Source organism: Boleophthalmus pectinirostris, unplaced genomic scaffold (genome assembly GCF_026225935.1).
Source record: "Boleophthalmus pectinirostris isolate CB_2022bp ecotype Guang Dong unplaced genomic scaffold, ASM2622593v1 HiC_scaffold_16, whole genome shotgun sequence".
NCBI classification, from domain to species: Eukaryota; Metazoa; Chordata; class Actinopteri; order Gobiiformes; family Gobiidae; genus Boleophthalmus; species Boleophthalmus pectinirostris.
In genome coordinates, this window is record NW_026571095.1 from 31,041,765 (window position 1) to 31,113,853 (window position 72,089).

A 72,089-nucleotide genomic window follows, 5' to 3' on the forward strand; every position below is an offset into this window, starting at 1 on the left:
ATATTACTTCAAAATGAAAGGAAACTATTTCTATAAAATATGTCAGTCCTTCCAAGCAAATTTTTATCATTTTAAAAACTTTATCTTTTTTGAAAAATCATGTACCTTCATCAACAGTTCAAAGATCGAATAACACAAGATATGATGAAATACATCCATTTATTTACATGATTTTTGCAGGTCTTTGAAATTTGGGAAATAATTTTTGTTCCATGTTTCATACATGGTCTGTTTAAAACATATGTAACTTTAGAATCAAAAATGGTACAGAAAAAAGGTAAACAGTTTCATAAACTAGAGTACATATGTATCTGTTGAATACATTTTTATATCAGATGCATTAACTTCAATTTTTGGCCTTGTGGTTTACTTCTGCTTGAACGGGCCCATATGTGCTCTTATACTTGTTCTGATACTGCTCAAGATTATTCTAAACCTTTTCAGGAAAAGGTTCATCTTCTCAAATGAGGATCTAGTTTTGTCACTGTTTTTTTGTATTGAGCAGTTTGTGATTTTTTAAATACTTTTGACAACCCTAGTCCACACACTGATAACATACATGGAGCACGTCAACTTGACAGGTGCAGACTGACATGACAGGTGCAGCTTCGCCGGGGAGGTGGGCAGGCGCGTGAGGCGAGACGGGGCCTGAGATAATATTGTATTTCTCCTTTGCACGCGGCGCCGTTTTTGAAGTGCTTTACGGCCTCCATCAAAGAGAGGAAATCAATAGTCATATTTCTGGCAGCCGGGCCCCGCGTCTGCCTGATACCTGTTCACCCTTTGTACCCGCTCAGCCCGCTCGCTTTGACCGCGCTTTAAAGCCTTGAGCGCGGCTTTGTGTCTGCCGGTGAACGTGCGCGCCGCTCTAAGTGGGACGGGATTCGGATTTGAATTTCGATCTTGTACACATTCTTTTTATTAGGTCTTTTGGAGGACGGTTTCATCAGTGAGAGCAGATATAGCATCAGATACAGGAGAATATGATGTAATGTTACGGAGCGCTCATCTGTGAACAGCGCTGCGAGTCAATATAGATGAGGTAGCATAGTTAGCACCAGTCCTAGGTAAGGATCAGAAGCCGCTTTTGTCTTATTGATTAGATTGTGGACGAGGCTAGGTGGGTGGAATAGATAATATTAGAAGTAACTCGAAACTCCCTGCATTCTGGTGGAACACAGGGAGGTTCGGTCTTTGTTTAGCGCAATTAAGGCTACGTTTAGACTGCAGGGCTTAATGCTTAATTCAAATTTTTTCATAGAATCAGATTTTTTCGCGAGGTTGTTCACACATCTGACTTGTTTGTGATCTCCAGTGTGAATATTAGATGCCCCCAAAAGAGCCCCTAAACATGGATGGGAGCATTGAGCACCTAGAGATTTTAAAGTTGCTGTCGTACCGGAGCCGGGACATGAACAACTTACTTGTTTTAAAGAGGAGATTGAGAAGGAGAAGGACCAAGTTTCTGGCCATGGCGTTTTATGGGGCAGCGGCAGCAACGTTCATAGAAAGGAGCATGTGGGGATTGCGATGTGCTTCTTTGCTTCACGCTCACAGTTTTCATACGCAATTTTCGTATGACGAGAAGAAGGTTTGTGTACATTTGTGAGCGCCTCACAAATGTACACAAACATTTTCCTCCCACTCTCATGAGAGGAAACACGTCTTCGGCAGTCGGCTTTGGGCTGTATTGATTCAGAACTGGTGCTCGTTACCGTGTTGTTGTGATGTGTAGGTGGGATGAATGTGACCTGGCCGATCAGACTGAAGTCGCATGTCAGAACATCAGATATGTATTGGTTTTAGGAGCACATATCCAAGTGGTCTGGGTCACATTTGAAAAAAAAAAAAAAGATCTGATCGGTCGTTCAGACTGTCATTAAAAGCGCAGATACACGAGCATAGGGGTAAAAAAATCAGGTTTGGATCACTTCAGTCTGCAGTCTGAGCGTAGCCTAAGTCTAGTTCTGGTTGTTTAAAGGTGCACAATGTAACTGTTTTAGTTTTGGGTCAGTCATGTGCTTGTGTTTGGATGTTATATTATCTCAATAAATTAAACAGGTGATGCCACCAGGTTAATGTAGGTCAGATCTGTACAGAAGTAGCTTGATTCATCAGCCAGCTTCACTTCGTGGAAACCATATGACCTTGCAGCATTAGAATTCATTCACTTGACGTAGGCAGAAACTTTTTTTTATTTAACCAATCATTGCTAGTTGGTCGTGACGTATGTAATGCGCTGCTAACTGGGCTAACTGGTATATTAAGCTTTTCCCAAATCCTGTAGGAAGAAGGGCAATAACATCTTTCCCCTTGATAAAATTCACCAAACATTCTCTTTGTTCCAACTTTAAATCCTCGATCTCGGGAACTCTTCTCCATCACAAACTGTTTGGCTTCATCTACATCCATCTCGACCGCTTTGTTTACTGTTGTGCTGTTCCACAAAAGGGACCCAGACAGGCGCTTGAGTTTGACGTCATGGCTTCACAGCTCTTCGCTGATTGGATGGTGTGCGGTCTAAAACTTCTGGGATTCTTGCAAACCGTCTAGTGTATTCCGATTCCTGATCTAGTCGCTGGAGAAAATTAAATTGAGCGGAGGCACTAGGTGGCACCAACCTGGCTAGAACATTTCAGGTAAGGCCATGAAATGACTTTATGGTGACAATCAGGAAGTGCTCCCGGCAGATGAGTTACACTGTTCCACCTTTGGGTTTAGACATGAATGAGTCCAGTTGAGTCCAAAAACTAAAACACCTCAGTGACCATGGCTTCATAAGACAGGTCATGTGAAACAGTCAGTCTTAATTTAGGCTCCACAAACCAGAGTCACCCATGTTAGGCTCATTCATTATGGAATAATCACAGGACGACTGTATTGCACTGGAACCTTTAATGTAAAGGAAAGTTGACTTATTGATTCACATTTACCCGGCATACAGAGAAGACTGTTTAATGGTAGTACCTGTGTGAAAGACCTTCACCACTGCCCTGACCCTGTACCAAAGGAATGGTGGAAAAGCAAGAGTTTTGTGAAGAGTAATGTGAGGTCTTTGACAAACCTTGAACGATGCATTTTATGACATGCAAAGTACAGCTTCTTATTTCTATCACAAACCTTGTTGTAGTGAACCACAGGAACCAGAAAATACAGAGTATGCTGACTTCTTAGTGTCTTCAGCACCACCAGAAAAGTCACACATTGTACCTTTAATTATTCACAGTTTCCATGGAGACAGATACATGGAAGGCCATACTGTAGACAAGCAGGAGGTGGCTCCTCGAGCAGAAATGTTGCACTGTGAATCTTTCATTTAAAAGGGGTTGCAGTGGTTTGCAGTGGTCCAAAGTTATTCCTCACTTATCTTCTGCATTCCAAGCATCATAATTATTCACTGTGATGAGTTTATAAGCATGTTCCACAACTTTGAGACCAGAGAGGAGTTTTGCGATGATACAGTAAAGCTAACAGCACTTAAGTAAAGTGATGTGTACCGCCCCGTTTAGAAGTCGTAAGCAGAACGCTAAAGGTTCAAGAGGATATGGTACAGTTAGGATCTAGGACCAGCTCATGGGGCTAGACATATGTAGTCATCGGAGCACCAGCAGCACGTCAGTAGTGGCACAAGCGTGGTAAAATGTAAATAGTGCAAACCTTTTAATTGTTATTTAACAATGGCACAGGTGCTCACAAATCACAACTGAGCTCAAATGAATGTCACCAACAGCACCCACGTTTGACATAGTCCTACATGTGTCGTCACGTTCAACATAGTCCCACATGTGTCCTTACATTTAACAGAGACCTAAATGTGTCCTCATGTTTAACATAGTCCTACATGTGTCATAACGTTTTCATTGGTCTCATGGTTTGGGAGCATTTCTGCTAAAAACAAGAACTCCCTGAATCAGTTGGTTAAATGGGCGAGTGAGGTGATTGGCCATCCTCAGAGCCGCCTGAACTCTCTGTACTCGAGACAGTTACAGAGGATGTCCCAGAGTATTTTAAAAGATGTGCAACATCCACTAAACTCAGAGTTTCAGCTGCTTCCCTCTGGTCAGAGGCTTTTAGTCCCAAAATCTAGAACAAATTGTTTTACAAGGAGCTTCGTTCCGGCTGCTATCATACTTGTGAATAAATTGTAATCTACTTGTCTAAGATTGTGTGTTTTTAACATATTGAATATTTATTGTGATTTTAGCCAAGTGTGATGGATGAATTTAACTAATTGTTTATGGAACTAACTATTCTGCACTGGAGCACTGTAACACTTTATTTTGTAATTGTGTTTTTATACGTGTTTTGTGGATGAATGAAATGGGAAATGTGGGGCCTGCCTCTCAAATCTGCAAAGCAAATTTACCTACGGGTACGAATAAAGCAACCTAACCTAACCATGTGTCTTCACGTTTGACATAGTTCTACATGTGTCCTCATGTTTAACACAGTCCTACATGTGTCTTCACCTTTAACATATAGGCCTACATATATCCTCACATCCTACATGTGTCCAAACAGCACTCACCTTTAACATAGTCAGCACTGCCTTTACATATACGGAGAAAACTAAAGTGAAGAACCACCTGAAAAGTTACACAGAGTAGCTTTAAAAAACTCCCATACTTTTCTTACTTCTCACTATTGTACTAGCTCCATCTCGCTCCTTAAAACCACACATCACAACCTCTCCTCCCTGATCCCTGCTGTCGATTCCTCCTCTGCTCAAAGACGAGAAATAAAACGGAAGCTTCCCCGTGAAGAGTGCCGGGCGGAGACCAAAGTGCGGGGGAGGGGTGAAGGGGGCGAGAGGAGAGCCTGGTGATGGGGCTCCTTCATGTGGATCTGTCAGACTGTGTACGTCACTGCAGCAGGTGAGCCGAGCTGGAGATGAGAGAGATAGAGAAGAGAGGAGGACAGGAGAAGAACCAAGGCCAGAACAAGCCCTACCCACTGCAGGGAGAGACACCGATGCAACGGGTCAAATATAGATACAGACTTCTCAATAGGTGGAAAAAAGGGAGTATTATACTTTTTGGAGCTTTCTGCAATGTTGTAAAGTCGTTCCCTCATCAAAAACATGCCAGAAGAGGTTTTAGATGTTATCCAAGCATGTCTGTGTAATTTAGAGAGTATGGTATAGTTATGGTGACAATTCTCCATCAATAGACAAAAAAATATGGTAGAAAACTGTGCACAACAACTTGACAAACCTGATGTGATGTGCACTAGTTTCATAAGAAGAATGCACGCTGATTGTGTTGCGACAACGCTCTGAAGGGGGAGTGACTCAATGGAATTTAAGTCACTTTAAGAAAGGAACTTAGAGCATTAAAAACTAAAGTGAAACATGTTAATGCCTTGTTTTGATGAATATAGCATTTTCAAAACATTAAAATCTAACATGGTGAGTTAAGCATGTTATGACAAATCTGATGCGATGTGACAGCGTTCAGAAGGGGGAGTGACTTAGGCCCCGTTCACACTAGTACGTATTTGAGTCGTTTTTGTTGTGGATGTAGTGTTCGTCCACACTAATCCGATGGAAAACGGCTCCAGAGACGGAACGATCTGGTGCTGCCAGATCCAACGAATTCATCTGAGTATGGATCTGATCCGGCACTGTGTGGACGCCTGAAAACACTGATATGCTGATGTTGGTCTATGCACCGCGAAGTAATTCGCCGCCAAAACGCTAAGAGTCTAGAATATATGTCCATTTATATATACGGTCTATGTGTATGATCTGCAGATGTATAATCTCTGAAAAGTTTAATATGAACCATCTTCAACACGATAGAAGCACAGAACAGACTCACCATCAGCAGAACACCCCTCTGTCACAGAAAGAACACTCATATTCCACTGAGTCGTGTCCTTTAGTCTGACAGAAGCAGAACCGCATCAGTGAACAATAGCGAGCTGTTTTTGTGAGCACATAGTTTATGCAAATTAACCATGCGGTTTTCATTTCTGTAAAATGTAAACAAATATGCTCAAAGCTGAGTGGATAGGGAAGAATTGCGGACACAGAAACAATGTGTCTGGATGCAGATCGTTTCCGAAACGGTGATTTGTTTCAGTGTAACCATAACCTTAGACTGCATTCAGACTGCAGGGCTTAATGCTCAGTTCATATTTTTTGGGGAAACAGGAATTTTTGCGAGGTTGTTCACATTCCAATTAAATGTGACTTGTATGTGATCTCCAGTGTGAACTTTAAACACCCTAAAAGTGCCCCGCATGCACATTGGGGGGCATGATGACATCACTCGCAGCGAGCGTGCTCAGTGTTTACGGAAGTTGCCTAAACGCTGGCCTTGTCTCCCAAAATACGGTGCAGTTCTTCGTAGAATGTACAGGTTACACATCCAGGGCCGCTTTGTTTGTTTGAGTCTTTAGCCTCCTTGTGTTTGGCTCGCAGGCTCTTTATTTTTTGTTGACATTGGAGCTAGGACTGTCTGTAGCCGCGCTCGACCATTTCTTTCTCAATCGTTTCAAAAACAGCCTGGTTCCGATAAGACCCCTCCAATTTGTCCTGAATACAGCGATCCACCCAAATATTAATGAACTCATTAACCTCACTTTCCCTCCATTGAATAGACTCCGAGCCTGACATGTAGGTGGGATGAATCCGACCTGGCCATTCAGACTGAAGTCGCAGGTCAAATGATAGGATATTGTATCGGTTTTAGGAGCACATATTCAAGTGGCCTGGGTCACATCTGAAAAAAATAAAAAATTAAAAGATCAGAGACAGGTCGCATAGAGGTGAAAAAAAACAGATTTGGATCACTTCAGGCTGCAGTCTAAATGTAGCCTGTGCAGAGAGAAAAGGGAGTTAGCACTTAGTACCCCATAGAGGCAAAAATACCCCGTCTTTAATCGCAGCATAAAACAACCAGAACAGAAATAACAGTAGACGAGATGGTGCAATTGGCTGTACAAATGTTCACACTGCGAGATACACCATTTTGCATCATCCATTGGCTCTCTCTTTTCACACACACAAAGAAATATTTGGCTTTCCAAATATCACCCTGATCTAAACCAGGTTTATAACAGGACTATTCTAGATTTATCCTAGGGTTACATCAGGTCTAAACGTAGACTACCTTATTTTTCGGATTATAAGTCTCTCTTTTTTCATAGTTTAGGTGTTTCCTGTGATTTATACTCCGGTGTGACTTGTATATTAAAATGTTCACACTGAAGCGTCGTGAGGTTCTAGTCTCGTGTGCCAGTATCTCATGCAGAAAGAGCCTCTGTCCTGTCTGTATCATGTCAGTCGATCGCACCATTACTTCTGAACCACTGACAAGTTTAAATTTAAACAAACTTATAAAGACAACAGAGAAGACTGAATACAAATGCCCCCAAAAAGAAAATCAAATTTGCAGATTACAAGATGCAAGTAATGAAATATGCAGCTGAAAACGGTAATAAAGCAGCAGAAAGAAAGTCTGGAGTGAGTGAGAAACATGTGAAACCGGTAGGGTGCACCATGCAGCTTTCCTGGAAGTCACTGGATGGATCGACAAAGCCTGGACTTCAGTGACAACAGAAACCATCCTGTTGGGATTCAGAAAGGATGGAATAATTCTAACTGGAACTGATGCTGAGTCTGATGACAGCTACACAGAAGAGGAAGCGGCGCTCTGTTTACCTCCCAAGGTCGCGGAGTTGCTCAGAAGTGACAACGAGGATAAAGAATTGAATGGATTTAGTGATTTGGAGTGAGATGGAGAGTTTGGTAAATTTGTTCGATACTGTTGTGTATGTTATAGTTATCTGAAGAACTGTTCATATGTGACATTAACAGTCTGCTGTTCTCTGTTCTATTGTTAATACTATAACTTGTCTTTCAAGATGAAATATCGGTTCGTGGTCTCAGATTTCTATAAAATAAATTTCCCCTAAAAAGTCTGTCTTATATATGTTCCTTTCTTCTTCATTACGCATTTTTTTGACTGGTGTGACTTATACTCCAAAGAGCAACTTACAGTCTGAAAAATATAGTACATCATTTCACTGTAGTTCTAGACAAGAAATTAACAAGATGACAAAAAGGTGGATAACATGAACTCTGAATTTGGCAACCCCCCACACGCAAGAGCTCATAGTCTTACTTGAAGGAACTTGTTAGACACCAAGAATTTCACCATAGTCACAGTTCTGCCCATTGTTTACATGTTATCCCCAGTCCAGATCCAGTTCCGAGCTTTTTCCGGTCCTTCTTTTGCTACCTCCCCAGGGTAGTCTATTTATGCTATCTGAAATCTGTTGTTTACAATTTGTGCAATTCTGCAATATTCCCTGTTTGAAGAGCCTGTTCATGAGTTTATTTCCTGCTTGTTTTCTATTGGAGATTTTCCCAGTTTTGGATAATACTTTGAGTTCATACAATAAGTACAAATATTTCTTAGTTGTTTATCAGCCTAATTTGCCATATTAAACATTACCAGCTCAGGACTTTTTTTTTCTGTTTAGCTGAACTAAGACTTCATTTGCCTTTTTTCTTTGTGTTGCAGTTGAGTCCAGTTTACCTGCATGACACCTATTGCCGATAATTTAGCAATGATTTGGACACATGCAGTGTTTTTGGTTCTTTCTGACTACAGTAATCGTGACCTATTCACATTCAGTGACTTTCCCAGGAGTAAAAGTAACAGGAGCTGAGAATCCCCACACAGACAGACTATATAAACTACAAACTGTTCCTTATCTTTATTCAGAATCAAACAGAACAAATAGTAGGTGGGATGATGCAATTTGCTTCTACAAAAGTTCACCATGTAAGATACAATATTTTTTGCATCAGCTACTTGATACTCAAAGCGCGTATTCTTTTGACTCTTTGCAGCGTTTTTGTTTTGTTTTTTTTCCCCCTGATTTGATCTTTGCCAGTACCTTAAAGGTGCAATGTGTAACTTTTCGGTTGGGGGTCCAACAACTGTATACAACAAATTAAACAGAAACATAAAACATAAACATAAAGCTCCTAAAGGTTAGAGTAAGAATAAAAATGGAGAGCTAAGATCAGATGGAGACTAAGTAAAATAGTAACGATAATTTAATTTAAAACAAATACAATAATAACAACAATAAAAATAAGTTAAAACAAGTAAAAGTTTCAATTAAAAGTTAAATTAAAAAGATATGTTTTCCAATCCAATCCAATCCACTTTATTTCTATAGCACATTTCACAAACAAACTGTTTCCAAAGTGCTGCACAAATACATAAAAAATAACAACAATAAGATGATAAAGTAAATTACTAAAATAATACTAGTCTTAAAGTAATAAAACTAGTAAAATAATATAAAACCAGTAAAATAAAAAATAAAACTATATCATAGAATAGAAATAAATAAACCAATAAATAAATTAAATCAGTAAAACCAATAAAAACACATAAAAATAAATAAAAGACACAGAGGACCACACAACTCACGCGGTGTTAAAAGCCAGAGAATAAAAGTGGGTCTTCAGACGAGATTTAAAACTCTCCACTGTGGAGCTGCTCGAACGTGAAGCGGCAGATCGTTCCAGAGTTTAGGGTCGACCACAGAGAAGCTCCTGTCCTCCTGGTTTTAAGTCTCGTCTTAGGCCCTGAGCTGGAGCTGGACCTCGGACCTCAGAGCGCGAGCAGGGGTATAAATTTGGATGAGGTCCGAGACGTACTGTGGAGCCAGTCCATTCAAAGCTTTAAAAACAAACAATAAAATCTTAAAATCAATTCTTTTTTGAGTTTACTTTTTAAAATATGAACACTCGCAGCGGACCTCAGATCCTCAGGTCGACTGTTCCAGAAACAGGGGCCGTAAAAGCTAAAAGAAGCCTCACCGTGAGTTTTAGTTTGGACCCTTGGGACAGTTAAAAGATGACACCTGTTTGTTTCTGCTTATATTTGTCATTGCTTGGCCCGGAATGTTCCACGGTGTGACATTAAACAGCTCTACTTTACATTTCTTTAATTACAGGTTTTTTTTAGAGCTCAAACACACCTCACTTATAACAGGGATTTTGACTGTGAGCGGGGTTGCCTCTCCACAGATCTAACCTCTGACTTGGGCTGGTTTGGTCTCCGTGAAGACAGAAAGGTTTAATGCCATACTGTGAAACATTCCAGACAAAGCAACAACATGTCCATGGAGAAAAGCATGTGACGGGCCCTTCGCCAGAAAAGCTACACAGTGCGCCTTTTCAGATATGATGAACCCTTATGGGGAAATTACAGTGTTGCAAAGTAAAGTAAAGTTCAAGAACAGCGTAAGAACATAACTGTAAAGACATAACCAATGCCATAAAATCAAGCTGTGTGCCAGCAGAGTAAAGCTATGAGGCTACAAATTGAAGTGGTTATGACTATGGTTATGCAGCAGTGAAATAACACTGATAATTGCTGTTTAATTGTCCAGTCATTATGAATCAGCCCATGTAACTGCACTGTAACTGATTGTAATTGCAGTCATGCTGTGTGCTAGCTTATTGTTCCTATTGTACAGATTGTCTCTTTTATTTCTTAAAATTTAAACGTGCATTGTGTAACTTTTCTGGTGGAGAGTCCGTCAAAGTTTTTTCTCTTTGTCTGGAGTGTTTCACAGTATGATATTAAGTCTGCCTCTGCCTCGATTCACAGCAAGTCTGTGAAGGCACCTTCACCGCCTTGGTCGGGTTCGCGGGGGGAATCACAGCTGCTCTTTCTCGAGCCAGATGCGCTCTGAGGTCTCATGCTCCTTTTCTAACGGCTGCCAACTGTCCAGTATATTCCGCATTTGGATATTGCACATTTCCATGCTGTTGTTCATTAGCCAGGTTGGAGCCACCTAGTGCCTCCGCTCAATTTCATTTCTCTCCAGCGACTAGTTGAGGAATCGGAATACACTAAACGGTAGTGCAAGTTCGGGCACCAGCCAATCAGCGAAGAGTGAAGAGGCGAGATCGAGGATTTAAAGCCAGAACAAAGAGAATGTTTGATGAATTTTATCAAGGGGAAAGACGTTATTTCTATGGGATTTGGGAAAAGCTTAATATACGAGTTAGCCCCATTAGTAGCACATTACATACGTCACGCCAAATAGTAAATTAAAAAAGTACCCGCCTACCGTCAAACGGATTCTACTGTTGCGAGGTCAGACGGTTTCCACGAAGTAAAAAACGGCTGATGAATCAGGCTAGTTGTCCATGTTGCTGTCCATGGATTATTCAGGGTGAATGACAGGCAGGTGTTAGTCAGGGGATAGATTAAGTGTCTGACCGCTGTGCCAATGATGTCAAGCAGGATTTGCTACCAACCTTCAGATCGGAGGAAGAGCATTTTACTCAACTCTACTGTCACCCAAGACATATCCTGAATTTTGGACTTCTGGTCATCGCGCAATGCATACTGGGAAGGATCCTCTGAAAAAGTGATTGGGAATCAGATCTGTGTGTGACGGCAAACCTCTGTTCAAACTGTTTCCCTTCCCAATGGAATTGAAAAATAATGAAAGGTAAAGGCGATGGGCAGGTTTGATACACAGGAAGGACGAAAAAGGAAACCTTTGGCTGCCTAAAAAATCATCTCGAGTTTGTGGCGAACATTTTGTATGTGGAGTGCCATCAAAGCAAAATCCCGTTTGTTAAGTGAGAGGTACAGAGACAAACAGACTGAGCTGCACTTTCTTGTTTTTGTGGCTTTACAGCAACATCACGTCTTGGTCACTTTGCAGTGGAAGGTGTTTCTTGGTGAACAGCTGGTGCCTTTCGCTTTGGCGTTGACTTTTTAAATTCATAACCAAGGTTGAGTGAAGGATCGGGATTTTGCTTTGTTGGCACTCCACATACAAAATGCTTGCTGCAAACTCGGGTAGCCAAAGGTTACCCTTTTCGTCCATACTTTGTATCGATACTGCCCATCGCCTTCGCCTTTCACTATTTTTCAATTCCTTTGGGAAGGGAAACAGTTTGAACGAAGGTTTGCAGTCACACAGATCTGATTCCCTTTTGCAGCTATGGAGTTTGCAAACTTCCAAAGCCCGTTTCTCAAGCCGTTTTCCACTGTTAGGATCCAACAACCACACAATTACGATGTCCGAATCCCATAACTAAAATATGACAATATCAGAACCAGAAACAAAAGCGATATGGTTCAAAAGACTTGAAAAGATCGACTTTGACAACAGACGCATCCAACTGGGAAATCAAACATGGCAGTTTGATGCTCACTCTTTCGGAGGATCGTTCCCAGTATGTATTGCACGATGACTGGAAGTCCAAAATTCATGATGCATGTATTCTAATGTAACTCTGTCCTACTTATTGGCAAGTGATAATCTTCAGACACAATGTAAACTTTCTGTTGATGGGTTTGCCACCTGCATGGTTCCATAGAGATGTTATTGCTTTGCCCTGAATGTTCTCCAACAAAAAACTTAATAAATGCTCTATGAGTTTAATGCTTTAATGGGGAACATTGCACACAAAGCGGTAACATCTGTGGAGAGAAGCAGAAAAGTTGCATAATTTGTGCACATAAATTGTCCAATCAGTTACAATTGGTGGTTCTCAACTGCACGGTAACTGATTGTAATTGCAATCATGATGTACTACTAACTCCAAAATATCTCGTACAGACAAGGTCCAAATTATAATTACCGGTTTGAATGTTGTGTATCTCCATGGTGACAAAATGAGTAGCACGACCAGGCCGAGTTACAGGTCAGATCTGTGTTCATAAATGTCTGTTATTTAGGGTATAAATAAAGCCAACACCACTTATGTAATAACTGCTAGATTGAGCTCTAATGTAATACTAATGCATTTCCATGGCAACAATCATATTTTATATTATCTAATTGTTACTGAGGGTGTATTATGCTAAAACCTGTTTTGTTTTGTTTGTTTTTTTAGCTTTCTAGCCTGAAGAGGTTTTAGATTTCATCCATGCATGTTTGGGTAAGCATTTAGCATTTCTCTATTCAAACCCTCCTTACCGTTAGCTGTGAGATTACGTCACTGTTAGGCGTGTTCTATCAAAAATTGCTAGACTCAGTCAATTTAAATCACAAAAAATGTATTCCCCTGACAATACCATTCTAATACAGAGCTCTGGGTCAAATCACTGTCCCTGATGGCCTACAACTACTCTGACTGCCTGCCTGTCCCTCAGCCCAGTTTATAAAACACAACAGTATGAATATGCATATAATATGTTGAGCAGGTTTACGCCTTGAATCGTCCTTGAAGCGTCAGCATTTCTTCTTTGGGGGAAGTGACAACCCCCTCCAAACCATAGTAAATCACACCAAGTCTGTTTAGATAAGCCAGCCTGGGTTATCTCCACAGTCCCAGTTCTGCAAAGGAATTTGTTTAGAAGCACATAGGCCACCCATTATGTAGGACACACAGTAGTACTTTTCAACAGATAAGATTTCAGTGTTTAAGCTTCAACTCAATGTGTAACTTCATTAACCAATATTCAAACAACTATAAATTCACTGTTTAATATATACATGTGATGCACTCAAGAAACTTTATTATGTGATATAGTCTTCAGTCACCCATGCCCCCACACAACAATTCTCCATAAATATACAAAAACAAGAAACAAAAGTGTACACTACAACTTCACAAACCTGATGTGATGTGCAGTAGTTTCATTAGTGGATGCACACTTATTGTGTTGTGGCAGCGCTCTGAAGGGGGAGTGATTTAGTGCAGACGACAAAAAGAGTCAAGGTTCAATACATCAAAAACAAAAGTAAAACTTAGAAAAACTTAGAAAAACATGTTAATATGTTGTTTTCAGTGAATATAGCATTTTGAAAACAATAAAAAGTAACTTAGTTCCCCTTAGAATCAGGAGGTTCTATAAGACATTTTTGTCAACACTGAGTTATATTCTTGTTCCTGGGTGCCTGCTATACCCACATTTTATAAAGTTTGGTGCTTTTTTGAGGATTTTATGAGCAAAAACAGATGCAGTTTTGATTTGAAGATTCACTTGGTAATACGAGGTTCTATCTGCCTGAACCAATCAGAACACAGAATAAATTTAAACTGACCAATCACAATCAACTGCTTTGGAAGGTCATTGTTCCATCCTTGTTCTGTTACAGGAGACAGCATTTTCACTCTAAAAGGACATTTAAACCCAAATGTCATTACAAATGACTTATATAAAATGAAAGGGAAGCTGAATCTTATTTTTTCTTACTAATTTCAAGTCTAAGGAGCCCAGAAAACAAAAAAGAAATAAATGAATATCCAAGAGTCTTTATCTATGACTGAATAGCAAATGTCTATTTTCTCAAGTATTATTTGACAAATATTTGTCTATTTATAAACTTATGTTTATGATCATGTAATGTTCAAGTTAGATGTTGTCAAAATGTTTCACATTTGACTTTATGTGTGTAAGGTATTCTCTAAAACAGTTTTTGATTAAAAGTTGACCACTGGAACATAAGTCTGTGTTTTTGGCATGTTTTTTAAATAGAACCTTTATAATTTCAAGTGAATGATGCTTTTTCAGAATTAGCAGGTTCTGTCTGAGAAAAAAAACATTCCCAGAGCACCCACTTTTGCAAATGCCAAATCACAAATTTGATTTTCTCAGCTTAGACTCTCCTGAGGGTGACTTTTATTTCCATGTATTAAATAAATTTATCCCCTCTTTTATTTCTACTGCACAAGAGGTCAAAACTTTAAACCTAAATATGTCAGAAGTACACAGAACGCAGACTGAACCTTCTCATTCTAAAGAGACAACCTGGTGATCTAAATATATTATGTGTGAAGAGTTAATATCCTAAGTAAGAAGTAACATAATGTAACTGGACAGTCACTGAATTAATTACAAACATGATGTGCTGCTTGTGTACGCTTCGTAACAGTCTAGTACAGACACATCTGTATCATTCTATCATTCTATCGATATTGTCATTGTATCGTTGATTTGTTTTTCTAGATAAAACCAAAAATAAGAAAACAAAAAAACAACTATTTCCTTCATTATTTGTCTCCAAAACCAAAATGAAAAAAACGGATAATGATTTATTTTTTTCAGTTTTTGATTTTGTGTTTAAATGAATAATGGAAAAAATGGAGAATAGCCATTTTCCATTTTAGTGACTTAAACTGCGATGCCAGGACTGAACCAGGACTAAACCAGGACTAAACCAGGACTAAACCAGGACTGAACCAGGACTAAACCAGGACTGAACCAGGACTAAACCAGGACTAAACCAGGACTAAACCAGGACTGAACCAGGACTAAGTCAAGTCTAAATCATGTTGAGACGGGTCCAGAGTTGCACCCGCATAAACTGTCAGGTGATCAGGACTGAGACCGGGACCAGACCAGGACTGAGACATGGACTAAGACTAGGACTTAGACCGGGATCAGATCGAGACTGAGACTAGGACCAGACCAGGACGAGATCAGGACTGAGACTATAGGACTAATACCGGGACTGAGACCGGGGACTGAGACCGGGACTGAGATTGATTTAGTCCTGGTTTAGACCTGGTTTAATCCTGGTTCAGTTCTAGTTTAGTCCTGGTTAAACCTGGACCAGACTGAGACTGAGACTGGAACCAGACTGGGACAAGATCAGGACTGAGACTAGGACTAATACCTGTTTAGTTCTGGTTTAGACCTGGTTTAGTCCTGGTTTAGTCCTGGTTCAGTCCATATGCAGCGCAAAAGTCCGGCATCACAATTTAAGTCACGGAAACAGTTGTTATCCTTTTTTTAATTTTTTTTTTATTGTTATTATTCATTTAAACACAAAATCAAAAACTGAAAAAAAAAAAAAATAATATTTAAGTCATTATCTGTTCTTTTTTTTTTTTTCATTTTGGTTTTGGAGACAGATAATGAAGAAAATAGCTGTTTTTTTTCATTTTCTTATTTTTGATTTTATTTAGAAAAATGAATGACACACAGATTCCACTATACTTCCACGTCTCCTCGTTTAACGCACGCTGTACTTTTCCACCTGCACCATGAGACGTCCTTTCCACATCTCGCTTTTAATTTACCGACCCGAAACATGTCCGCGAAAAGGTAAAACCAGGATAACACCGCCGATTCATTCGCTATTATCGAGCGCTCTTGTTTCTCATATAACTCTGTAGCACTGTTTGGCAACACGTGTTTTATTGCATCTTCCAGAACACTCCGTAGTGATATAGATAATCGATATACGCGCAGCCTTCTCCATAACAGCGTTCCCCGGGCAGATCCATCAGCGCGCGGCCGACTGTGCGTGCCGCCGTCCTATCACTCCGGCAATGAATGGCTCTTCGTGGCTTCTTTAGTGGAGATTTATAATGCGTTTCCGGGCAGGCAATCTTTCAGGGAGCTCTGTTTTGACGATCACACGGCGGCGCGCTATAATCTGCGAAAGAAACGTCGGTAAATTGAACTGTCAAAAGCCTGAATATGGAGAGCAACTTATCAGCGAGACGGAGCGCTTGTCGTGTCTGAGAGAATTTGGCGACGAAAGTGTATTTTATTTCGAGATTTATAACAAGTACAGGTGCGGGAGTGGATCATAATATCATCAGCGTTGTTATGATGTCAAATATAGACACAAATTGTATGCACACTGCCCGGAGCGGCGCTGGCTGCATGCTAATAGAGTTTAGGAGTACAACATAGATTTATGAAAATGACTTTGCAAACACGAGTCGAATGTCAAGTTTCAAACATGCTTTAACCTTACAGTAGTCATCTCCAACTGGCTGTGGCTCCAGAGTGAGTTGCCAAGTGTCTGCGTTGCCAAATAAAATCGTAAAGTTCAGGAATCAGGGATGTGTCAGTCAATAAAATGTGGGTGTATTATGCAAAAAAAAAAAAAAGATTCTTGCGAGATTTTAGCCATGTCATAATGTGTTTTCGTCTTCAAAAAAACAGAACTGGAGTTGTGTTTTGTTTCATTCACGCGTGAGTTTGAGTAAAGCTTCATTATCAGGGTGAGTACATCTCCAAAGCTCAAAATACTTCTAAACTATCATCAAGTTATTTTTAGCCTCAACCGAACTGATTTACTATACAATACTCCGTCAAATGTTATTGCTTTGTCCGTAAATTTCCACGGTATGATATTAAACGCTTCTATCATCAAGGAGACCAAATCAGACCAAGTTAAAGGTCAGAGCTGTGGAGAGGCGACCCCGCTCACAGTCAGAATGTCTGTTTTTATAGGTATTTTTGAGATATAAATCCACCTCTGAGTGAATTCATGTAAGGTAGAGCTGTTTGTCATACTGTGGAACATTCCAGGCAGAGCAATGACATCTCCATAGAAATATCCATAGCAGGGGTCTCCAACTGTTTTCCTCCAGTGAGCTACTCTTACAAAATGAAAATGCCTGAGAGCTACTAGTTTTAGCGGTCACAAGAAATTGAGTATATATAAGAGCCACAGATGAGGTACTAATGAGGTACTAAATGACAGTTAGAAGCCGATAAAACATAAACCATTATCCATTTATGAGTGCACAAAGTTAGGCATCAAAATGATACATGTACAATGGTAATAGGCATTTAATTCATCGAATTTTACTTATTCAGCACAATACGTGTAATTCAGAAATCTCTAGGTGAACTACTTTCAAGTGGGTGGAGAGCTACCGGTAGCTCCAGAGCTGCAGGTTGGAGACCCCTGATCCAATGAATAGAAGCAGGTGACAGACCCCCAACCAAAAAGTTACACAGTGCACCTTTAAGTTGTTGCTTGCATTTAATTTATTTTAGTTTTTTTTTATTTTATTTATATATATTTTATGCTTTATCTTTTATTCTAAAACAGGGGTTTTCAAATTGGGTGAATGTGAGCCTAGGTAAGTAGATAAAGACAGTGTTCCTGGCAATGATGAGTTTCAATAACAACTGATAATATATTTTTTTTATATTGTATTTTCTTTTTTTTTTTAAAGTGCATTCATATATTTTTTTGCAACTGAAAATAATTTCCAACTTCATGCAGGCCAAATTGAGGCGACTTTTAACATCCCTGAACATCAGTAGGTCTCTCCACATCAACAGAACATGCTTAACATTTGTAATCGGTGCCAAAACTCCCGCTGACGACACCTGATGGCTGAAATCCACACGTGTCTGGGCATTATATTAAGCACATGGTCTCAAACAAAGTAGCAGGGAGTATCAGTGAGTGCGTATACATGCACATCAATAACCCGGTTATGATCGGGTTTTTTGAGTATCCCGGTTTCTTGATGGTGCATGTATACGCAGTAACCCGGTTTCAGTAACCCGGTTATGGCAGTATCCCGGTTATTAGAAACCGGGTTACTGTAGCTGGTTTATTCCGATAGTAACCGGGTTACTTGTGGCATGTATACGCAGTATCCCGGTTACTGCAACATAAAGTTGAGTGCGCATGTGTCCAAAAGACACTTTCCAGCCTTTCACCACAACAGTAGTGACATAAATAAATTGACCAACATAAATAAAGTGACCAAACGAGTGAAATGACTGTAAAATAAAGAGCTGCGCTAAACCTGCACACGTACGACCTGCACACGTACGACCTGCACACGTACGACCTGCACACGTACGACCTGCACACGTACGACCTGCACACGTACGACCTGCACACGTACGACCTGCACTCGTGTGATCGCTGAAAAGCTAAAACATGAACTATCTCCTATACTCTATATGCACGGAACACACTTACCATCATTAGCACCTCTTCTGTCACAGAAATAACACACATAATCCACAGAGTCGTGTCATTTACTCCAAAAGAAACTGATCACATCAGCGGCGCAAGGAGCGAGTTGTTTTTATCGCCGCTAACAGTTTATGCTAATTAGCCAAACGGTCTTAAGTTTCGTTTCTGTAAAACATAAACAAATGTGATCACAGCTGAATTATCTGATCAAACGGGCTGATGTGTCTATAGTGTTTATGGTTTATATGTTGTAAAGTTGAGTTTATTTATGCAGAAGATTTTAATGAAGAATCTGCACAGTGGATTGTGGGAGATCTCGTAGCTCCTTAGCTTCTTATGCTAAAGGAGCTCACGGTTTGTATTTTTCCTGGTTTATGAAATTGATTTAAGTTAATTTTTGCGCCTGCGCATTTGTAAGATTATGTCAAGAAACCGGGATACTCCATTTGATCATGTATACGCGGATATGAGTATCCCGGTTTCTCAGTGCGCATGTAAACGCAGTAACCCGAATACTGACATAACCGGGATATGGCTAATAACCGGGTTATTGATGTGCATGTATACGCACTCATTGTTTCTCCAGTGTTGTGGTGGGTTACATGCTGCAATTCTGACATATGGCATTTTTATTTTTTATCAAACATCTAAGCACTCCAATTTTTTTTTTTTTTATTTCCCTTGGTTGGAGTTGCAGCACATTAACTTTTTTTCAACATTCTGCCATTCCGACACACAAAGTAATTATTACTTGTGTTACAGGTGTCTGATTAATAAATAACACCACTTAACAACATACGACAACACAGGTGAAACCAAACTTTAAATAATCAAGATCCTATTTATTTTATTTTTTTTTTTACTCGGTCCTGTCTCCTCACTTGCTGCTGATTTCTGTTGAGATAGAGTCAGAAAACGATGCATTTTACAGCTAATACACGTACACATTTGGTGTGGACCATTATTTTTTCTTCGCACGTCTGTCGAGCCTCCTCAGTGGCTCTTTAGCGCCGCCCAATTCAATTCAATATTCAATTCAATTTTATTTTTTTCCACAATTTTAAATTATAATCCCACAAGGCACACAAAGACATACATGTAAATATGTACATGCATTTGACAAATATATTACATATGCCCATATGTGTTAAGTGTGAAAAAAACAAAACAAAACATGGACATCCAAAGAAACTGGGAAGCTTGTGTATATCGGGTCTATCACCACAGCATGATTAATTTAGTGGCTTGACAGGTTCAGTTTTTGGTAAAATTACAACCACAGACAAGACAGTAAATTAATAATAATAATGATAATAATAGAAGTAAAAGGGGGAAAAAATACACAACAAATTAAAATAAAAGAAAGAGAAGAAAAAATAAATAATAAAACAAAAATGAAATAAGAAAAAAAAATAATAAATGAAATTAAGTAAGGGGTCCTGTATATTTCCCTTTTTCTTTAGATTTAACTAATTAATTCATTTGTTTCTATTTATTTCTATATGGGTTTGAAACCATAATGATCCAAATGATTCTAGTGAAGGTATATGCAGTTTAAAAACACAGTGGAGCACTTTCTGCACTACCACATGACATCACAAGTTGGATTAGAGTGTTATCAGTTTGAGAGGAGAGCTCAGTCTAAACATGCGGAGTTAAACATGTGCAAATGAAACAAAACACAACTCCAAGTGTGTTTGCGATGAGGAGACAACACTCTAACACGGATCAACAATAGTGCAGTATAGGCTCTTTAACCCTACAGCGGTGCTTTCAGAATTGGCCCCGACTCAGAAATGAGGTGCCAAGTTTTTGCGTTGCCAAATAAAATTGCAAAGTTCATAGGAATCAGGGATATGTCAATCAATAAAGTGTGGGTGTTAAATGGATGTTGGTGGTGGTTAAAGGTGCTACATTCTGCAAAATGACTTTTACAAACTTTTATTCAACTTTTGCATGCGAGAATCATCATGTGTGCCTCATTCTTGGGATACAATTATGATGTAATTTAGTGCTGATACCAAAGAGCTCCTCCGTGTTTTTAAAGAGGGGGTATATTACACTTCTATGGGGAATTAACAGCGAACACATAACGCATTTAGATCAGCCTGTTGTCTTTTATTGATTTGAAAATGCTGATGTTTTATATATTTCACTTTTGTTGAGTCTGAGCCCTGAGCCCCAAAGAAACTACTTCACATCATATCAGATTTGTCAAATTATTGTGTACAGTGGTCCCTCGTTTATTGCGGGGGTCACGTTCTAAAAATAACCCACGATAGGTGAAATCCGCAAAGTAATCAGCTTTATATGTTACAATTATTATATCTGTTTTAAGGCTGTAAAACCCCTCACCGCACACTTTATACACTTTTCTCAGACAGGACAGTTACAACCCTTTTTGCATCCTTCTTAAAACTTATTGCTGCTGTCGTCCTTTTGTTATTTTCCTCCGAAGATGAATTTATTCCGTAATGGAGCCCAACAGCACAGAGTCCTGCACGGGTCCATTTTTGGAGACCCACACAGTACAGCACCTCACCTGACCGTTAACCCGAGATTATATCAAACTTTTGCACTGCATATGCCACGGACTGAACCAAGACTAAAGCAAGACTAACCCAGGACTAACCTAGGACTGTTTCCAGGACTGAAACAGGAGGACTAAAATGGGACTGAAACAGGACTAAACCAGGACTAAACCAGAACTGAAACAGGATTCACTGTTGGGATGGGCTCAGAGGTGACCGGAGGAGAAAGGACCGGCTCAGTTCCGCACCTCACGGAGGAAAGCGTGACTGTCACTCGATCAAACTTTGCGGACACCCTGCTTCAGTGTTCTCTCTCTTAAGTCCAAGATTAGTCCTGGTTTAGTCCTGGTTTAGTCCTGACCCACCCGCATACCTGCCCGTAAAATTCCACAATAGTAAAACCCACCCATTTCAGCAACTATTTACCCATTCTCAACCCGGTGAAGGACTCTGCTACAGTCGCATAACTTCTACGTTCTTTCAGCGTGTCCAGAAGTCCAACTTTTTGTGCGATGGTTTGCATCTTCCTCTGCCTTTTGGGTGCAACCGCAAGAGCCTTTGTCGGTGCAGAACGATTCGTCGACATTGTGGGTTTTGTCGGGGAGAAAACTTCTTCAGAATCACACTGCTAGCGACTGAACATTTATGTAAATTTGGCAAACTGAACACATTCTGTACTGTACCGGAGACATGACACAGAGAAGATTGATTGACAACGGTTTACAGTCTCTTAGCCAATCAGGACGCAGGGGGAGGAACACAATGCAAGTTCACAATCGAAAAAAAAAAGGCATGCAAAATTGCACAAAAAAAAAAAAATTTAAATCCACGAAACAGCGAGATCGCAAAAGGTGAACCGTGATATAGCGAGGGACATCTGTATATACGGAGAATTGTCCAATGGGAGATGTAGGCTTGTGGGCGGAGCCTTTTACAGAATCTTACAGCTAACCACAAGGAGGGTTTGAATAGGGCCCAGTAGATATCGCTAAATTAGTCAAACACGCATGGATGACGTCTAAAACCTCTTCAGGTATATTTCTGATGAGGGACGTTATAACATGGTCAAAAGCTCCAAAAAAAAAAAACCCTCCATTCACCTTTAGCAAACTCATTCTGATTATATTTTGTTCTCGCTCGTACCGTTTGTTTTTGCTTTATGCAGCCTACAACACTTCACTCCTCGGTGCACCAGTAGCTCCAGTCTTTGTACTTTTTATTTCCTTTGTCATTTGTAACTGACAAAACATGCAAACTGAACTGTCTCTAGTCTCAAAGTAGTTTCAAATGCTGGAATATTTTAAGACCTTGAATCACGTTACAACTCACCAATACATCCGACTCAAAAGGGATCATATTACACCATTTTTGGATGCATTATAATGTTATTTCCTCATCACAAACAGACCTGGAGTTGTGTTTTGTTTCACCTTATGATGTCACTCAGGAACACAAGAAGGGCTCCACTGTGTTTTTAACTCAGTACACCTTCACTTTCTTGATTTGGATGATTTCAGTCGTGCAATTGCCAATCTCTCGGCAACAAAACGTAAAAGAAAACTACCACTTCATGACCTCACAAGGTAGAACAGAGCATTTTGAGCTTTATCGACAGACTCAAAAAACAGAGCTACTCAAACGTGTGAAGGAAACAAAACAGTCCAGACTACAGGTATGTTTTTGATGTTTGCTTTTGATGTCATAAAGTTCACAAGAGTCAGTTTTGCGTCATATAGGATCTCGAAGAAAAAATAGCAATTGGACCATTAGTGTGTGTGTTCTGTTGTTTTGCAGTGGTGTGATCCTGTCCTGGGTCCAGTCTACAGGATTTCCAAAGAATGTGATTGCCAAGCGGATTAAGGTGGAAGAAATTATAGATACAAATAGGGATAAGGATTGTACCTTGGATGGCGAGATTTTATCGTCATGTTGCGGTCAGATCTTACATTCGAACAGAACGTGGATGCACTGACTCACCAGGCTATGGAAAAACAAAACACAGAGGGGCCAAACTCTGTTAAAGGGCCCATCTTACGCTATTTTCTGATCTATGTTATGCAGTTTCCTCATCACAAACACACCTTCGAGTTGTGTTTTGTTTCAGTCACACGTTTAACAAACAAACCCTGTAAATTTTGCCAAAAACAGTTGTAACCCAGACCTTTTTTTCCTTGTAAAGCTGACCGTTGCAGCTTTCTGAGTGTATTTCCGGCATTATCCTATGTCACACACACGCTGCGTGATGCTGTAGGGGAAACGAATATTCAATAGGAACTTTATTTTCCACCAAACTCCTGCGCTCCATTATTTTGACTGGCCAAAACTTTGCCCAAGAGTGCAGTGAGTCAAAACGGTCGACTGGTCTGAGCATCTGTGTTCGTAACAATTGAAAAAGCCACTCTAAGTGCAGTTATTTCTCAAATAAATGTCAAATTACACCTAGCGCCAGCTAGTGCCTCCGCTCAATTTCATTTCTCTCCAGCAACTAGGTCAGGAATCGGCACCAGCCAATCAGCAAAGAGCCATACATTCGAGATCGAGGATTTAAAGCTGGAACAAAGAGAATGTTTGGTAAATTTTATCAAGAGGAAAGACGTTATTCCCCTTCTTCCTACAGGATATGGAAAAAGCGTAATATGCCAGTTACATTGCATTACAAACGTCATGACCAAATAGCAGCGACTGGTTAAATTAAAAAAAAAAGTTCTCGCCTACTTCCGAGCGAATGAATCCTAACGCTGTGAATCTGAATCAGGCTAAAATGACACATCTTCATCTGCGTAATTTGCACATTCCTTGCTATTTTTATTTGAAAGGTTTAGTTCACTCAAAATGTACAAATGTAAATGTAATAAACACCATGGAAATGCAGGAAGTGATGTGGCTCTGTGCCCTGGACCTGACACGAGCTGTTTCCAAGACTGACACCAGGAAAGTAAAGAGACGATAAGGATAAGGATATTTTTAGTTCACTTACAGACTGGATATTTTGTACTTTTGTAGCTACGGCCCTAAATTAAACTTTTTTTTTTCCATCCTAAAAGTTGTTGATACATGTTTGCTGTGTGTATATTTGTATTTCTGGCCCTATAGCTTTTATTACAGCCAGATGACCCAACTACAGTGTGAAATAACAGGTTGTACTGAAAAAAAGGATGTATAACACTTCATTCGGGGGTAAAAGGTGGAGTTTTAAAAGCAAAATTAAGAAAAAATAATCCAGGCGAGGAAAAATGTACTAAAATAGCCCTTCAAATAGTCTAGAAGGGTTAATATCAAAGCAATTCTCTTCTGTGATTGGCTCAAACTCCGCTGAGAGTTCGCCCCCTTTTCATGAACACAGTCAATACCCCAAAGAAGTAAAACACTCCCTTATAAAACTTTTTGTCACGTACGATCCAACATCCAACAGTCCCTTGAATACTTTTTTACATTTACGCGATGGGGGGATAGTTTTGCTCAAGGGTACGATCACATTTGGGTTGATGGGTGAACTCTCGGTGATCCTCGACCACCCGACCCATCGCGGCTCGACTCCATTAACACCAACACGAGCCATTCGCATGCATCACACGGCGAAACTCCCCGGCTCCATTCTAATTTCCAAATGACAAAAATAACCGTAGGCTCTCTCTCCCGCAGGTGGACAGGCCATCACATCATCGGGGCCCGGCTCTCGTCCCTCCCAGGGCCGGAACACACTCGGACACATGGAAATTAGCATGTCAATTAGCTCCGAGCGCGTTTTGGCCGAGCGCTCACGTCGGCGGAGAACAATCAAAGCTGGCTGTGACCCGTCTGCTTCTCTGCCAAAAGCTGTCGGCACGTCAACAGCAAATAATCGCTCAAATAGTTAAAGGTGGACGATGTAATTGAAATGCTCCAGGTGTTTTTACGGCGATACGTTAAAGGTGCAGTGTGTAACTTTTCTGATGGGTGAATGTTCTTCTCCATGCTTTGTCTGGAATGTTTCACAGTATGGTATTAACCTTTTTTTTTTTATCTTCATGGAGATCAAACCAGACCAAGATACAGGTCAGATCTGTGGAGAGGCGACCCAGCTCACAGTCAGAGTGCCTGTTTTTCTAGGTATTTTTGAGGAATAAAACTAAATATAATGTAAAAAATTTAATATCCTTCTGGAATCTGAAGAATAAAGTGTATTGCAATATATTTTTTGCATGATTTTCTGTCTATTTGGAGGTAAATGAAAACCTTAGCATTTAGATTTTGTTCATTTTATTTTTATTTACAATTTTATAACATGTCGTCTTTAATTGACGCCGGGGACGTTTTGGTGTTAAATCCAATCAAGTTAACTTAAAGTGTTGAGAGTAACACGTTATACAAGTAATGAATTACTGTAATGCATTGCTTTTTGCTGTAATGCCGTAATGTTACGGCATTACAGGGGGAAAAAAATATTATACTCGGTTCAAATGTCAGTAACGTGCGTCACAATGCATTTTTAACCTGGATAGAAGTGGTGGGTTTTTTGTTTTTCTTCATACAAATTCGCTAAAACACAGCGATATCAGTAGTGGTGAAACGCCATCGTTACGGTTCCGAATGTCGAGACGGGCCCAGAGGTGCACCCGCACAGACCGGTAATTGCGGACGAAAGGACTGTCACAGAGCTCCGCGCTCCACAGGGCTAATTGCAGCTGACGTTTGATCGCGCTTTGCGGACACCTTCCTCCACTGGGTTCGGGGTTCTCTCAGGGATGGTCCTAGTCCAAGATTAGTCCTAGTTTAGACCTGGTTTAGTCCTGGTTCAGTTCTGGTTTAGACGACAAACAATATTTATAGTTATATTTTATTTTGTTTATATATGATGATGGTGTTTTTGGGGCTTAAAAAGTGCAAAAATCTGAAACCACTCTCCAGAGTGGAAAAGTTAAATATGCTCCACCATAGCGTTTCCGTCTACACTGCCCAAGACGCAAAACTCTGGTCAAATCTGCTCACGTCACGTACACGTTTACGTCACATATATCACCACCTAGCATCACCACCTGGCCGCCTGGCATGCATACGCAAGCTAATTCCACACACTTTTGTGCCACCGTATGCATGCAGATTTCCTCTCGAAATCGTATGGATGCAGATTTCCTCTTGCTATAGGAATAAAAAGTAGAATAAAAAGTGAAAATGCGATGCCACTTTTGCTTCTTCTGTTCAGACCGTCATCATATAAACTGAGCCTAATAAAGGATCTTTAAATACCCTACTGTGGAACATTTTAGGCAAAGCAATAGCATCTCTATGGAGACAAGGAGGTGACAGACTCTCCACTTGAAAAGCTCCATCGTGCCCAAGAAAAAGATCGTGTTTTGCTCAAGGGCACAATCACATTTGGGTTGATGGATGATCTCTGAAACCACCCCAGCTCCACTCCTTTAACACTGGACATTTGGCAGTCAGCGGAGAACAATCGAAGCTGGCTGCACCTGTCTATTTTTTGGCCAAAAGCGGCAGAGTTGTTAGCGGTTGGCACGTGCACTGTCCTAATCAATACAAAAACCAGTAACGAAACCAGATACTCATTTGAGCAGGTATCGATACTAAAAAGTCACATTCACATCTTCAACAGAATGAGCTGAGCTATATCAGAACAAGTATAAGAGTACATAGACTAGTATACAGTGGTCCCTCGTTTATTGCAGGGGTACATTCTATTTCTTTCCAGCGACTAGGTCAGGAATTGGAATACACTACACCAGACATGTCAAACTCAAGGCCCATGGCTCAATGTTTAAGCAAAACTATTATGAAACATTTATTTTAATAAGAAAAGGTTTAACATTACATATCTCAAAACAAGAGAAAACATGCAGATATTGTTGACATTTTTCAATAAATATTTTGTTGGCCCGAGACTTAATTTTGGCCCTCTGTAAATTTTAGTTTGTCACCCCTGCACTGGACGGTTCGCAAAAACCCCAGAAGTACGAGTTCAGGCACCAGCCAGTCAGCGAAGAGACATATATTCAGTGTTGGCGATGATTCCCGAGATCAAGGTTTTACAGCCAGAACAAAGAGAATGTTCGGTGAATTTTATGAAGGGGAAAGACGTTATTGCCCTTCTTCCTATGGGATTTGGCACATTACATACGTCACGACCAAATAGCAGTGATTGGTTAAGTACTCGCTATCGTCAAGCGAACGAATCCTAATGCTGCGATGTTAGACAGTTTCTACGAAGTGAAACCGGCTGATGAATCAGGTTACTTCAGAATCACACTGCTAGCGATCAAACATTTATATAAACTTGGCAAGCTGAACGCATTCTATACTGTACAGAGGGAATTGATTGACATTGGTCTACAATCCCTTTCCAATCAGGACGCAGGGGGAGGAACACAATGTGCATTCGTATGCTGAAAAACATGCAAAATTGCACACACGAAAAATCTGCAAAACGCCAAGGCAGTGAAAGGTGAACTGTGTTATAGTGAGGGACGACTGTACACCCATGGACCACTATGGAACTACCTGGATCACTGAGTTATTACACAGATATAAGACCACATGGGACTAGAAAAGAAAGTACTTTGATTTATGTTTCCACATTGTAGCTTTAAACTGATCTATTTCACATCTATTCAATTGCAGGTGTTTCTATTGCTCCGAAAAAAACAGCATTTTAACCTGCAACGATACTCAACGATACTGATTCCAATAAAGGACATTTGGCAGTCAGCGGAGAACAATCGAAGCTGGCCGTGAACTGTCTGTTTCTCGGCCAAAAGCGGCAGAGTGGTTAGCGGTGGGCGCGTCAACAGCTGCCCTGACAGTGTCCAGAAGGCCGGGAGAGAGAGAGGGAGCCTTTATGAGCTAATGAAAGGCAGCCAGTGTGACGTGTCTGAAATGGGCTTGGAAGATGTCCGACTGGCCGGGGCGGAGAGGAGGGCCAGAGGAGGGCCAGGCCAGCACTACATTAGATGATTGGTTTGTGCTCTTTTACGAGTTTGATTAAAAGCGGTGCCAAGGGAAAGGACGAGAGGTCAGCTGGAACCATTTGCATTTGGAGGCTGTGGGTTTATAGACTGTGTTTACATTGGAGAGTGCCGAAAAGGTCAATGGATCAAATAAGCAATGTAATCAGAGGTGGGTAGAGGAGCCAAAATGGTCTAGAGATTGTGCTAATTCAAAATATGAGCAAAACGTGATGGATGTTACAGGAACGTGGTCACGCTTTTCTAATCCAGTGTATTTCTAAAGCACATTTTACAAACAAAGGCTGTTTCCAAAGTGCTGGAACTATTTAATCTACTATTTAACAGAATGAAAACATTAAAAAACTATTCCATCTACAAATAGGCAAACATGAATAAAATTAGTTGGTTTCCCTAAAGAATATATAGCGAAAGCAACACTTTGTGACACAGTGAGACTGATGTACATTGTCTGATAATTAAGTATTTTAGTAAAAAGTAAAGGCAGCTCTTCAACTGGTGACATGAGGGAGCTCCAGCCCAGTTTAATTTTCGCTGTAAAAAGTTGTTCTAAAGCCAGACTACAGAAATGCGGCCATGGGACTATAAACTGGGACGTGGGGGCTTTTTTATTCTCACACACCTGGGATACTGTCCTGAGGAAGTCAGACTGCAGATGGCGCTGTCGTCCTGCCTCCACCGGTAAGAAGACACCGCCAAAACCTGTTTAAATCAGCTGACCAGACACGTCACAGCAATGCCACGTTACCACTCTGAGGAAGACCGCAGGGAGCAGTTGAAACTGTCAGGTATGAAAACAAACTCTTAGTCTGAAAATAGAACCTAATAACATAAATTATCAGAAGACCGAATGAACCTCATTGGACTTTTCTAAAGACATTCACTTGGCTGCAAATTATTGTATGCACAATATTAATAATGAGCCAAAGGGTTTGTGAGGACAAGGGATGAGTTTCACAGATTTAAACACAGATTTCCCCCTTCCACTGTGTGAAAATTAGGAACTTCAGCTTTAACACTAAGACTTAGGGTCTGGGGTCATGTTACATGTTATTAAAAGTGGGTGAAAGTTTAGTTTTAAACAAGTAAAGCTGAACATATACTGTATCATTTTAATATCGTCCTCTGTACCTCTGTACCTGTTCACGATGAGTGCACGACTGCCGATCGTACGACTGCAGGAATATCAGACAAGTTTGATGTTACTTGTACGGTCCAAGCTACGGCTGAGTAGCCTGATTCATCAGCTGGTTTCACTTTGTGGAAACCGTCTGACCTCGCAACATTAGTTAGTTAGATTTGTTCGCTCGATGGTAGGCGGGTACTTTTTTAATTTAATCAGTGGCTTCTGTTTGGTCAAGACGTATGTAATGCACCAAATCCTGTAGGAAGAAGGGCAATAACGTCTTTCCCCTTGATAAAATTAACCAAACATTCTCTTTGTTCCTGATTTAAATCCTCGATCTCGGGAATCGTTGACAACACAGAATGTATGGTGTCATCTACATCCATCTCGACAGCTTTGTTTACCTTTGTGCTGTACCACAAAAGGGATCCAGACACTCGCTTGAGTTTGATGTCATGGTTTCACAGCTCTTCACTGATTGGTTGGTGCGTGGTTTACAACTTCCAAGATTCTTGCAAACCGTCTAGTGTATTCCAATCCCTGACCTAGTCGCTGCAGAGGCTTACGAGCTGTGATTACCTGCTCACGATGAGTGCACGCCTGCCAATCGTACGACTGCAGGGATATCAGACATGTTTGAAATTATTTGTAGGGTCCGAGTTCAGGCTGAGCGCTGTAATGATCAAAATGTAAAATTGTGATTTGACCCTTGACATGAACTATTTTAGTGAAAGTGTCACTTTTAACCACCACTAGTGTCTTCCTCCTATACCTCTGAACAAATCTCCACAGACAAAAAAGCCAGAAAGGTTTCTGACAAAGCCCCTGATGTTAAAGCTCATTTTCATGCAAGTTAGCATCTTGTGTGTTTATTAAGTAAATGCACATTAGCACTGTGTTACACAATTAACCAAATGTAAAATGATTGTCTAGATAGGTTCTTATTTGTCACTTATAAAAGAGAAAATAGCACTATGTCTTTATTAAACAAATCCAATGAAAGTCTCTTGGCTAAATGAAAATATATTTGCCATCCTTCTCTTCATTAAAGCTTTGGACAACAGCCAGAGCCCATTATCACTGCGGAAATCGACCTAAAGTTAGCCAGAGCCAGTCACTTACTTTAAATGCATCTATTTTGGAGACTCGAAATTGCCTGGGACTGGATCATAGTGTTTGGATCAGATGATGTACACTGCGCTGGAAACAAGGCCAGGGTCACGGTGGAAATAGAAGTCATACAGGGAGAAGCGCAACTGACGTGTTACTCAACTAAACATAGGACTTCTGCCAGGCAAATGAGGCCCAATCCACCTCTGCTCTATTCAGGTATCTCCCATCGCACCAATTATCCAGGCACTGCGAGGCACGGCTGGGGCACTGCGGGGCACGGCTGGGGCATGGACGGGGCGGGTTGTGTGCCCAGGAAAGAGACGTCGAGATACTGAGGGCAAGGCAGGTTAAAGGTCCTATATTACGCAAAACTGACTCCTGTGAGCTTTAAGCCATGTTGTTATGTTGTTACCTCATCAAAAACAGACCTGGAGTTGTGTTTTGTTTCAGTTACCTTCATTAGAAAAGGGCCTATTAGTATCGCAAAGATAGATAGACCTAGAGTTAGGGCTATGAATAGGGCTACGAGCACGGCTAGGGTTTGGGTTACGCAAGGGTTAGGGCTACTGTTAGGGTTAGAGTTAAGGCTAGGGTTAGGCCTAATCATAATTAGGGCTAGGGTTTAGGCTACCTTTAGGGCTAGGCCAAAGGCTGGGGTCTCCAACCTGTCCACCCCCTTCCACATAGCTTGCCAAGCATTTTCAGAATTACACGTTTTTTTCCTGAATAAGCAAAATTTGATGAATTAAATGCATTCCCATTGTACATGTATCATTTTGATGCATAAATCTGTACACTAATAAATTAATAACGGTTTAAGTTTTATAGGCATCTAACTGTACGTCAATTAAGACTCGCTGTGGCTCTTAAATATACACCATTTCTTGTGACCGCTAAAAACAGTAACTCTCATTTTTTTGTTTTGTAAAGGTAGCTTACCAAAGGAATACAGTTGGAGATACCTGGCCTAGGGTTAGGGCTGGGGATAGAGTTAAGATTAGATTAAGAGCCACAGTTAAGGTGGAGAGTCAGGACTACGGCTAGGGTTAGTTTTAGGGCTAAGGCTACAGTTAGAGTTAGGGTTAGGAGAAGGGGTAGGGTAAGAGTGAGGGTTAGGGCTACGGTAATGTACCAGGCGCAGAGGGCCGATCGTTGCCGCTTGCTGCTATAACTACTAGTCTTTCTACATGTCAAAAACTCAAAACGATCTGTTCCACCTTGTAATGTCATGAAGTGGTAGTTTTCAAGTTAACAGCTCCTTTTACCTTGTGTTCAGTAGAGATCTACGGCTGAAATTGTCCAAATGATTCTAGTGAAGGTGTTTCAAGTTTAAAAACAGTGGAACACTTCCTGTATTACCACATGACATCACAAGGTGGAGTATTTTCTGTTTGAGAGAAGAAGTCAGTCTAAATATGCAGCCTTTGTGTGTTAAACATGTGTGGATGAAACAAAACAGAACTCCAGATCTGTTTGTGATGAGTAAACAACATTATAACAGATTTGAAAAAAAAAAAAAAAAGTAATTTGTTCCCTTTTAAAGGAACTGTAGGCAACCTGCGTCCTACTGTTTTGAAAAAAAGTACTACAATCACAACTGACCCTGGGACATCTGAAAATCACATGGTCCACGTAAATGAGACAATATATATATGTATTTTAATTTGCAGTAGTTCAACGAGTAGTATTTGAAGACAAAGTTGTAATGCATGAAGTAGAGATAATAGTATTTGAAGGAGCAGTAGTGGTAGTATTTGAAGTAGAGATGGTAGTATTTGAAGGAGCAGTAGCAGTATTTGAAGGAGTAGAACTACAATTATGAATAGTAATAGTTGTAACTGAAGTAGCAGTAGTAGTGCAGCTGCATTCAAATGACAAAGAAAAGTGCACAAGAATAAAAGTCAAAATAAAAATAAATGTATAATTAAATGTATAATTAAATATTTAGTAAAATGTAAATAATAATAATAATAATAAATGTGTAAATAACAATATAAAAAGGAATACATTATTAAAAATATCACTGTCAAAAAATAATAAATAAAAAATAAAAATATGTATAAATAAAATGTTCATGGAGATAGGTAGATTGCTTTCACTGGAATGTACCACAGTATAGCATTAGCACTCTAAATGGGCACACATCTCCACAGATCAGACCTGTAAAATGGCATAGCGCTTATCTCCATGGAAATCGATGCGTTTAATAACATTGTGTACATAATATATTTTAATTCACTCTTTAATTGAACACATTTTAACATCTAGTCTTCCAAGGATGTCATTTTTGCTTCTCGGCGCTTGTGTAACTGTACGTGTCACACTCCGTTCTGCAGCTCGACCTCCCAGTGTGAAGTTTAAACTGGACTGCCCCAGGCTCCTATTAACCATCTACAACACTCTGGAGCCTGACGGGCCCCCGCTGCACCGGTCACCATGGCGACACCACTGTATTTCTACTTGGTGAATACAAATGTGTCCGGGACTCCGCGGGTATGTGTCAGCAGAGATGGTGGAGGAGAAACCTGGTCAAGTATAGAGTAAGAAAGCTTTCAGAAATATTCGTGTGCACAGGGTAGAAAACCGTGCATATTTGGCTGTAGATGAGCATGAAATAAATATTTGTAAACTCTAAAATGAGTCCAGTCGTACATAAAGTGTATTGTGTGTGTTTTATCCATCAGAATATGAATTGAAAGGTTACGACATCAAGAATTGCAATCACGATATGAAAATTTACGATTACGCTTTCTCAGTGTTGGGGAGTAACAGATTACATATACCGCCGTTACGTAATCAGAGTACAAATTATGAGTAACTGTATTCCGTTACAGTTACTGTTTCAATGAGTGGTAATTGGATTACAGTTACTTTGCTGAAATAAGTGGATTACAAGGCGGTATTTTCCTGTTTTCAGATTTTGTGCTACATCCCATTCATTTATTTTTTTATTTCGGTAATTTCCACTCATTGCCGGAAACCCAAACAAAACGTGGCAATAAGAGCGATGTAAACGTCATGTTAAAGTTGGCGGTGTCAGTCACACAGTGGAAGCAGCAGTGCATTGGTAAAAATGCATTTGTGTCTTGGAAATTCTTCTCCCGATGTGAGATATATATAAAAAAATATATATATAAAATCGCCTACAACTTAAATGTGAAACAGGAGCTACTGGCACTGGTGAAAACAACCTGCATAGACTCATAATATCTGCACTACTGTCCTATAATGACCTGCCACATGAGGGGACACGCACACACACAACACAAACACAAACACACACAAACACACACCTTCATCATCGTCATCAACCTGAGAACCCGCGGACCACGTCTCCTTCCGTAGTTACAGCGCGGACACCGACGTCTCGTGCGCCGCGTGTGGAACGTGTTTTCTCGCGTAAACCGCACTTCCTCCTGTGCGCCTCTAAACCAGAACTAACACCAGGACTAAACCAGGACTAAAGCAGGACTGAACCAGGTTTAAACTAGGACTAAACCACGACTAAACCAGAACTAAAGACCTGGTCTAGACCTGGTCTAAACCAGGTCTAGACCAGGTCTAAAATCAGGAGTAAACCAGGTCTAAAAATCAGGACTAAACCAGGACTAAACAACATGACATCTAACAGTAGGTTGACATCATTTAAGGTGATACATATAAAAAATAATTTCTCTATCAATAATATTTTTTAATCTGGTGAAGGAAAGGCTGATCTTGTTTCTGTCTTTTAACAGACAAAACCTCTTATATTAAGATGTCGTGGTCTTTGTTTCTACAGCAAACAGTTGCTTATTCATGGAGACTTGGGCTCAGACAATTGAAGACAACAAACAAGAATTTTCAGGATGTGGTTACTACATTCATGTCGTTTAAAAAACATGACAATATCAAGTAATCCAAAGTAATCAGATTACGTTACTCACTTTAAGTAATTTAATGGATTACATTACAAACTACATTTTGGGGTGTGTAATCTGTAGGGGATTACATTTTAAAAGTAACCTTCCCAACACTGCGCTTTCTTCAGTACAAATACGAATTCACAGACGCGACTCGATTGTCAAAAATACGTCATCGCTTCACAGACTTTATTTATTGAGCAGAAAAAAAACATCAATCCAGATGCCGGACTTTTGCACCACATATGGATTGAACCAGGACTGAACCAGAACTGATCCCAGAACTGAACCAGGACTAAACCAGGACTGAACCAGGACTAAAACATGACTAAACCAGAAATGAACCAGGACTCAGTCTTGGGAAGGGCCCGGAGGTGCGCCCGTGAAGATTGTTGGGTGATTACAGGAGAAAGGACCGGTGCAGAGCTCCACGCCCCACTGGGCTAAACACAGCCATGGGCTCAGGGTTCTCCCTCTTTCTCTTTCAAATCCAAGATTAATCCCGGTTTAGTCCTGGTTCAGTCCATATGTGGCACAAAAATCTGACACCTCGACCAGTGTTTCTTCAGCTCAATAATAATGCCTGTGAAGTGTTGACAAGGGGAACCGAGTGTTGAGTGTGTTTTAATTTTGTCAATCATTTCCTGCCATAAAAGACCTGTTGAGCTTCTCTCCAGTGCCAGATCGTTCCGTCATTTAAGTGGTGAACTTAACTCAGGCTTATCTATGTTTTTTTTTTGTAAATATTGAGGATTTTTTGACTTACCAGTTTCTTTTTGTCCGTTCCCCGGTACTTTTCGTTTGGAGCCAGCCTCATCTTGTTTGCCTCCAGTTCCGCAAGCCTCTGTAGCTGACCTGGACCTGTCCTGCCACCCCTAGAACCTACCCCCCTTGCGAAACAATTTTTCTTAACAAAAAAACTTTTTTGGGGGGGTCCAACCATAGTCATTCCTAATAGGCAGAGCTTGGACTTGTGTTTTGTTATATTTTATCTTTTTTTTAACCTCTGGATGTTCAGTTCTTACCTTTGTACCATTTCAAGCTCTTCTGCACGACTTGAACTGCAATAAAATTAGGGCTTTCGAAAACTTTTGACCCGTAGTGTAGTTTGCGGGACTGCTGTTTTATCATCCCAATCACTTCCGTCCACAATGAGCTTTCGAAATGTGTCCCGCGCCGCTTTGTTTTGCTTTGGGTCCAGTGCGGGGCTCTAACTTAAACATCACCCAGCGTCCTGATAATACGAACGTCTGAAAAGAAAATATGACATCCTCGGAAAATCTGGTTTGAAAAAAGTCAACAAGCATTACCGTTACATCAGCGCTCGTACACGACAAGCACACTGGAGCAGACTGACGGATAATGACACCGCCATTGAAGTCCAACTTATTCCACGGGCTCATTTGTACAGCGGCGGTTTGAATAGGCTCACATTATATTAGCATACATGTAGTGAAAAGGCTCTCCACTCAGATGCCCCTGTCCACCACAGACTGTTTGTGACAAGCCTTTGTTTAGCGGCACCGAGCGTAGAATTGCCCTGATTGTAATAGGCCTCCTCCTCCTGTGTGATTGTATGAATGTTTATGACGTCCAGCCGGGACATTGCCACATTTGACTGTATTTTTATATATATACTCATTTCCAGGGATCCTTTGTTATGTCTTTTCCGCCACGTTAAAGTCTTTTCATGCTGCGATATTAACTTTTTCTTTTTCTCTCTCAAGAGTTTTGTATGAAAGTTCAAAAGTAAAGAAATACAAGTTATAAAATGAGCTGTCGGTTTGGAGAGCAGATGAGGACGTGTTTACATTAGCTTCAAATGAACTGCAAATCCAACTTCTCGACACTGACTTTGGTCGTCCACGTTCACGTTATTAAGCAAAATCTGCTTTCTGGGCATTGTTCCGGTTACAGGTTGTCATTCCGATATACATACAAGGAAAAAAAAAATGTTGGAGTGCAGGATCATCTGATAAAAAATCGAAATGCCGCCACTCCGATGATTAGATGTCAATGTCGGAGTGGCTGAATTTGGATTTTTTTATCAAACGTCCCTGCATTCTAACATTTTTTATTTATTTATTTTTCCCTGGGTCAGAGTGACGGCACTTTAGCTTTTTTTTTTCAACATTCTATCAGTTATGCACTATTTTACAATATTTTCATGGAATGATGGGGTAGGAGGCACGGTGCGTACGTATGGGAGGAGACGCAGTCCCCGTGGCATGGTTTAGTCCTGGTTTAGACCTGGTTTAGACCTGGTTTAGACCTGGCTTTAGTCCAGGTTTAGTCCTCGTTTAGAGCTGGTTTAGACCGAGTTTTAGTCCTGATTTTAGTCCTGGTTTATTCCTGTATTTATTCCTGGTTTAGACCTAGACCTTGAACTGGTTTTAATCCTGGTTTTAATCCTGATTTTAGTCCTGGTTTAGACCTGATTTTAGTCCTGGTTTAGTCCTGGTTTTAGTCCTGGTTTAGAGGCGTGGTCCACGTGGCATAGTCCGCACGGCATGGTTGGAGTCCTGGTTAAATCCTGGTTTAGAGTTGGTTTTAGTCCTGGTTTAGACTTGGTTCAGGCCTGGTTTTAGTCCTGATTTTAGTCCTGGTTTAGTCCCGATTTAGTCCTGGTTTAGAACTGGTTTTATTCCGGATTTTAGTCCTGATTTTTGTCCTGCTTTAGACTTTGTTTATTCCTGGTCTTAGTTATGGTTTAGCCCTCATTTAGGCCTGTTTTTAGATCCTGGTTTAGATCTGGTTTAGTCCTGGTTTTAGTTCTGGTTTAGCGGCGTATACAAGGCAAAAAAGGTGACGCTCCGAACTATGAGTAGGTTGTCAGAACGGCGACATAAAAGGTGTCGGACAGGAGAGTTGTCGGAATGACGAACTGTCAGAGTGTTGGAATAAGGGTTGTGCGCCATTGTTCCCTCATTAATATGCCTGAAGAGGTTTGAGAAATGTTTGAGTCATTTTTCCATCTTTCCCGGGGCCTATTCGAACCCTCCCTACAGTTAGTCGTATCACATCACACGTTTTGCCTGAAGCTCCGCCCACATGCCTACATAACCAGGAAGCTCTCTGCAGCGCTCCCCACGCTCCCATCACACAACCCCCCCCTTCAGAACAGCATGTGGCAGAGACAGTATCAAAAACGAAACTGAAACTAATTAAACTCTGCACTAGGGCTGACAGAGAGAGCACATCACACCAGCGCCGATGTCTGTGCTCTGGCTTCAGGATAGAATTTGAAGTACTTTTATTGCTTTATAAAGCTCTGACGGTCTTAGTCCTATTTCTGGTCTGCTTTTATCATATGATCCTCTCAGACAGCCAAGAGTCCAGAATAACACTCACAGTGAGGCGGAGTTCAGTTTGTACAGTCGACCTGAAGACCTGAGCCCGAGGTCTGCTGCAAGTGTTCATATTTTTAAAAGTAAACTCAAAACTTATCTTTTCAGTTTAGCTTTTAATTAAAACTTGACACTTTTTATGACTTTTTTTTTTTCATCGTATTTGTTACCATATTAATATGTATGTCTAACTTTAACACTCCATTTTTATTGTTACGTGAAAAGCCTTTAGGAGCTTTGTGTTTTGTTTCTTTCTGTCTAATTACTGTATGTATGGAGGGAACAGCAGGAGGCAGCCGTCGTTATAGCCGCTGTAATTGTTTTGTTGCATGTAAAGCACTTTATATTACAGTTCAAATGTATGAAATATTCTTTACAAATGAAGTTTGACTGACTGATTAAACTTTTAACAGTTGTTTTTGAGTGATGACCAGACTGAATAAAAGCACAGGGAGAGCGTTCTGGACTTGCGAGGCGACTCAGTTGTAAGATTATAGACGTGATTTGAGAAGATATTCAACTTGAACCCAATTTTAAAAACTACAAAACAAAACGACAATACCAATAAAAAAAAAAAAAAAAAGAAAATCTATGTAATATTAGCCAAAATGAATAATATCTTCTGGGTCCACTCGGCCTCTTAAGTTCCATCCTAACAGTGTCCATAAGGCTCTGGTAGGAAAATCTGTTTTTCTCAAATAACTTTATTCTCAAATAAAGGCCTATCCTATAAATGTTGCTATTGCTCATTTTTTGGTACCAATTTTATATCTCTATCTTGATAACTTTCTAAGATATGACAATTTTGTCAAGATTTTGAGTGTTGTTTCATAATTATCCAAAATCCACAAAGGCCAAAGATAAAATGAGAGATTTAAAGTTTGTTCTTTCTGTACTGATCATAGACTGTATAAAAAAAGAAAAAGTCTGAGTCTGAGCTGCGTCAGCTCAGATTTAAGGTTTCTGCAGGCACTAAACTTCAGAGGCTTGGTGGACCAAATAGACATCAATACAATTTCATGAACTTTCTCATGCATCTTTACTTTGGCAGGTTTAAAATATTGATACTGGGTACAGATTGATTTTCAAAACATTTTCAAAAAGTTGGGCAAATGATCCACCCTAATGAGCATGATTACTCGACTAATTGATAAATGATCATTAATAATTTCGTCGATCACATTCATTCTTAATTGACAAACTGAAAGTAGATTGCTGTGCACAGTGTAAGGAGACGAGGCTGCGTCTGACACAAACACGAGTCTCACAGTGCCATGTTTGGGCTCTGGCTCGTCCTTGGAGATGACTGAACCACTCAGAGAGTGTGTTTACAGCACATCAGTGTCCTGGGTATGATCGAGTTTTTTGAGTCTCCCGGTTTCGTCATGGTGCATGTATACACAGTATCTTGGTTAATGCAACATAAAGAACTGCGTGAAACTTGCACATGTATGAAAACATGAACCATCTCCAATGCGATATACAGAACAGACTCATCACCAGCACCATCAACAGCCTTGTCCTTTAGACCAACACTGACAAAGACCGCATCAGGGCACAAGAAAAAAGCTGTTTTTTTTCAGCGTTTATAGTTTATGAAAATTGAGCCATGCAGTTTTAAGTTTTGTTACTGTAATAATGTCAAACGGGCTCTATAGTGGTTATGGTTTATATGTTGTAATGTTGGAATTTATTTATGCAGATTAGTAATAGTTAGGGGATACTGTCACGGTATGAACCTCACGGTACGATATTTATTGCGATATATTGGGAAAGTTCACAATATGGTGGCGAGGCTCAAGATTAGATATGTAACAATGGCCATACCATCCTATCTCTCTGTACGATATTTTCATGATATACATCTCACGGTATGATATTTATTGCGATATTTTGTGGAGGTTAACAAAACTTTTTCCTCTTAAAATGCCTTGACAAGACTTAATCCAAAGAACTAAGATTTAAAAGTGCTTAGAACTGTTATGCTGTTATAACTGTCTGCACTGAAATGCAGCAAAGGATCATGGTCTATGTAGTCTTTTTTTTTTTAGCTATTGCTGCACCATAACTGTTAGAGATTTGTAATTCGATATATTGTGATGGTCCATGATATTATTGTGAGAACTTTGACGATACGATATTTCAGTTATTGTTACGTCCCTAGTAATAGTAATAATAATGATGATGATTTTAATATAAAAACGTTAATGAATAATCGAAAATCAATCGTTAATTCGATCAATTAAGGAAATTTAATCGAATGCCCATCCCTGGTAGAAAACTCAAGAGTCAAGACACAAAAACATGCAGAGTCCACACAGAAAAGATCCACCCAAGAATCAAAACTGAACTCTTTTGTTGTGACAGAGGTGGCTCCCACACACCCGCTGTGCCTGTAATTATAAGGTAGCATCACATTTTAATTGCAATAATACCAACCCGACCTTTCTCTTTTGTTTGAGGAAATGCTTTCTTTTGTCTGCACAACCAGCTTTAGTCACGTTGAACTTTGAACAAGAATTATTCCATTTACCGTCGTGCTGATTACAGAGAATTTAGCACAAAAGCTCTGCCCTGAACTCTTGATCCGACGTCTTTACCTTCACCTCAGCTCCCTCTTCCCTTCTCCCGCTCTCTTTTGTCGTTCCAACACTCTCTCCAGGGTCACTTGGGCATGTTTCTAATCTCAAAAGAATGCCTTCATCAGTCTAATCATTTCAGTAGTTGCTGTTTTACAAGTTCCATTAATCAAAACGAGTCATTTTAGATGTGTTCAACTGAAATGTCAAATTTGCATAAAAATTTCACTTCTCGAACTATTAATTTTACAAAGCTCGGTTTAAAAGCGCATAACCATTTGTTTAAAAAATTCATATCTGTGAGGATTAACGAAAAAGAGAAAGTGCATCACAGAGCGGCTAATTTACTTCAGTGTGGTATTAACCGCTCACGCCTAACATATTTAGATAGTGTTACCTTTTATTGTTTTGGAAATGCAATATTCACCAAAAACAACGAATTAACATGTCCTACAAGTTTCAATTTATTTTGGATGCTGTGAGTCTGCCCTCCCTTTGCTCCCCGCATCCAGTCACTCCCCCTTCAGAGCGCGATCACAACATAATCGACGTGCATCCCAATAATGAAACTGCTGCACATCGCCTCAGGTTTGTTAAGTTGTTGTGTACAGTTTTACATCGCGCTTTTGTGGATTTATAGAGAGCTGTCGTGTGGAAGCGTGGGTGACGTAGGCTCGTGGACGGAGAATCGCACAGAATCTTACAGCTAACGGTAAGGAGGGTTTGATTAAGGCCCAGGTGGATGCAAGGGCTCAGTTTTGGTGGGGACATTATCAGCTAACCCTGCCCAATATGTTTTATGAATTCTTTCCAAAAACACGAAGAGTCTGGGCATGTTCAAAATAAGTGAGAGGTGGTTTCATTTTTTAATTTGCAAAATGTACAGTTTGTGTCCATTGTCCTTCTAAGATGATTCTTGAGCAGATGTAGAAGTTTGTAGCAGATTTCCCTTTGCTTGTTGGTGATGAGATATTTGTGAGGTCATGTCCGTACATTTTTCCATGGAATATTGTCAGTAGAGTCCGGCACGAGTAGGGCTCCGTTTGGGACGTGCACTTATAGTCGATAGTCGCTTTTTTTCTGCGGCGACTCATTATAAGACAAGTTTAACTGAAGATGAAGCCAAGTAAGTTCCTTTTGAAAAGTTTTTCAAAGTTTGGAGCGCAGAGTCTTCACTCACGCCTGCTCAAGCCGACATCTTCGGATGCTGGCCCTGTCCTGCCGCTTCCCCGGTTTATGCTCCTGGCTCCACTAATGACATCACTCTGTTGCAGCCAATGAAACAGCGGCAGGTGTAACCCTGTCGTCATATCACTGAATACATCTCACGACGTCTAATAAACAAAATGTGAACTATCCATCCAGTCCATCCATCCGTTAATTTTCTTTCACTTATCCGGGGCCAGGGCGGGGGCAGCAGTCTGAGCAGGGACTCCCAGACTTCCTTCACCCCAGACATGTCCTACAGCTCCTCCTGAACTAAAACGTGTTAAATTAATACAATTGAGTTTGGAAAAATATCGGAATAAATTTATACTTCAGTTTATTAAAATAAAATGGCAAATATTGGTAGGGACTATTTCGTCTTCCAAAAGATTAGTTGTGACACGTCCCCATTGTCCCTATTCAAACCTATGCCCTTGCATGGATGACATCTAAAACCTCTTCAGGCATGTTATGATGGGGGAAAATGATATAACATGGTAGAAAGCTCAAAAACTGTTATAATGACTGGCAGATCAAATGAGGCAGACAATAAAAGTCCAAAAATTAACAGGATTTATTGACAACAAAAGATGTGCAGGAGGCTGGGGTGAGAAAAACTGGGTCTGAGGAAGAACAAGGAAAAAGGCAAACTGAGTTCTAGGAAAACAAGAAAAACGCGAGAAAAAGAACTGGAGCCAATAGTTTGTACCACGGAGGATAAACTGCAGCTGAGGAGTGGGTGGAACCAAGACCAGGGTGATGCCAGATTCTCCACCCAGCTCCAGACACACAAGACACAGAGGGGAGGGGAAGACAGCACAAGGTGAAAAAAACAGGAATCCTGACAAAAACGTTGATTTTGCACAATACCCCCTCTTTAAAGTACTGTATTGTACTATACGTCACACTTTTTTCATGTTTTGTTTGTTTCCTGCAACTTATACTCTGGTGCGACTATATGAACATTTTCACACTGAAGCCACGAGAGGATCTAGTCTTGTGTGTCAGTATCTGCTGCTCCTGTTGCTCCTGTTACTCCTGTACCACTGTCACTGCACTCTACTATGCAGCTGAAAATGGTAATCGAGCAGCAGAAAGAAAGTTTGGAGTGAGCAAGAAACTTGTGAGGGTGCAACTTTCGTGGAAGTCACTGGATGGATCGACAAAACCTGGACTTCAGTGACAACCAAAACCATCCTGTCGAGATTCAGAAAGGCCGGAATAATTCTAACTGGAACTGATGCTTAGTCTGACAACAGCTACACAGAAGAGGAAGTGGTGCTCTGTTTACCTCCGGAGGTCACGGAGTTTCTCAGAAGTGACACTGAGGATGAAGAATTTAATGGATTTAGTGATTTGCAGTGAGATAGAGAGTCTGGTAAACTCGTTCTGTTCCATTGTTATTACTAGAACTTGACTTTCAAGATGAAATATTGGTAACTGGTCTCTGATTTTATAAAATAAATTTCCCCCAAAAAGTGTGACTTATAATCCGGTGTGACTTATATATGTTTTTTTCTTCTTCATTACTCTTTTTTTTGGCTGGTGTGACTTATACTCCGGAGTGACTTATAGCCCGAAAAATACGGTCCACTTTATTGATTCATTCTCAGCATTTGACCCATCCTTTGACCTGAAACCTTCTTGTTGTGAAGCACGGCTGCTCGTCACTCAGCCACTGTGCCACTTATAGTGTTTGAACATACTGTACCGCCCACAAGCTTTTTCTCTGTACTCATGTATTGACAGAGCTGTGTAAATCTCAGCGCGTTTTCCTCATAATCATGTTGTGAGTCAGACGCAGGCAGCAGGAGGTGTACACAGCTGGAAATCTCAGGAGGTCAGAACCACCCCCCCCCCAAACACTGCAACAGACCGTCCACGCTGCTTTCTGCTGACGACGGGCTGCAGGATTTGTTCATTTATCCACAATCAAGTCCACAATCATTGCTTTGGTCTTTTTTGTGTTTTTTTGCACCATTCCACAGGGGTCCAGCCTCCCACCGCCCTATGACCCTCCCTCCGCCTTTGTGTAATGACTATAGATTGTGTATAGAAGTGGACTGAGGGAGTGTGACATTACCCACAGCGTTCAGCTCCAGCCAAATGAAACCAACTCCACGGGGCGACTGGCTGCTCCCTTAGGCTCCGTACAGACTGCAGCCTGAAGTGACTCAAATCCGATTTTTTCGCTCCTATATGAACTGTATCTGATCTTTTAATGACAGTCTGAATGACAGATCCATTTTTTGTCAAATGTGACCCAGGCCACTTGGATATGTGCTCCTAAAACTGATACATATCCGATCTTTTGACATGCGACTTCAGTCTGAACGGCCAGGTCGCATTCATCCCACCTACATGTCAGGCTCAGAGTCTCATCAGTGTAGGGAAAGCGAGGTTAAAGAGTTTATTAATATTTGGGGGGATCGCTGTATTCAGTCCAAATTGGAGGGGTCTTATCGGAACATGGGCGGTTTCTGAAGTGACTGACAAAGAAATGTCCGAGCATGTCAACGGGCCGAGCTCAATGGCGCATGATTCCAGTTTCGCCTTTAGCCCGGTTAGGAACTTCTGGTGGCTGTGGGCTGATTGAGCATGTGCGGTAATGCTCTTTTCTCCCGCGGGCACACGCAAATGCACACGAGCGCTATGCCCAATCAGAGCGAGAGGAGCTAGAGCAGAGCCGGAGCTAACAATTATAAAGCTTTTTTTAAGACAACTGAAGGGTTTTGAGTTGAGAAAAAGTTTATGATCTACAATTAGGCAAAAATCGCCAATAAATCTGACATTTTTGAAAGTCGTAGGTGTCCTGTCAGCCAAACACGAGCAGTTTGTGTTTACATTGCGCTCTATGAGAAAAATCTTGTCTCGGCCCATGGGACTTTTTCTGCTGTAGTACCAGTGAGTGGCTACTACGTCAACTTGAGTCAACTACAAGCTACTAATACCCTATCCAGTTATTTTAATAGATCCATGGTGGCTACAGGCGGTCCTGGCTTTAATGTCAACCAAAAAATAAAGACCCTGCATGAGCCAAAGTCTCAAACAAACAAAACAGCTGTGGACGTGTAACCTGTCCATTTTATGAAGAACTGGACCATATTTTGGGAGACAAGTCCTTAGGCGACTTCCGTAAACACTGAGCATGCTCGCTGTGTATGACGTCGTTGTGTCCTCCAGTGCACATGCAGGACACTTTTGGGGAGTTTAAAATTCACACTGTAGCTCACATACAAGTTGCATTTAATTGGAAATGTGAACAACCTCACAAAAAGTCTGAATTAAGTATTAAGCCCTACAATCTGATCGTACTCTTAAAGATAGGAGCTGAGATGAGGAGCTTGGAGTAGAGCCGCCGCTTCTTCTCATTTTTACGGAAACAAGGTGAGTGATGTGTCTTGCCAAAGCGTACAACAATAGCACACACACTTCTCCCCGACTGTGGCACCTGGCATTCCCAGACCCAAGACGAGAGACGATCAGACGAGATCGAACTTTAACAAGGAGCCACGGCCAACCAAAAACGCTTCAACGTGTGACTCCTTTCACTTCGCTCTGCGCGTAAACCCCGTCTCCGGTTGCCATGGCGACGCGCATTTACTCTAGTTTACCTTGTGTTGAGTGCTCCTGTCTCGGTGTGGGCGCATGTGTGTATGTATGTCAGTGCGTGCATGTGTGTGTGCATGTGTGCAGATTGGATTATTGACGACAGTGACGCGTGGAGCCGTGGTGGTTGGACGGCGGGCGCAGGTGAAGACTCCACGCCGTAATGACCGCCATGTGAGGAGAGGAGGGAAAAACAGATGAGACCTGAGAGCGAGGGAGAGAGAGAAAGAGCCAGAGGAAGGTGTGTGTGTGTGTGAGAGAGAAAGAGATAGAAAAGGGATAGAGTTAACCAGAAAAAGAGGGAGCAGAGAGATGGAGAGAATAGATTCGAACGAGGTGAGAGAGGGAGAGATACGAAGGTGTGGGGTGGGAGTAGAGAGGCTGAGAAAGATATGGAGAGTTTGAGAGGAGAAAAAAGAGAGAGAGAGAATTAGGTGAGGGAGGGGAAAGAAAATACAATTCAGTTTTCATGGAGTCCAAAATCACAAAAGCAGTCACCTTGCAGGATTTAACAAAATTGTTGATTTAACCCCAAACTATTCTGCCTTATTTTTCCTAAAACGACTGAAATGATTCACAATTCTAACTGATTCTCTTTCTGACTGTACTCTTTGTAAAGCTGAGACTCTGTAGTTTTGGCTTCTCATTACAAACGTCAGATCTACTCTCATTTTAAGTGGCTGATCTACTGTCATTATAAGGTCTGCCACACACACTACAGGAGAATTTGCCTGATTTTGGCTGCGATTTGCCTCTCTCTGAGTTCGGGGAGGCGTGACTCGACGTTGTGTCTTTGTGCGCGATTGTGAAGCCGCTGCGCTCTTTGTGTGTGATGTCAATGTGACTCTGAGGCTACGTTTATATGATGATGGTCTGAACAGATGCAAAAGTGGCGTCGTCTTCACTTTTTATTCCACGTTTAGCCAAAGCGTTTTCGGGAGGAAATCTGCGTGCATACGGTGATGCAAAAGTGTGTGGAATTCAGTTGGGTATGCATGCCAGGCGGCTCGGTGGTGACACTAGTTGGTGATGTATGTGACGTAATGTACATGACGTGAGCAGATCTGACCAGAGTTTTGCGTCTTAGGCAGTGTAGACGGAAATGCGTAATCAACTTTTCCACTCTGGAGGGTGGTTTCAGTTTTTTGCGTTTTAAGCCCCAAAAACGCCTTTACCGTCTAAACAAAAGGCACTTCTGATAAAATATTTTGTCGTTTTTTACAGTGTAAACAGGCCCTAAGCTGCTCTGTCAGATCATAACCACCAAACATCAGCAACGCTACAGTAACAGCTGATAAAACAGAGTTTCAGAGGCAGAGGAGTGACAGACACAGAGGTGCAACATACAAACTCAGGAAACAGCAAAAATAATGAGAAGTAGTTGTATAGTCCCACTCCCGCCCGCAATGAGCTTTCAAAATGTCTCCCGCGCCACACTGTTTTGCATTGGGTCCCACAGGTCTATTTTACTTAGTCCAATGAGTCCAGTGGTTAATTTGGTCTTCCGATATTTGATGTTATTAGGTTCTTTTTTTCAGACCAAGTGTTTGTTTTCATATCTGAGAGTTTCGACTACGATGTAGCTGTGACGTGGTTTTACTGTAGACAGGAAACAACTGAGGCAAGGTGCGTTCACAAGTGTAGTCTGTGGCCATATTCTGCTGCAGTCTTTGCGATCTGAGATTTAAAATCTCATACGATTCTCCTCATGTCTGTGGTGAGCGCTTTTTGTCACTTGTTAAAAAAGACCAAAAAACTCTGCAGTGTGTGGTCTTAAGAGTTTGATCTACTCCCATTACACAAGTCTGATCCACTCTCAAACTCTCCTTCATCCTGTCTCCCCAAATTCAGAGGGTGTGATTGACAGGTAGATTAACCTATCAGAGAGATGCATGTTCTGTCCACGTCAAAAACAAACTGGTTATATGTAAAAAAGTGGAAAAAATTACTTATCCCAGGTAAAATAAGTTATTTGCTTTGTTCTGAACATTATGAGAATTTTAGAGCGGGGGTTCCTTAACCCCTGGGCCGCGGATGGTTTGGTTCCCGGGCCGCGAAAGTGCGAACCCCCCTCCCATACGCCGTGTGGACCATGCAACCGTCCATCCATTATTGTAGGTCACGCGGACCATCCCCCCTCCCGTACGTCACTGCGCCAGTAAACCACTAAACCAGGACTAAACCAGGTCTAAACTAGGACTAAACCAAGTCTAAACCAGGTGTAAAAGGTCAAAAAACAGGTCTAAAACAGGATTTAGCCAGGACTTAACCATGCCGCCCATACACATCCCCTACACACCCCCCTACCCCCATTCCCTCTAGTCCGCGACATATTGTCTGATATAAACCGGTCCGTGGTGCAAAAAATCTGGGGACCATTGTTTTAGAGGAAATGTTCGGATTATCTCAAGTTTGGACGGCGGATTTTCACCCTCTATCGTCCAGTTCCACACACTTCTGGATTCAAACAGAATGTAGAAGAGAGACCGGCAGCTCAGGCAAGAAAATAAGTCTATTACAGATTTTCATTAATGTTTTACACGTCCAAGAGATTGATAGTTCCCTTTTATCAGAAGGTGGACAAACAGAAATTAATTAAGGAATTAAGGAAAGGTACAAAGACCCACGCATGGTCCGTCAGAATAATTGTCAAAGTTTCAGAAAAGAGAGTAGAGAGAATAGAGAGAGAATTATGAGAAAAAGAAAAGAGGAGAGTAGAGAGAGAAAAGAGGCGGATAGACGAGAGAAGAACATCTAGAGGGAAAAGAGATGGACTAATGTTAGGCAGCGAGGGCTAGAGAATGTGAGGGAGGGCGAGAGGCAGGAGCGGCAGGTGCGGGGCTGTCACTAACACAACAGAGTGAAAGATGAGAAGTGTCCATCACCCTTTCACCTGTCACTCTGATACGAGCTCACGCAGCTCAGTTTAATAAAGGACTGGAGACGGCACGGAGCTGCTAACTTCAACCTTCAACCTTCAACCTGCGCCTGATCATTCACCACAGTGACTTTAAAAGCACTTTTCATGACTCTCACACACACCGGAGTGGAGATTATCTGTCACGGCATGCTAATACACATTTCCTAATAATTGATCAGTGAAATGCTTTTTAATTAGATGCAGTTTTAAATTGGATTCTGGGTGCTGATGACGTAAACAGACACACAGATATAGTCAATTTACTCTACTCTGGTTATACTTCGGTTTGTAAGGAGTATTATACCTCTGACAGCGTAGGCCAAGATAACAAACTGCAACGGCTCTACTCCGAGCACCTCCTGTATGTCCTTTTTGTCTTCACCCAAAGCTCATGACGATAGGTGAGAGCAGAAACGTTGATTGAGCTTTCCATTCAACTCAGCGTCTTTTTCACCACAACACTCTCAACAGTGCCTCAAGTGGAGGTGGTCAACTATTTTGGATTCTTATGTGAACTAAATTGTTCTAATAAATAAATAAATACTTATAGGTACGGGTGTAATGGTACACAAAAATCACAGTTTTGCGGTCACAATTTGGTTCATTTTCAGTACAGTGTGGGAACAAAATGCAAAACTATTTGAGTTTTATTAAACCTACAATTTGTTTTAACATTATACAAATAAAATAAATGCAAAGTGCTGCTTGGTAATACTAATAAGATAAATAAAATATTCTCAAATAAGCAACGAATGTATAGCCTGATTCATCAGCTGGTTTTACTTCGTTTCACTTCCTTCAAACCATCTGACCTCGCAGCCTTAGAATTCATTTGCTTTTTATCATTTAACCAATCGCTGCTATTTGGTCGTGACATATGTAATACACTGCTAACGGGGCTAACTGGTACATTAAACTTTTCCCAAATCCCGCAGGAAGAAGGGCAATAACGTCTTTCCCCTTGATGAAATTCACCAAACATTCACTTTGTTCCAGCTTTAAATCCTCGATCTCGGGAATCGTTGACAACACTGAATATATGGCTCTTCGCTGATTGGCTAATGCCCGAATTTGCATTTCCGTGTTTTTTGCGAACCATCTATTGTATTTTGATTCCTGACCTAGTTGCTGGAGAGAAATGAAATTGAGCAGAGACACTAGGTGGCGCCAGCCTGGCTAACAAATGTATGAAATATTATATTAAATAAATTCCTTATAAAGAGCAAAAAAAAACTTTTCGAAAAGTAAAGCATAGTACTAACAGTTTGACTCAATCTTCATATTTTTGGCCAGAAAAAACAACTTGTCCACATTATCTGCGGACAAGGACCAGGGTGCGATGACCATAGTTTTGTGAGGATTCATGTGGTTTGAAGGGATGTAGTTAAGGTGGCGAGCAATTGTTGTTAAGGCAGCTGCTCTAACTATAAAGCGCTGCGGGAAACACTGCCACCCCAATCACGGACGAGTTCCCTTGTGAATATTAAAGAGCCGAGTCTTCTTTGTAGCTGCACAGTTCAGCGCAAACAAATGCACCGTTACACGTCTACATACAGGATTATGTAAAAAAATAACTACACATAAATAAATAAATATATATATATATATATATATATATTATATATATATAATATATATATATTATATATATAATATATATTATATATGAAACACATTATTATTATTTCACATACAAATTTCTTTCACGAGATGCTACACCTCTGCACCTTATCTCCTGCTTTTCCGTTACTGCACACATCTCTCATGACTTACGCCCCATATACTGTAGAATGCATAGGCCGCGGTACGTCCTGTGTCCTGATATGGAGTATGATTTGTGGACAGCCTCCTGCCTCAGAATAACAATGAGGCTCATGTCAGAGTGTGTGTGCGTGTGCGTATGTGTGTATGTGTCTGAAAATGTAGGAGGAGTTGTGTGCAGAGGGCTAAGATGTAAATATCTGAGCAGAATAAATCTAGTGCTGCTACAACTTGCAGCACACACCACTGATGGAAGTTAAACGTGAAAAAGACATTTACAAGTTACTTTCGGTGTCAATTGGTAAAATGACCTCGCTTTTACCACTTTTACCTCATTTTGGGCCAAGATTCAACTTGTACACCCAAAGTAAAAGCATGAATGTGCAAAAATATGAACATTATGGGCTGCTGTGTCAGTGTATTGCCATGAGGCGTTTTGGGGCATTGATGGCCTCTTTATTGGACATTGGAAACTGAAGTGTTGGTCTTATATTATGCAAAATTGACTCTTGTGAGCTGTCTGAGTTGTGTTTGTTTTACTCAAACAAACACATCCTGGTTTATTAGTCTGTTTACATCTCCAATGCTCAAAATGCTCTGTTCCACCTTGTGATGTCATGAAGAAATATATTTTTTGAGTAAACAGGTCCCATGTATCTTTTTTTTTTGTGGAGATTGGCAATTTTAAGGATGAAGTTATGATTCTAGTGAAGATGTATGGAGCACAATCCGTGTATCATTTATTCATTCATTTTTCAAAATAAAACCAAAAATAAGAAAACAAACAAAAACAAAAAATCAATTTTCTTCAATATTTGTCTCCAAAATGAATTTTATTTTATTTTTTCAGTGTTCGATTTTGTATTTAAATGAATATTGGAAAAAATGGATAACAGCCGTTTCTGTGACTTAAACTGCGTTGCCGAACTTTTGCACTGCATACAGACTGAACCAGGACTAAAACAGGACTAAAACAGGACTAAACCGAACAGTCCCGTTCTGGTCCTGGTCTCAGTCCCGGTCTCGGTCCTGGTCTCAGTCCTAAACCAAGACTGAACCAGGAGTGTCGGGACGGGCCCGGAGGTGCGCCCACGTAGACTGTCTGGTGATTAAGACTGAGACTGGGACCAGAACGGGACTGAGACCGGAACTGAGACTAGGACTGAGACCGGTTTAGTCCTGGTTCAGTCCATATGTGGCGCAAAACTCATTGCAGTTTAAGTCATGGAAACGGGAAACCATGGAGATAGATAAGTAGTATCTGTCCATGTAAACCACGGAGCTGACGTGTGAGGCAGCTGCGATGAACCAACAAAGACATGTACGTATTATAAACACAACCATCAATGAAATGAAACAACACTGTGTCATAATCAGAGAAAATGAGACTGTGTGGCTGTTTCTTCTAAATAGCTCATATTACTCTACTGCTGATCTTGCTATGATGTTTCTTCATCAAAATACATACTTGGAGTTGTGTTTTGTTTCTTCCCTTCTCTCAAAAACTCAGTTCCACCATGTCATGTCATGTGTTAATACAGGAAGTGCCCCACTCCACACACCTTCACTAGAATCATTTGGATAATTTCAACCCTGGAATTGCCAAACTTTACTAAACTTAAGGTAAAAGGAGCTGTTGACTTGAAAACATTTTTGAGTTTTAGACAGACTCATTATAAAGCCTTAATCGAGCGTGTGAATGAAACAAAACAGGACTTTTTTCCCCCAGGGATTTCATATTACACTACATACATACATCATTATTTTACATCCTGTTCCTTGTAAACAACAATACTAAAATAATTATTAAGCTAAAATGATAATAATTAATAATAGAAACAGTTCCTCTGGCTTCCTGTTAAAAAAGTAGTCGAGTCCACCTCTTCATAGTGGCCTTTTTGTGTCAGTTTTATTGTTGAAAATGGCTGTGATATTTTGTCAAATTAAATTTTTTGAAATAAATTCACTGTATTACTAAGTAAGTACAAAGTAAAAGTGGGTGGGGATGAAACAGACATTTTCTGAGCACTCAAACCTTGGATACAGGATTATACGGGATTACCGTAGCAATCAAAATCCAGAGGAAATAACTTTATAAAATTGTAAAAAATATATTTAAAGTGCACCTATTATGCAAAATCTACTTTTCAAAGCTTTTAACCACGTTATACTTGTTTTCTTTCACCATTTACTCACCTGAAGTTGTATTTGGAGGGATTTGTGCTGTGAGTGTTGTTTTTAAGATGCCATTTTGCTGATCAATTTCCGTTTTCACCAGCACCAGTACAAGCCCACTTACTTTGTTCTCCAATTTCCTGCGCACCAGTGTGATGTGCAGCTATCCACGGGAGATGGGACATCAGCGCCACTGGGAACCACAGATTTCTAACACAGAAGTCAGTCGCTTTAAATTGAAAATGTCCAAATCACAAGATAATGATCCACATGTCTCATAGAAACAGACTGTATGTATAAATGGACACAGTTGACGCATTCCAAATACAAAGTTCACATGTGGGCTTTTCTGGCTCAATCCGTGTATCATTCATTCATTTATTTTTCAAAATAAAACCAAAATTAAGAAAATGAAAAAAACAACTCTTTTCTTTATTATTTGTCTCCAAAACCAAAATGAAAAAAACGGATAAAGATTTTATTTTATTTTATTCAGTTTTTGATTTTGTGTTTAAATGGAAAAAACAAAAAAAAAGGATGACGTCTGTTTCCTGTTTATGTGACTTAAACTGCAAGCACCACATACAGACTGAACCAGGACTGAACCAGGACCGAGTGTCAGGACGGGTCCAGCGGTGCACTCGGGTAGACTGTCGGGTGATCTGGACTTAGACCGGGACCAGACTGGGACTGAGACTAGGACCAGACCAGGACTGAGACTGGGTTCAACCTGTGAAGTTGGACTTTTGCGCCACTGACGGACTGCACCAGGACCAAGTGTCGGGACGGGTCCAGAGGTGCACCCACAAAGACTGTCGGGTGATCAGGAGTTAGACCGGGACCGGACCAGGACTGAGACAGTGACCAGGATCAAGACTGAGACCAGGACTCAAACCGGGACTGAGACCAGGACCGAAATCGGTTTAGTTCTGCTTCAGTCCATGTGCAGCGCAAAAGTTTGGCATCGCAGTTTACGTCATCTAAACGGGAAACATTATCCATTTTAATTTTTTTTTTACATTATTCATTTAAACCCAAAATCGAAAACTGAAAAAAACAAATCATTAACCATTTTTTTTCATTTTGGTTTTGGAGACAAATAATGAAGAAAATTGTTGGGTTTTTTTTTTTTCGTTTTCTTATGTTTTAATTTTATTCTGAGGAACTACTGAACTAATGATACAAGGATTTGGCTCCTTTTGACCCTGGCTCCCATTAACTTTTTATTATATGTTCGTCATTTTGGTCTTAAAATTTTCATATTAACTCACACTACAAGATCCTGGGGTTTTTAATTTACAAAAATCCAATTCATAATGTAGCGCCTGGCACCAAATTCCTCCCTGTAACCGCGATCATGAGCTTCATTTGAGCGAAACTGAACGCTGAGGGTGATGTCACACTCGCTTAGTCCACTTCACACAAGCATAATATGTATTTTTGAAGTTTATTTTAATTAACTTCGTAGCTTTTCTGGTGTTCCTGCTTGTTACCTTTTGTTTTAGCCTCATTCATACTGCATGAGCGTGTTTTTATCTCTTCTCAGATCATTCTTGTTAATGATTAGGATTATTCAAACACGTGTGAATAAAACAACACAAACTCCGAGTATGTTTTGGAGGAGAACGTGGCCAAAATCAAATCAACCGTGCCCAACAAAAGCCAATTAAAACCACCGCTCATTGTGCAATCGTGATGAAATGTTGACCCTCTTAAAGCAGCTGTTTATTTTCCATCTGAAACACATCATTTCCAACTAATTACCCCCAGACCACCACGGCTGCCCCAGACTGGTCTTAAGTCCTTATTTAGCGCTCTCAGCCACACTCTGGAGCTGGCACCACTCCACATGGATTTTCAGTAATAACCCACATCATTAGTGGTAATAGAGGTGGGAGGATGAGTCATGTTTGACAGCACGTTTGGGAACAGAGCTTCAGGAAATCACTGCATGTCAGATCTGAACCAGGTCTGACACGGGAACGGTCATTTGGATAAAGCGCGCGGGTTTGTTCCGATAAACTTGGACTGATCATTTTCTAGTCACTGGTCTACACCCTTTTTATTCTTCTATTCAGCTGAAAGAGCCAGTTGTCGCAGTGTGTCCAGGTGTATGATTTACCTGACAAGCCAAAACTAGCTGCGTCCTGTCACTTTGTGTGACTGACAGGCAGATTAACCAATCAGAGAGATGGTGATTTACTTGCAGAAAAAGGGAAAAACAACATAAAGGGCCAAGAAACAGCATCGAATCAGCAATTGAAGCTCCAAACTATTATTTCTCGCAGGTAAAAGAAGAAGAAAGTATAAATATTTAGTTCTGAATGTTACGAGAATTTTTGCACTTTTGCACTATTAACATTTATTATTTATTTACACGCATGGGAGTGAGAAACACGATTTAGATTTTTCTTCTTTATATGTTTTTCGTGTGAAGAAATGACAGTAAACAAACGTTCTGCATTTGAGAGACGTGACACAGATACAGCTGTGGTTGGACCATCTCAAGTCTGGAAAGAGAATTTTCACGCTCCAATGTCCGGTTCCAGTGCCTTCTGGATTTGAACAGAATGTAGCTCATCATGCAAGTGTCTTACATAAAATTTTAAGTTTTTCTCATTCTCAGTATATGGACTGGCTGCACTAGCACTGATTCCTGACTGTCTGCAGGAGCTGGGGTTTAGGTAGACACAATTCAGATCAGAGTGAGGCATTTTAGGTCTAGGTAACTCAAATGAGAGATTAATTCATTCATTTTTTATTTTTTTTCCCCAAATTAGGCTCTATGTTCCCATATTTCATTTATCATCAATTTGCATCAGAATTTATCCCCAGTTTCTCCCAATTTGGTCGTCAATTAGACCCAACCTATTAAGTTTCTGCAATTGACAACAGATGTAATGTAGACGTCATGGTGCTAAGGATCCTAGGTTGAAATGACTTGGAATCATCCCTTTAAATGCGGTATAAAAATAAAAACAATTTGAATTAGAGTTTAATGTTGAGAAAAACTGAAAAATCTTAGAAATGAGGGAGCGAACATAAAGCTGTGGGAACTAGGGATGGGCATGATTAATCGATTAATCGATAATTGATCATTAAGAATTTCATCGATTACGTTAATTTTAATCGACAAACCGAATGTAGGTTGCTGTGCGTAGCGTGACCAAACAGGGGTCCGTACATGTGTCTCTCTGCATCAGAAGGAGCGAGCAAACACAAACAGTCGGTCAGTCTGCAACGTACTGAAGCACAAATGCACATTTAATGACGACTTGTACAAGAAATTCCACGCTTTCCGTTGCGTTCGGGACAAGTGTGAGTCCATGTGCACAGTGTACAAAGCAGCACATATGTTTCGGTGTCCAGTGGGAAAAAGTTTTGCCAGGTGAGAGTCGCGCAATGTCGATGACGAGTCCCCACCTCCCACCCCCCGTACGGTGTCCTGGTTTTGACACACGCAAATATGATCACACTAACCTGTATTCCACTGAATCATGTCTTTTAATCCGACAGAAGTTGAACCGCATTAGCGCACAAGAGCTGTAGTTTTATCTTCGCTGAGTTTATGCAAATTAGCGATGTGGTTTTAAGTTTCGTTTCTGTGAGAGTTGTGCAAAACTGAATTAAACACGTTATAATGTCAAACAGATTGATGTGGCTCTCGAGTCGTTACGGTTTATATGTCGTAAAGTTGAATTTATTTATGCAGATTAGTAGTGCAGATAGTAATGATGATAATTTTAATATAAAACGTTAATGATTAATCGATAATCGATTAATTTTTCTGACGATCGATTAAGAAAATTTCATCGAATGCCCATCTCTAGTGGGAACATAGAGCTGACCCCTGTTAAATAAACTAACAATGTACTGTAGAAATATATGGTTCGGACATTTAATTTGGTCAGGCCAATCAGTGGCACTAGAACACACACTATATGAGCATGTGAGCTTCTCTTCCTTGACCTAGAATACATATACACTTCCAGGATCGCTGCATTACGCTCCTCACATTAGTGCCGCTGTTTTGGGATCTTCCAGGATGTTGTCCATCTTACTGATGCCTCCATGATTGTGTCTGCTCTGTTGCCAGGTACTGTTAGTGTGTTCAAATTAATATGTGGCGCTGATGTAGAATCTTGTTTGTAGAAACATCATTGTGTAGTTATGTACTTCAGTGAGAGCTGTGATGGGCCTGCCTGCTCCTTGCTGTGCGGTCGTGCACCTATGGTATATGTTCAGCGCCCAATGGACTCATCATTCATCCACGCTCCCAGAAGCTAAATGCAGGTTCATATTTTCACCAGGACTGTGGAACTGCTGTGTAGTGTACAGTTTTGTATCATGTTTTTGTATATTTATGGGTGAAAATACTCAAAAATGCATGGACGACATCTAAAACCTCTTCAGGCATGTTTTTGATCAGTCCAATGTTATAACACGGTAGAAAGCTCAAAAAATGGGATAATACTCTCAAATAAATTAAAACACAATCCCAGTTTAGAATTCAGAACTGATTGAGACAAAGATAAACCTGTTACAAAAGGTTGGTTTTCACTCTAGAGCCATTCCGTAATTCCCTGTTCTTTTACCTGGCGTGAACCTGTCCAGTGTTTGGGGAGTTTGTCCTCTGCATACTTCCATTCTCTACCCCAGGAGGGAGGCATCAAACGGCAGGCTGCTGGGCTGAGCTCCGGAGGGGGAATCACAAATGCACCTCTTCTCTGGCTCATTCTCATACAGACCACAGCAAACGGAACACACAGGCCTGCACCGCGAGCGAGCGAGGAAGAGGAGAGGAGAGCACGCCGGGGCAGCAGCTCTGTGAACGCCTGCCACTCTCCAGATATGTACAGAGACGGAGGTGGAGATGGAGAGAAATTCTAAATAAGATGTGAAGAAATCCAGCGAGCGCTATGGACTGTTCTGTTAGCTTTTAACTTTCAGTACCTTGACTTTTATGGAGCTCTTAGTATGAATTTAAAACACACACACACACTCACTCATTATAATGTTCCTTCATCAAAAACATGCCTGAAGACGTTTTAGCTGTCATCGAGTATTTTCGTGACTTGTGACGGGACTTTTGGCTCTTTTATGGATTCAAATCTTTCAAATCTGTTCACTTCAAAGAGCCTTTCAAAAAAAAAACAGTCTCTTTTTGCGTTTATTTATATGACAGAAGCCAATGTGAGAACTTATTTAACTTCACGCCAACCAGAGAGAGAAATGACCAAGGCTCAGATCTGTTTAAAATGGTTCTACGTGAGACTTCAGAGTGTGTTTACTATAATAATTTCACTACAATAATGAGAATTTCAAATGCCAAACATGTTTTTTTGTGCACAAACCTGTCACTCGCGCTGTCTGTTCTGCTTCTGTGTTGATTCTTGCGTTAGTTCAGCATTAATTAACGGTAAAAAAAAAAGCCTACAAATCTGAAAGAACATTGAGATCCGGTTCTCGCAGTTCACGTTAAAGAATATTTCAAAAGAGCTGGATGCACAGGTCTGTTAGCTTCTCATTCAGGAACTCGAATTATGTGTAGCTCTTAGTAAGAATTAAAAACACACACACAAACATATTATAATGTTGAACTCTACACTCTCCCCTTTAGTCACCCAGACCCCGCCCCTCCTCCCCCTGTGCTTTCAGTCCTGCTCGATTATGGAAAAAATTGTTATCAGGATTATTTTGTTTTAGTTACATGATGCATTTATTCAGCAATTCTCTCTAAAAACAAAATTTAGCAAAACTTGGAAATTAATATAGGTTATGTTTACACTGAAAGAAATCACTGTATCGTATCGGAAACAATTTGCACGTCATTTCTGTGTCCGCAAGCCTTCCCTATCCACACAGCTTTGCTCATATTTGTTTATGTTTTACAGAAAGGAAACTTAAATCCACATGGCTAATTTGCATAAAGTAAACGCAAAAAAAAAAAAAAAGCTTGCTCCTGCGCTGATGCGGTTCAGCTTCTGTCGGACTAAAGGACACAACTCAGTGGAATATGAGTGTTCTTTCTGTGACAGAGGGATGTTCTGCAGAGTCTGTTCTGTGCAAGTAGTTCTGGCTGCGTTGTTTCTCGTTGGTCTCTGGTTTGTTTAAACTGTTTTGCACAATGTCGTCACATGACTGATGTCACGAACCCAGGGAATCAGGAAGGCGCAAATCACAGGGACATGGTCCAACAAGGATGACAACTAGAGCTCCTACGTCAGCATATCAACGTTTTCAGGCATCCACACGGTGCCGGATCAGATCTGTACTCAGATGAAGTTGTGGGAGCTGGCGGCACCAGATCCTTCTGTCTCTGGAGCTGTTTTCCGTCGGATTAGTGTGGACGAACACTGCATCCGCAACGAAAATGCTCAAATACGTACTAGTGTTGAAGGAGCCATAGGCTACAAATATGTATCTTAGAGGAGTTTTGCAATGTATAAAACATAAAATGAATAAAAAATACTTTGAACATGAAATAAGGCATTGAAAAACAAAAATGTATCCAAAATGAACTATATATCCAGCTGTTCTACAATCTCTACATTAAAAAAATAAAAAAATATATAAAAATATCACAAAACAAACTTTGTTAAAGTTTAGGTTGCACTCACTCGTGGTGTTAATATGATTAGCTGCGATTCAGGAGCAGGACCACGCCTCAACCACGCTCTCCTCCTCACCAGCGAACCACAGCTCATTTAGACCCCACCTCTGATTTCCCAGAAGCCTATTTGGAGCAGCCATTCCGATCATCCCAGTTTGTCTCGGCTAATTCAACCCCACTATCCTCCCCCTATCTTGTTCATCTTTCAGCCATAAGGCGTCTACGAGTGTAAAGAGAACTTAAGTAATTTATCTTCCAAGTACATCTCAGTTTAACATTGACTCACAAAAGCTTTTTTGACACCATGATCTTCTCCTTGGTGTACCATTGGCACACCACTATCTAAATTGTGACATGTTGCTGTTTAACTGGTGTCTACTGGCCTTCATAGTCTCAGCACACTTGCTTTATAAATCTCCTCCTTTGGAAGCAGAGTCAAAAGGGCTTGAACACTCAAAGATCATATAACTATGTTCACTTTTGAAATCATACAATGTTCACTTTTCACGTTCCCCCACGCCCGTATTATTGATGGTAAATAAACTTGCTTAAGACGTCCAGTTGGTCTCCAGACTTTTACTTCCACCATTTCTTGGACGAAGCTGAAAACTTCGACAATACGAGGGGGGATCCTGTTCCGGCTGGGCCAATTGAAGATTGAGAAGGAGCCCCCGCCCAGAGTCTCAACCCTGTCATCTCAGCCCCGCCTTGTACATTAATCAATAAACTTCTTCGCACAGGGTTGTTTTCGGCCTGGTCCTTGCTAGTGAGGACTTGAGAACCGCGCCACGCTCAAGCACAATTGCGTACAGTTCTATGTTCCCCTGCACAACCGAATCACACGGCGCTGTTTGTTTAGATCAGGGGTGTCAAACTCATTTTGGTCCGGGGGCCGTATCCAACCTACTTTGATCCCAAAGGGGCCAGATCAGAAAACTCATGTCATATATACCCCAAAAATAACAATAACTTCAAAAATTTGTGCAGAGAAACACAAATCTATTACAGAAATCTTTTTTAATTGATTAACTCTTTCTTATAATATAATGAACAACCTGAAACTTGAAGAAAAATTCAATTTCAACACAATGTTTTAACAATAACTTGTATGTAAACAGGAATAAGTCAATTTTTCTTGGAAAATCCTGCACTCGACATCCACTTTTTTTTATTTTGACATTTTGTTGATGAAGGAGTCACGGTCAACAGTCAAAACGATCATCCTTTAAGAGCGTTTGGAAAGAGACAAGTCTTCATTTGTGCTGCTCTGGTGGGAGGGGCCACGTACAGAGACGCTGGAGACGCTGCTGTGATAAACACCACAGAAAATTACCAATATTTTAATAGAAAATATAATTAAAATATTTTAGTAGAAAATCACCCAAGGGCCACATTAAAGGCCTTATGTTTGACACCTGTGGTTTAGATGTTGCACAGCAGAGCGAACGCTTTGGCAGGGAAATAAGTCCAGCAGCAGAAATATCTACTAAATAGTGAGGCAGATATGAGTCCTGCTGCTCTACACTCTCTTCTGTGAGTTTATGGAGATAATCAGTACCCTGTAGTTGCAATCCTCGCAAAACTCACTTTCCAGTCCTCACTTTCGCCGGCACGTAAATCGCTTCAACTCGATTATATGAGTTTGGAGATCGTTTGACACCCAAATCGAAATCAAGATCAAAATTCAGTTTAATTGCGCAGAGTTATATGCTCTTCCCTTGAGACTTCCAAACCCCTCCTTTCCTCCACCTCTCCTCTCTCCTCCAAATTCTGCCCAGTTCAGCAGCTCTATTTGAAATGTGGTTATGTGCAGAGTTGAGGTGTTTAGTCTCACTTTAAAATACCAGGAGAATTCATTATTGCCAGGTGATGTAAATATTTTTTCTTGCATAGTCGGTTTTACATCGTCTCCCTGTGGACGGTTGGCTCTTGGATTTGAAAGTGTGATTTGAGAGTGTGGAGAAGAGCTCTGCTGTGTGTGCTCCAGGCCATGTCCGTCTCACACTGAGGCAATACGTGCACTGTCCCAATCCTCCTGCAACAATACACAGCACTGCTCTTGTACATGTGTTTATGAACAGGTGATTCAAGAAGCTCTTAGGCTGTGAAACGACACAGCCAATGGAGCCTGAGTCGTTTTTAGAACATTTAAAGCTCCAGTATTACGCAAAACTGACTCTTGTGAGCTTTAAGTCATGTTAGAATGCTGTTACCTCCTAGGAAATGTACCCGGAGTTGTGTTTTTGTTTCATTCATACATGTTTAACTACTGTATGTTTCGGACTATAAGTTGCATTTTTTTTCATGGTTTGGGTGTTTCCTGCGACTTATACTCTGGTGCGACTTATATAATAAAATTTTCACACTGACAGTCCAGGGAGGCTCTAAACTTGTGTGTCAGTATCTGCTCCTGTTCCTCCTGTACCACTGTCACTTGGCTCTACTGCGCATGTCTCCTGCAGAAAGAGCCTCTGTCCTGTCTGTATCATGTCAGTCGATCGCATCATTACTTCTGCACCACTGAAAATTTTAAATATAAACAAATTTATAAAGATGACTGAGAAAAGTGAACACAAATGCTCCCAAAAAAGAAAATCATAGTTTGTAGATTACAAGATGCAAGTAGTAAAATATGCAGCTGAAAATGGTAATTGAGCAGAAGAAAGAAAGTTTGGAGTGAGTGAGAAACTTGTGACACTGGGAGGGTGCACCTTGAAACTTTCCTGGAAGTCACTGGATGGATGGACAAAGCCTGGACTTCGGCGACAACCGAAATCATCCTGTCCAACCATCGGGTCGAGATTCAGAAAGGCCGGAATAATTCTAACTGGAACTGATGCTGAGTCTGATGACAGCTATGCAGATTGGGAAGCGGCGCTCTGGAGTTCACGGAGTTGCTCAGAATGACACTGAGGATGAAGAATTCAATGGATTTAGTGACTTGGAGTGAGATGGAGAGTTTGGTAAACTTGTTCTGTTGTTTATGTTATAGTTTATCTGAAGAACTGTTCATATGTGACGTTAACAGTCTGTTGTTCTCTGTTCTATTGGTATTACTGTAACTTGACTTTCAAGATGAAAAAGTGTGACTTATGGTCTGGTGCGACATATATGTGTTTTTCTTTTTCATTACTCATTTTTTGACTGGCGCGATTTACACTCCGGAGTGAATTATAGTCCAAAAAAATACAGTAATCCTTTATAATCCTGGTCTGAAAAGTGTATGGAGTTTCAAAAAAACAGTGGAGCACTTCCTGTATTACCACATCACAAAGTGGAACAGTGTTTTTGATTGAGAGAAGTACTCTGTCTAAATATGTAGGATCTGTGTGCAGGATTTGTGTGCTGAACATGTGTGAATGAAACAAAACACAACTCCAGGTCTGTTTGTGATGAGGAAATTACATTATAACATTGATTTGCATAATACAGACCTTGTAAAATATGTGAGAATTGTAAAGCACACAGGTCTGCAGCACTGGACTAGAGTCTGCCTGGTTTCAAGCTGATAGTTGATATATAATGTACAGCTAGAGCTCCTATAGGGCTGTGTGGTATGTGACAATATGATATTCTTCCATATGAGAATAAAAAAAGATCCATTCTCAGCCAAGATATTGATTCTGACCCCTACCTGCTCCTCACAACTCTCAGATCAGAGCAGAGTTTTGGCGTCATGGTAAAACTAACAACAATTAGCATGCTTAAAGCACACTTCCTGATTGCCTAATAATAAAACACTTTCTAATTTGTCCCCGACAGTGCACAGCGGCCTCACCTGACCCTAAGCGATAGCAGTATGTGGTTGTGGGTGATTTGCGGCGGTCTCCAGATGGTGCAGGTCGTTTCTGTAAGGTAACTGCAGTCCGGGTAAGTGTGTCTATTTTCAACTTCAACACTCACTGTTAAATTGCTCTGGACCACAGTGCAGTTAACTCTGAGAGGCTGTTTTAAAGTATATACAATATCATATAAAACATGTATTAGAGCAAAGTGGAGGTAGAAGCAGTAGATCAATATGTGTGTACAGCAGCGAGACAAATGCTCAAAAGGACGAAAAACATCTGATATAAGGCCGTTATTAAGACATAAATAGATTAAAAAAATTAACTCTCTTTACATTTAGTTAACTGATGCAAATTTTGAGTCATCCAAGGGTAGGAATAACTGGACTTAATTGGCTTTTGAAGCAGACATTTCACTACCAAGCCAGGCAGCTTCATCAGCTTCATTGGTGACGTGGAATTGACACCAGGAGCATCAGTGACACATAACGTAGGCAGAGCTGCATACGTCCGTACTTTTAATAGCTTCAATTTACGCCAGAGGCAGCAGAGCGGCTCCTGTGATGCCAGCCTCTGTGTATTCTCATGTTTAAACACTAAACTTTTTGCATTGCTTATGATTGCCTTGATTGGATGAATTATGTTTTAAATCACAACACAAACGTTGACAACATGAGAGACGATGCTTTGCAGATGACGGTTCTGTCTCAGGTGAGAGAAAGCTGGAAGTGCAGTTTTACGTGACTGTTTAGTGCGGTGGACACTTTTACATTTCACAACACACATTTACATCTTGAGAACAAATTTACGTTTCAGAAAACACATTTGCAAATGTGCAAAGAAATTTACAAAATGCAAAACATTTGTACAAGTGCTGAGACAAATTTACATGTGGCAAAAACACAAATACAAACCTCCAAAAGACATAGACCTTTTTCACAATGGCCGGAAGTACTGCGATGTAGGATAAATGTAACTTCCAATTAATGCTTTTCTATGGTGAAAAATCAGTGCAAATGTCTCTCATATTTTCCACCAGCTGCATAAATCTGCCCCATCACCAAATCTTCAACCAACAAGGTCCACTAAGGACATATTCTGTCCATGAAAATGTATCCACAACTCTCAAAGGAAGAAAGATGAAAACTTAAAGACGCACAACGATGACGCATCAGTAAAACTTAAGTTATAATCATTCGTCACTTCCACTTTTTAGGAAATTTCCTTTCCGTCAAGAACTTCCTTGTTAATTTGTTTCAGATGTTTGTATTTGTATGTTATTAGGTTCTTTTTTCAGACCAAGAGTTTGTTTTCTTACAGACATACTGACAGTTTCGACTGCTCACTAGCGCTCTTCCTCAGACTGGTCACATGATGTTGCTGTGACGTGTCCGTTGAGCCGATTTAAACAGGTTTTGGCGCTGTCTTCCTTCCAGTGGAGGCAGGACGACAGCGCCATCTGCAGTCCGAACTTCCTCAGGACAGTATCACAGGTGTGTGAGAGTAAAAACGCCCCCTCGTCCCGGTTTACAGTCCTGTAGGCACGTTTCCGTATTTCGATTGCCTCTTTAATCCAGCGATGGTGTTTTTTTTCCCTCTCTCCAAGTGATGTTTGCTTTGTCCTAATCCATAATGTGCTTCTGTCTTTTACACTGGTCAGAAGTACCCAATTTGACTTCTTCCTGTTCTGCTTTGTGTTTTGTTGCTCGTGTTTCGCCTTTGCTGTTTTCTTCTCGCGTTCTGTTCTATGTTCCTTTTTTCGTGTACTGAATGCCCTCCCCTATATGTTTGTATTTGTGTTTTTGCCACATGTAAATTCATCTCAGCGCTTGTATAAATGTTTCGTGTTTTCTGAAACTTGAAATCTGTTTTCAAGATGTAAATGTGTATTTTCATTTTTCGACTTGTAAATGGTATTATTACATGTAAAAGTGTTTTGCATTTGCCGGCCACCGTAGTTTAGGGCCAGTGTATTTGAGACTGACATTTGAGAAAAAAAGATTCTGCTCTTTCCAAAGATCTGGTTTAAGCTGACCACTTTAAAGAACCGTCCAAAAGAGCTGATATTTTCTTGGTCTGTGATACACGTCGGCAACTTCTCAAGCTCATTGGCTAAAAGGATACAAGGAATAAGCGATACAACTATAACTTGGACATTTATTTCACAATGTATTACAAAAACAGTTGTGAAAAGTACTCAGTTTGCTGCATGACATTTACAAAGAAACCATTACTTGGCTGAGTTCCATGGGGCCTTATTTTCTATTGTCACAAACATCATTTTTAGACGAAATACCAGATATTTTAAAACAGCCTTTCAGAACTAACTGCACGGTGTTCCAAAGCAATTTAGCAGGCGAGTGTTGAAGTTGAAAATAGACACACTTACCCTGGACTGCAGTTACCTCAGAGCGACTCTCCCTGCACCATCTGGAGTTCAGCACAAATCAGCCCAAATCACACACTATTACAGACATTTTCTTTAAGCAGACTCCAAGTTTTGATTTGCAGCAAAAAGAAAAGTGAAACGGGCCTGTAATTATACAAAGTACATGTTCGTTCAGTGTCTCTTTATTGACCTTTATCTGACAGGAAATAATCGTCTTATTGCTTTGAACTAGTTAAAGCTAAAAATCTACACTTTTAACACAAGGAAAGCTTCTGTTTTATTATAGTGTATTTGTACATTTTGTGTGATTTTTCTGCCCATATTGTATATTTTGTGGTTAGACCCATTCATCATTATTAATTATGACTCTGGGTTTATTAAAGAGGGGCTATTTTCCTCCTTGGGGTATTAATTCCTAACACACAACATAATTAGATCACCATGTTACCTTTCATTGTTGTTTAATGAGTCTTTTTTTTTTTTCACATCAGGTTTGTCAAGTTGTGTACAGTTTTTGTCATGTTTTTTGTATATTTCTGGAGAATTGTTTTGTGAGAGCTGTAGACAAAATCTCACAGCCCACTGTAAGGAGGGTTTGAACAGGGCCTGAGAGAGATTGCTAGATTCAACATGCCTGATATAAAACCTCTTCAGGCGTGTTCTTGACTAAAATATAAGTCTAAATAAAGGAATCAGAAAATAAAGAAATTGAAATCAGAAAATAAAGAACTTGTGCTGTAAATAACTTAATGTAAATGAAATGAAATAATACTAACACTGTGGCGTGGTGGCAGAGGTGTCCACAAAAGCTCAAAATGCTCTGTTCCACCTTGTGAGGTCATGAAGTGGTAGTTTTCAAATTGACAGTTCTGTTTACCTTTTGTTCAGTAAAGTTGGCCAATTCCAGATCTGAAATCATCCAAATGACACTAGTGAAGCTATCTGGACTAGGGATCATGTAACAGTATCCAAATCTCATGGTACAATATTTATTGCGATGTTTTGTGGAGCCTCAAAATTGTGAATATGATACTTTTTCCTCTTAAAATGTCATGGCAAGACTTAATTCAAAGAATTAAGATTTAAAAGTGCTTAGAACAGTTATTTCTTCATGTAGTTTGCACCAAAACGGAGCAAAGAATCATGGTCTTTGTCCTCTTTTTTTTTTTTTTCTTTTTTAGCTAGTAAGTAGTAGTAGTAAGTAGCAAGTAAGTAAGTAAGTAAGGTTTATATATATATATATATATATATATATATATATATATATATATATATATATATATAGTGCTTTTCACATTCATTTGTCACAAAGGCACTTCACAGAGCATTATTTCATTCACTCCATGCCCAGTGGTGGTAAGCTACAACTGTAGCCACAGCTGCCATGCCACTCGTCGCTTCCAAACACCACCATCACTCACACACACACCACTTTCATACTAGGCAATGTAGGTGAATTGTCTTGTCTTAGGACACAATAACAGTTTTTGTGACTGGCGCCCCACTGTGGCACCTGATTTTCCCAGTGGTCTCCCATCCAAGTACTACTCAGGCCCGGCCCTGCTGAGCTTCTGAGATCTGAATTTAAGCAGAGCAGCTTGTTACTGAGAGACTTTTGATGATCACCTGCTTCATCAACCCGTTTCACTTCGTGGAAACCATCTGACCTCGCAGCATTAAGATTAATTTGCTCGACGGTAGGTGGATACTTTTTTTATTTAACTAATCTCTGCTCTTTGGTCGTGACGTATGTAGTGCGCTGCTAACGGGGCTAACAGGTATATTAAGCTTTTCCCAAATCCCGTAGAAAAAAGGGCAATAACGTCTTTCCCCTTGATAAAATTCACCAAACATTCTCTTTGTTTTGCCTTTAAATCCTCGATCTCAGGAATCCTTGCCAACACAGAATGTATGGCTCTTTGCTGATTGGCTGGTGTCCGAACTCGCACTTCCGAGGTTTTTGCGAACCGTTCAGTGTATTCCAATTCCTGAACTAGTCGCTGGAGAGAAATTAAATTGAGCAGAGGCACTAGATGGCGCCAGCCTGGCTATTTTGACGATACGATATTACGATATTTTGGTTATTGTTGCATCCCTTATATGGACTGTTTTGTGATGAGGAAACAACATTTTGATATAGAAAATAAGGTAGTAGGGCCCTTCAAATCAAAATCTTACTGTACATTTCCTTTCCATACTTTATTAACACCTCCCTGTGCCGTGTCCACACTTTGTAAATCCCACGTGCCCAGTATAACTCGGCTCTTATGGCTCCTCAGAGGGCTCTGCATCTCCTGCACCAGCGAGCGTTGTAAACAGACCAGTGTGGATGCGAGGGGCTGTCAGCGCTGCCAGTATTCCTGCATAATTGCATATTCCCGCGGACACATGCTCGGGAGCGGAGTCGGAGGAGCGGACAGGAGCCGACAGGAGCGGGCGCGGCTGGAGCTGCTCGCGCGGGGCCGCCAATGCGTCATTAGACCGCACAGAAACGTGTCACAGTCAATATGGATCAGAGACAACCAGCCCGACCCGCGAGCACCTCTGTCGACGTGTAAACTGCAATCGGAGGGAGATGGAACACGGGGACACGAATGAAGGAAGGGAAGGTGGAGTGGTTTATACTAGCTTTTAAAGAGGACTTGTCTTTTTTGAGCATTTATTATGTTGTAAAGTTGTTCCCTCATCAAAAATCTGCCTGGAGCGGTGCCGCTTTCATTAATGCTGTTTACGAGGTTGCTTTCTCTTCGCACTCAGCAATCACTCTATTTTCATTTTTCCCTACACAACAGGTAGAAGGTGGAAGTGTGTTTTTAAGTCTATTAAACATCACTCTGCCCTGTTGCTAAATGGCTGCCAAATGGATTTTGTTTCATTGTTTAGTGATGGGACTTTCGGCTCTTTTATGTCGTCCGAATTTTCAAAGACGCTTTATTGATCCTACTGGAAATACAAGTTTTGCTCCAGCAACATTTCCACGGTGAGTCTCGATGATCTTTGAGTCTCAGTCGAAGGTCTCAGTGCAGTTTAACAGGAGGACTGGTCGGGGAGGGTCAACAGATCCTGTGGAAGAGACAAAAGTGTCCCTCCTTTGTCTGCAGGTGGAACCAGGTCAACACAACAGGAAAGGTCTCACTCTTACTCTGCTCTGGTGTTTCGATTGGTGATGAAACGGTTCATTCCCTCAATGTGTTTCCTCTAGAAGATCTTCGGATCTTGCTGCCACATATGGTGTAAAATGCCTGTAGCATCTCAAATGTCCATAGCTGCATCCTTAACTAGCCTCTTGCACAGATTCCATGGATAGGAGAAAAACAAACAGCTAATTTCACACAATCCAACTCAACTCAAAGCAATTCAAATGTTCATAGCTATCTTCTTAGCTAGGTTATCGTATTTTTTCGGACTAGTCACGCTTTTTTTCATGGTTTGGTTGGTCCTCTTGTAACAAATCACCTGCTCTCGACAAAAGAAAAGCTACAACGCAAAATTAAGGTCGTGGGAGGATCCATTCATATCAGCGGGGGTGAAACAAAGACACGCAAAAAAGGAAATGCTGTTGGCCTATCCGGCTTTTATTGGCATTGCCGGACACACAAATACGGCCACACAACACACGATACCACCACCCCACGCTCGAGCGCCCCAATCCCCAAAACTCAAACACAAAACCCAAACTCCAGTGCAACAAAACAATAAAGAAACAGTCCGATAAATGCCCACCACCCTTCACCATAACAGTCCCGAGCAACTTTCCCCCCAAAAGTTCCCAAAGATTTTCCCCCCGCTGCGCGGCAGAAGCAACGTGAGTTGATGAAGCCTGCGGTTCTACTCACGCCACCCGCGCTCCGGTTTTGTCCCACAGTCCAGCAGCTCCTGTGGCGAGACGATATCCAGCACGATTGGAAAAGCAATAATCCCAAAAAATGCAGCGATATATTCCAAAATTGCGAGCTCACGAGGTCCTGACAGCTCCTGGCATGTGTCCAAGTCGGCGTGTGACGTCACACATGTGCGCGTTCCCGTGCGTGCGTCCTTCTCCCCTTAAATCCCCGTGCGTCCGGGGCGGGCGCAACAACCAGTCCGATATGGCCTAAAATACTGACATTTACATAACAAAAGGACCATACACTACAGAATAACATTAACAAATAAGCCTTTCACCCCAGCTGAATGAATGGATAGCGGTGAAGACTTAAGTGGTCTTTACACTCTGATTTATACTGCGGTGTGACTTGTATATTAAAATGTTCACACTGAGAGCCATGAGAGGGCGCTCTAGGCTTGTGTGTCAGTATCTGCTGCTCCTATTACTCTGTGCCACTGTCACTTGGCTCTGCTGCTTAAGTCTCCTGCAGAAAGAGCCTCTGTTCTGGATGTATCATGTCAGTCGATCGCACCATTATTTCAAACTTATAAAGATGACTGAGAAGACTGAACACAAATGCCCCCAAAAAAGAAAATCATATTTGCATTATGATTATGAGCTGCATGTAGTGAAATCTGCAGCCGAAAATGATAATCGAGCAGCAGAAAAAAAGTTTGGAGTAAGCGAGAAACAAAGCCTGAACTTCAGTGACACTGAAACCATCCTGTCGGGATTCAGAAAGGTCAGAATAATTCTAACTGGATCTGATGCTGAGTCTGACGACAGCTACACAGAAGAGGAAGTGGTGCTCCATTTACCTCCGGAGGTCACAGAGTCGCTCAGATGTGACACCGAGGATAAAGAATTCAATGTATTTAGTGATTTGGAGTGAGATGGAGAGTTTGGTAAACTTGTCCTGTTCTGTTGTTTATGTTATAGTTTATCTGAACAACTGTTCATATGTGACGTCTGTTGTTCTCTGTTCTATTGTTTTACTAGAACTTGACTTTCAAGATGAAGCGTCCTGGTCTCTGATGTTATAAAATAAATTTCCCCCAAAACGTGTGACTTATATATGTTTTTTCTTCTTTATTATACATTTTTTGGCTGGTGCAACTTATACTCTGGAGTATAAGTATAATAGTACACTGTTACACTGTATGTGTAACAGTGTACTATTACTGTGTCTTACTGTGAGCTCGGTGACTCGCCCCTCCACAGTTCTGACCTATAACTTCACCTGATTGTAATGCAGAAAAACCCAAATTAAATAGGGTTTATTTGAAAATCCACTCAAAAATGTTTATTCTACCAACAAGTAATGAAGAAAATACAGACCTTCTCCTCGACGTCTCACACACTGACAGCAGCTTGTCTGTCACACTGATAATACGATGCAGCTTTAGCATCATTTCCATCGTTCAGTCGTGTGCACCAGATGTTCAGCTCCATTGTCGTTTTACTCACCTGAAACATCCACATTCTGCTCCTCGGAATGAAAATGTTAATATTCTCTGACACATGGAACAGTGTAGACCTTTACATTGGCGAGCAGATCACTCCGTCAAAGAGAAAAACACACCATATGGGGAATTTTAATATGTGAAATAAACAACAGCGTTTGCCAGAAGAATTTCTCAAATGTCAAAATCAAGATATTTCCTCCGACTTTTATCCAAACTTCAGTGCTATTTCAGAGAGCATATTTTTCATTTTACTGGCTTGTCACTCTGAAACAAACTATTCTTCACAACTGTCTTCAAAACACTTTTCATAAGCAGTTGTTTTGAAATGCAGGATTAAGCCAGTCACCATAAGGAAGTTCGGCTTTTGACAATTTTATTAAATGTTTGTAGCTTCTATAAGCACAAGCCTGTCAAAACTATCAGTCCATCATGTGCAGAAAAGTCATTCAGTGTGTATAACTCTCAATTTCATTCAGTCTCTTAATATTTCATAACGGGTAAACTTGAAACTGTAGAAAGGCAAATATGAAACAGTATTAGCTCCAGCAACTAAAACCTGAACTGACAAACTTCCAGTACAAAAAGTTACTATTTTAAAGGTCCTATATCACCGTATTTTTTGGACTACAAGTCACTCCAGAGTATAAATTGCACCAGCCAAAAAATCTGTAATGAAGAAGAAAAAAAGTCAAGTTCCAGTAACAACAATAGAACAGAAAACAACATATGAACAGTTCTTCAGATAAACTATAGCATAAACAACAGAAAAGAACAAGTTTACCAAACTCTCCATCTCACTCCAAATGACTAAATCCATTGAATTCTTCATCCTCTGTGTCACTTCTGAACAACTCCGCGAGCCTCCAGAGGTAAACAGAGCGCCGCCTCCTCTTCTGTGTCGCTGTCGTCAGACTCAGCATCAGTTCCAGTTAGAATTATTCCGGCCTTCCTGAATCCAGACAGGATGGTTTCGGTGTCACTGAAGTCCAGGCTTTGTCCATCCATCCAGTAACTTCAAGGAAAGTTGCATGGTGCACCCATCCAGTTGCCATGAAGCCGTGTTCTCCATCCCCGCTTTTCGCCAGTCCCTCACAAGTTTCTCACTCACTTTCTTTCTGCTGTTCGATTACCGTTTACCGTTTTGATTACCGCAGGAGACATGCGCAGTAGAGCCAAGTCACTGTAGTACAGGAGTAATAGGAGCAGCAGATGCTAACAAGCGTAGAGCCTCTGGCGGCTTCAGTGTGAAAATTTTAATACATAAGTCGCACTGGATTATGAGTTGCAGGAAACACTCATATCATGAAAAAAAGTGTGACTTATAGTCCAAAAAATACGGTATACAAAATGTATTCTAGTGGGTATTAAGCCATGTTAGAATGATGTTATTTCCTCAAATGCATTCTTGAAGTTGTGTTTTGTTTCATTCACACATGTTAAATAATCTTGGTTTACTAGTCTGTCTCTGGCCCCATTTACACATCCATGTTTTTTTTTTTTTAAACAGAGATATTTCCCTTCATGTGTACCCATCTTTTACATGCAAACAATGAATTTTGACGAATCTGAAAACAAATCTTTTTTAAAACTCCAGCAAGAGTGGAGATTCTGGAAAACTATGGTTTTGTGTTTGCATGTAAAGAGAGATAAATGGAGTTTTAGGCAGATGACGTGCCAAAAGTTTAGTTTTTTTTAGTTTGGTTTATTTATTTAATGAGACAGGGACAGTGCACAATCTACATTAACCTTAACAGAAGAGATGGTTTGTACCAGGTTGTAGCGCCAGTGCTCATTTCCACCTGTCGTCCCTGGGCAGGTTGACGTTATAGTTCATAAAATCAAACATACAAGGAGAATGTCTTTATAATGACCGGATCATAACAATTCTGTATCATCATTCACTCCCAGTTCTCTCAGCATTTTAAAAAGCATCATCTTTATCAAAATCATCAATCAATTCACTTCAGAACATCACACTCTCTCCAGACTCTCCTCAGTTCACATTATGGAGGAGCAGGATGTTTGTAAGTATTTGAAGTCTGACGCC